We start from the raw sequence: 68,398 nt of genomic DNA on the forward strand, positions 1-68,398 counted from the left end.
CTCTCAAGAAAACTGAGCAACGAATCAGCCTCAGTGTCTCTCTTTCTCAGCCTGGCTCATCAAATGTGGCTGTTTAAAACCTTGACATTATGTGAGACTTCTCATTTTCTGAACTTGTATGAACTAAAGGTTTGTTCAAAGCTTAACAGCTAAATTGTGCATTTTTCGAGTCTAACAACGTTTGTTTGTCTCCTGCCTCCTGATGGCAACTTTAAAGCTTAATTGTTCAAATTGGTCTGTTTTACATGCCAAAAGCAATGAAAACGTATTATTCCTCACTGTGATTTTCTGTTGCCACTTTATGAGCAGTTTAACAATCAAATAAAATGAAACAACAGCAGAAAATCAGTTTCAAACTTGAAGCTTTTACTTAAGATACTTTCATTGTACTTTACTCCTTTGTCTCTCTGCATCACAAGTTCACCTTTTTCACTTCTGGCTCACGTGAAGTAGACACAACTACCTGCCTTCATGCATCTTAATTATCTGAACTATCTGAAAGAGTAGAGAGGCAGGTAGAGAATTCAGTTACTCTGCAAAAACAAGGTTAATACTGTCTGTATGCACAGCTGATCAGTTCATGTTCAATGTGCAGGCGAATGTTTATCTTTGTCAACAGAAACTAGTCCCACACCAACTCCAACATGTCACACTGACTGTGCCACACCCATGCACACACACACACACACACACACACACACACACACACACACACACACACACACACACACACACACACACACACACACACACACACACACACTCACACACACACACACACACACACACACACTTTACGTTGGATTTTTCTGTCAGTGATTCAGTTCTGGCCCTTTGCCAAAAGCATTGCATGCTGGGATGTTGCTGTTACCTAGCGCTCGCTGAATAGTTGAGCAGGATGTGATAATGCCTGTGGAGGGGTGTGGTGAGGCTCCGTGTGCTGTGCTGCTCCCCACAGGCTCACATCTGTGATTCATTGTTAGTAACTCTGCACAGAGCTGCTCTTACTTCTGTTTTTATCCATCTGTAGGCAGAAGATTAAAAACAATTATGGGTTTATTGTCTTATAACTTTTGTTCTTGTTTGGCTATTGAGTAAGAACAGACTGAAAAAAAGATCTGTTACGTCTTCTTAACATCCCTCCTGTTGCTATCACTTCAAGACACTTTTATCCTCTGCTGTCCAAACTCATTTTCCTCTACAATTAAAAGTTTTGGTGTTAAATGTGTGTCCGCTATTTTAAGATCTGAACTGCTCCACTGATTAAAAATCTGCTCAAAGGTTGTAGGTCGAATACAAGAGTAACTGTATGAACCATCCCACGATAATGAGCAGTTAATGTTAGCCAACATCTCCAACCACGCTGTAAACATTGAACAAAATGCTACCGTTAAACTGGAAGTACCAGGCTCACTGTTTTAATAGAGTAGGACAGAGACAGACTGGAGCTTCAGCATCAGATGTACTGTTGTGTCCAGACTGATGTGAAATGTGGGTCTTTGTGCCTTATTTTTGTCTTTTCTTTGATGTTGTAATCTCCATGAGGTGGTGTTCGAACAATTTCAGACTTCAGCAGTAAAGTTTAATCATCGTTTCATCATCATCTCTTGACACAGGGTGGATTTTGTTTTTCACTGGGAGTTAGAAATCTTTGGGACTGATTTACAGAACACTCACTGAGACAAACCCTTTATTGTTGGCTCACTCAAACGTACACTGTCACATAAGTCTGTCTCAGTTCACTGCTCTGCCTTTTTTTCTTATTGTGGTGCAATGAGCAGCTCAGTGGTTAGTACATGAACGCAGCTCTGTTTGTACCTGACTGTAAAGAGTCTGGAAACAGGATGACTCACTGACGAACACGACACCAGAATCTTTAACCGCTTTCCTCTCTTCTTATGTTTCAATTTTTATATTACACCTTGTACAGTTGTGGTTCAAGGTAAATGTCAACTTTCCCACAGTGAAGGCGCTAACTCTCTGGAGCCAAACTGCTTGAGTGGTAACAAACTTTGAACACAAAGTACAGCTGAGGCTAATCTCGGGTTCTTCTGATGAGCTTAAATTTGGTAAGGCGTCAAAGCATTTAACACATTCAAAAATGATTTTGGTGAATACCAAAGTGATGAATCTCAGGTCATGGAAAACTATCTTGTAGTTGTAAAACAAATAGTGGGAGATCATTTACATGGGCAAAGGTAGGGCCTTTTAGCTAGATGTGCAGATCACAAGGACTCGCAAATACAATGTGCACTGATGTCAAATTTAGTACTACTTATTCATTAATCAAGAATGGCAAGAGCAAAGCCAGGGACAACCAGATCACAAATCATAGCCTATCAGTCTGTGGAGAGGAGCCCTGCACATTCATTAAGTTTATCATTTCACCTATGTGGGAAAAAACGCAAATTTCTGGTGGGACTGGTGCACAACATGAAGGATATTTTTCACTCGCATTGAATCGGTAAAGGACAAAGCTACAGATTCATGGTTCATGGTGAATGGCTAACCAGTCAACAGCAGAGAGAGGTAAACCAGAGGAGGAAAACCACAGAAATAACTAGTGAGGGATGTTAATGCACACAGGGAGCTGGGTGAAGGAGATGTCAACTAAACTGACAAACGAACACAGCAACTTCAAACTGGAAAAAAAATCTCTTTGGATTTATAACACAACAACGTTTCATCTGAAAACGCTAAAACACAGTGAAAACACAATGAAAAAATTCTGCGTTAACACAGAAACACTGAAAACTCTGTAGTAAGCATGCCAGGCCTGTAGTCAGCGCTACAACTGCCTTGTCCAAAAGCCACTTTTGGGAGATCTCCACTGAAGTAGGCTTGAGCTGGGAATACTATGTGCAAAAGTGGAGCAACAGATGCGCATTTTTGTTGAAAGACGGTCAGCAAATTCAGCAGATTGAGCAGCACAAGCTCAACATGGTAGTGGTAGGTGGTTTCCAAAAGTTTGCGTTCCAAACACAGTTTCCGTGTAAACATGGGGCTGAAACGTAACAAAACTTTTGTGTTTCACCCTAGAACTGTTGTCATGTAAACTGCCCCTAAGGCCATGTCCATACGTAGCCGGGTATTTGTGAAACCGCGTTTACGCCTATGTTCCAAAGGAAACTGCAGCTTTACCTCACTAAAAATGGTGTTTTCTAAAACTCCGGCCAAAGTAAAGATTTTGGGAAAACTCCAGTTTCACGGTTTTGTGCAGACGCCGGTAAACAGAGTTTTCGGTTCTCAAACGTCACACCTGAATGACGGGGGCTCATTCCGATTGGCTGCCATGGTTTTTACGTCAGGATAACACTGCCCATTATGGGTTTGGCATGCTTGGAGCCGCACTCACCGGCGGATTTACCTGCTGCTTGTTGACAAAAGTATTTTTTAAAACAAACGAGGGGGAATACTTGTTTTTGAAAATACCTGGCTAAGTGTGGACATGGCCTAAGACACAAAAAAGCAGATTTTTGCATCACAAATAATAAAAAAAAAACATAACACACATCTAAAAACATAGCCTAAGTCAGGTACCTCATTTCCCTTTCCTCACACACTGTACAGAGGTTAATTTTCCATGTAAAGTTATTTTCAAAGTTTTTAAACTTATGAGCTTTGCCCATATTAGGGCATGACTGACTTGACTTGCAGGTGAACATCCTGTAATTGTCTGCAAAAAGACTTAAAGCCCGCCTCTTCCCCTCATCCAAACTCAAACAATGTTTCAAAACTCTACATCAGAAACAAATGGATGACATCACAGACACTACCTACATTATCCAGTATATGGTCCGGAAATATTTGTTAATGACAATGTTGAGTTTAATGTGGTTTAGAGTCACCATTCACCCAACAAGCACGTTTTTAAATTAAATTTAAAGTGACGTTAACCCACGAGAGGGCTGAAAAGACCACTGTGACCAAGGAAGCACAACCCACCATTGAATCTCTACCCTAACTGGGTAATAAGTGCACTGTACTTTGAGCGGGTAGTTATGCAAAATAGAATCCTCTCAGGTAAACGAGACCCCTTTGCCCTTCATCAGGGTATTTTGTCAACAAGTTGCAACTCCATTTCACATCAGTGCCTGCTAATCACATATATATTTCCTTACATATTTTCAGTAAGAGTGTCTCCATGTGCCAGCAGCTGTAGCAAAAGTTCAGAACAACAATAAAGTACGGCATGTCAGTGATGTGCATCTTGACATGACTATATGTGATCACTTTTCACAGGGGAAGTATCGTTTTTTGAAGGGCATGAGAACACAGGCCAACCTTAATTCCCATTGAGCAATGAAACCAAGAGTAAAGAAACTATAGTCACTTGTAAGCAGGTGCAGGAATCCGGACCGTCCAGAAGTTAAGACAATGGGTGAGATTCAAGGACGGATACCAACACCAACATGCTGACATCCTCCTGGTTGCCATGCAGCAAACAAACAGTGGATTATTTTGATGCTATGTCAGTCTTGGTTGATATGCTTAATGGAAGAAACAGGACAGGCTTCTGTTTATCTGTTTATGTGGTCTCTTTGTTTTTGCCTTAAATAGAAACAACAGCTCTATTCAATAGGCTGAGGTGAAGGAAACTTGGAACATGATAGATAATGTATTAAACTGTTATTGCAGGAGGTTATAGCTCTGTGTTATCATGTGCAGTCTGGTCTGTGTGGGACAACAAATCAATCATAAATCACTCACATGATTCAGATAAATGACCATGAGTTTCTAATTAAAAGGGAGCAGAGGCATTCAGCAGCAATAGCTGTAGCAGTAGCTTGCACAACTTGAAGGCGTGAGTGATAAACTTCAAAGAAAATTCAATCAGAAGTTCAAGGAAAAATCAAATTAGATCAAAAATTAAAGATGAAAACATGTCTTGGTCTCCTTTGATGACGACAAACGCTGTGTTCATGACGAATATTATCGCTTTTTATCACAGAAGAATCCCAAGATGAAGATGATGAGGGGTTTTGGAAGAGCTTTTAGAGATTCATGTGTGGTACAAGGAGACTAAAACATGAGAAGCACTGTGAGTTTGTTGGAGTAAATATCCGGTATCATGAGAAGCTCTAAACACATGGTCATTACATGGCTTAGTCATTCTTCATTCTCCTTTAATTTCATTCAGTTCAACCAAAAAATTGTGGCACTGACACTAAAGCTAAAAAGAGAAACTGAGATGTTTCTCGTAAAACTGTAGGGGAGATTCAGTCATCCGTGAGTGCGACTCATTAAATTGGTTTGAGTGAAAACAGCCATCGTGAAAACCCTCTAGGACATGCAGACATGAACTCATCTGCATTGTAGTGAGATGATGTGAAGCAGTCATTGGTGTCTTCCTTCCGTAAACAGAGGTATGTTTCAACAACACTCTCATCATGTGGGTTACCTGTTTCTCAGAGCCTGTGCTAAGAATGCAGCTGCCAACAAAGAAAGGTACCTTGATACTCAAGTTATTTGAGTGTCATAGACAAATACCATGAATCCTGGATGAGAACACTTTACCTGCCCATACGTTCAACATTACCTCACTCCTATGAGCTCCTCCCAGGGTTTCGTGATTTTACCCTGTAAGCTCGCAGTGGGAGACTTCTCCTGTTCTCAGCGAGGGTCTTTGCTTTGGAGGAGGCTTATTTCAGTCTGTTGTTATAATGTGGGTTCTGACAGGCCCTCTGAGACTATTCATAACAGTGATTATGAGCTAAACAAATAAACTTGACTGGACTTGTTTTTAGCTCGTATCAGGACAGGAGGAATCTGGGACAGCACAGTTTAGTTTCAACTCCCAGAACTAAAAAAGCTTGTAAAAACAAAGGAGTAATGCAAAAAAAGAGATTCACTGTATAATAATAATAATAATAATAATAATAATAACTTAAATTTATATAGCGCCTTTCAAAGAACCCAAAGTCGCTTTCACAGTAGAGGGACAAACAAATTAACAACAAGGCCTTGAACAAGGAAGGCCAGGGAGAACAAGTGAGTTTTGAGAAGTGATTTGAAACAGTCCAGGGTGGGAGAGTTGCGGATTTTTGCGGGGAGAGAGTTCCAGAGGGTGGGGGCGGCCACACAAAAGGCTCTGTCGCCGAACGACTTTAGTTTGGTCCGCGGGATGGGGAGGAGACCAGCATCGGAAGACCGGAGGCTCCTGGATGGGGTGTGTTGGTGGAGAAGATCAGCCAGGTACTGGGGGGAAAGTGCATGAAGGGATTTGTAGGTGAGTAGGAGGAGCTTGTACTGGATGCGGAACTTGACCGGGAGCCAGTGGAGGTGAATGAGTGGGGGTGATGTGCTGCCAGGGTTTAGTGCGAGTAAGAACCCTGGCAGCTGAGTTTTGCACATATTGAAGCCTAACCCTAACCCTGACCCTAACCCTAACCCTAACCCTTTTATCTTATCTTATCTTATCTAACCTTTCTTATCTTATCTTATCTTATCTTAATTATATCTTAATTTTATCTTTTGATAGAGCCAGGCTACGGATTTCCTTGCTGACTTTGTGCTAAGCTAAGGTAAACAACTCCTGGCTCACACTTGAAAATGAGAGACTATACGCAATGATTCGACTGGTTAGCTAAGGCCCAGTGCTGTACATCAAGACTAGGGATGGATACCTTTCACATTTGAAATGATATGGTAACGATGCCCGGTACCTGGCAATCGGTATCGGTACTCAACGGTACCAATTTTTGGTACTGTTTTGTGTTTATGTGGTAAAAAATATCAATTTGTTTGACAATGAAATCAATTTTTTTTCAGTTTAACGTATTTAGTCTTCAGTATACAAACCTGTAATGTTGTGTTCATGTCCAGCATGGATAATCCCCCGCTCTTCCGCGCCCTCACAGTCACAAGGATGGGTTTAGGTACCTAAATATGGTACCTTTTGATTTGACGTGAATCGCTACTCGGTACTTATGGCAGAATTTGGTCGGTACCTATAAAAGTACCTTATTCTGTACCGCCAAGGCTATGTGTTAGCTTTCAGCAGCTTTGCTAAGTCATTTCACTGTTTCCTGGAAAACAACAAACACTGATAAAGCCCCAGACAGACACACTGTCTCCACAGCAGAGTAAAAAAGGAAAATACTTCTTAAGAACTCTGCTATGTTTCTTTATTCTGCCTACTTTCAGTAGAACTAAGAAGACCGAGTTTTGAAATATGCTGATACTTTTAAAAAAGTAGTTGCAAGAGAAGAACTTTAGCCAGCCATTTTTTTTCTCAGAATACATAAAACGTGTCAAAACAGCAACAGAAAGATCTCTCCAGTATGCATTACTTCAAATATAACAACAGTGTAATCTGTCAATGGTTAAACAAGATAAGTTCACAAAGTTCAGGATTATGTCTTTTATTTCATTCAGAGGAAAATCAGTGACATTGTCGACCAGACAAGAAACAGATCTGTGAAGTAATCTAATTCTGGAGTAATATTCACAACGACCTGTTTACAAATTAAAACTTACAGGCAGGATCATTGATAAAAAAGGTAGTATTTGGAAAAATCCTCTCCATTTTCACTACTGCTGTCTGAAATCAAGGGTTACAGGTTTATGCTATTACAGTATCCTGTAACTCACTCACTTCAACATGATGTGCAGGAATATAACACGAAAAGACAAAATGAAACATCTAGTAGTCATTTGCCCATTTTATGGTGAGCCAATATTTTTCGCTCTATTTTTGATTCCTTCCTATTTTGTATCAAAACAGTATTCTGTATTGCTAACCTACTGTGTGTAGCCTATTACATGGTTCATATTGGCCCCCACAACTCCATTTTATTGAAAAACATGCGCTAAAGTGCTCATTTGGGAGCCAAAATATGTGCTAAAGTGTCTACCTGGTTAAACTGCACTCTTGGAACATGCAACATGCTGTTTATGCCTTTTTTCCCTTTTCACCCCTGCCTTTCAAAAAGTCTGTGCACACCACTGCATGACAGGAAATTAAAATTCCAAGTTTCTTATTATTATGAGCAACGCTGACTTGGCTGATGGTTGTCAACACAGAAGCTGTTACAGAGGAGGCTAAAAGTCGGCCGTAACTTCACCTCACTGACTCATGTCAAGTCATCTAACGGACAGGTTGAGTCAGCACTTCCACAATACTAGTGCTTCTAAACTCTGCTTCTAAAACCAACAGATGAGGTCACAGAGGTTACATCCTTGTATTACACAGTCTTTGGTTAACCTGGTTAGCCATGATATCTCCTGGCATTTCAGAGCCGCCTCACAGAGCCTGTGCTTGGAAAATAGATTGTTCCTGGTATCTTCGCTGTGCATTCACTAAAATCTGTGTCAGAGTTCAGGCCAGGCTTTTCCTGCTACAGTAACTAAGATTGTTTGTTTGTGGTGCGCATTCTGTCAATGCAAATGTTTGGTAGGGGTTTGCATATAGGAGCATTTTGGCAGTTGCATTTGTTTTGGACTTTTGCATGTGTTTGAATTTACTATTGCAGATCTCCTGTTCTTGTCAGCCGCCACAGTTTGGGTTAATAAAACATGCTAAAAATTATTGTGTTCACTGAAAATGGCAGCGTTAAGGAATGGCTGGAGATCTAACTGGTCAACCTGGTGGCCATCCTGAAATCCATAATATTGTCTTTTATTTAATCCTTATATTTAGACAGAGTTTCAACAGATTGCATTTTGATGTGGAACATTTTTGTTAGAACTTTGATTGGTGCCTTTGAACAAAAATCTTCTTTTTGGGTATTTAAAGAATTAGGTTTGCTGGATTTAGATGTTGTTGCCCAATTTACCTTTCAAATTGAAAAACTGGATGCAAGAGAATGGAGTTATTTGGGTTATTTTATATTAGACATTAAAGTAGATGAGATTAGTGGGGGTAAAGTCTTAAATTTGAAGTCCAGAAATGTAGTTCTGGATCTGGAGTTATAGGGTCTGCAGACACACATTACATATAATGGGTTTTCAACATGAGAGTTTTTGGGATATGAACATTTTGTTCATTTTTCAACCCATGTGGTTGCCTCTGACATGAAACTCAAAGACATGTATCGCCATGTGACTGTGACATCAATGGACCATGTCAGCTTTCCACCCTGAGTGTGTAGATTGGTGAGCCCATGGTGGTACAGTTGCTACAATTTACGCAGCCAATAGTGGTCAATAAGTAGAAGTCCAAACACTTTTGGTTCACGAGAATGACTCCTCAAATAAATGCTAAAACCAGGTTACATGGTCTGTGTGTAACTGTGAAAAAAAGCCCTAATTTCTGGGCTGGATTATGTAACATGGAGCATACACAGTACATAGGAGGCATGAGTCACTTCTCCCTCTAACTGAGATGTGACCCCAACGTTCCTCCTCGCCTCTCCCCCAGCTGGCGGCAGATGTTACAAGAGCATGGAATTTGGCCAAAGCCCAAGACTGAGATAACAAGAGCTCACACAGATACACACACCCCACCACTCATGCTTCAACACCAAAAAGCCTCAACACACTCAAACACAGAAACACTTAAGATCCATCCCTTACACAGCTCATAATACAGGCCAAAAACAACACAATGGACCGTGCGTGTGCACATACACACACCAAACACACACACACAGGATACAGACTAAGAGGGATGTGGAGTGTGATATGGTGAACAATGGACTATGACGAATTCTTTCAAACTGAAAACATTGAAAACAATGCTGGTTTATGGTTCAAGGCTACAAAGTCAACACACAGCTGTCAGTCAGAAAACACCACTAATCACGGACACGTTTCACCACAGAGCCTTTTAAATAAATGTACAATCAAAGCTGGGATCTGATGTTTGAACTGTGTTTTTGTGTCAGTTACGTTTCTTTTTGTCAAAAGTCCAATCCCTGGCTTTACAAAGAACTGATCCATGAAACAAATTTGGCAGCTTTAGTAAATTAAAACACATAACAAATGTGAAAATAATTGTTTCCTCTTGACAGCCTCAGCTGTAATTTGATCTTGTCACAGGCAGGAGTTTTAAAAAAAAAAACCCTGATGAAATATATTATTTGCATAGAGCTTATACTGAATGTTGACACATGGCGGGATGCTGCAACAATACTGCCTTCTCTATTTGGATAAGGATAACAATCGTCTGGTGAGCTCCAGACCAGACTTTCAGGTATTTACGACAGTCATAGATGGAGATGCATTCACTGATATCTAATGTAGAGAGGTATGAAACACCTAGTGCTCAGAGAGAACTCCCAACAGGACCCTTTCTGCATGGGGAAACACACTGACACACACATTCCACAACAGTTCCCTCACAGGGGTGGAAAGAAACCGAACTCTGGTCCTTAAAGGAAAACAAATGGGGGTTCTGCCAAGCCTGTGGCTGAAGTGAAGAGGAAAACCTCCTCCTTCCCACCCCTCCTGCCTCCTCCCAGCCAGGCCCGCCCTTGGTCCAGCACTATATCAAGAGCCAGCCTCCCTCTATCAAACTCCACAGTCCTGCTACAGTCCACAGCTGTATAACGGTCCTTTCTCCTCGTGTCCTCTCTTCACCAGCAGACGGTCAGGCATCATGTTTTACAGCAACAGCATCCAAACTGGGCCTGTGATCAGGCAGAGCCGCAGCTACACATCCAGCTCTATGCCCCACAAGGCTCACAGCGTGTCAGGCTTCAACTTCAGACAAAGCCCTCGCATCTCCTCCACTCAAGTTCGCACCGTGTCCTCTGGGTATGGAGGAGGCATGGGGATGGGAGGCGGAATGGGGATTGGCGGTGGTGGAGCTGCATTTGACCTGTCCGGTGCCCTGGACCAGAGCTCCGTTCACCTGAATGAGAAGGCCACCATGCAGAACCTGAATGACCGTCTGGCCTCATACCTGGAGAAGGTCCGATCTCTGGAGGCCGCCAACGCCAAGCTGGAGCTGCAGATCAGAGAGTACTACGAGCAGAAGGGCCCGACAGCAGAGAGGGACTACAGCAACTACTGGGCCATTATCAATGACCTGAAAGACAAGGTAAAGTGTGCACCAGCCTCTGCTGTTTAAACACCTGAACAGTCTAATGTTTGCTGTGCTGTTGATGATTGCCTAGGGAGGGTTTTAAGAGAGCAGGGCATTAAAGTTGTAACTGCAGTGTGCAGGGTGTTCCTGAATTCTAAAACTAAAGACAAATAGAGACGGTTGATGATTTGTGAAAACTCAAAAAAACTGTTTTCACGTGTTCAGGGAAACTCAATGTGTCATGAGTGACTCAAGGTCTCAGATACAGTTATGAAATACTGCAAAGAAAGTAAGCTGATATCAGCTTGTAACCCTAGAAAGTTGACATGTAATTGAGACTTTTGCCTTCTGAAACTGTCATCCCTCTGTAAAGATTGCCGCCGCCACCATCGACAATGCCAACATCCTGCTCCAGATTGACAACTCCAAACTGGCTGCTGATGACTTCAAGACCAAGTAAGTGAAGCCTGCATACCTCCTCTGATCTGTCTCTTTGTCAAAGTCAAACAAGAGGGGTTGAATCATACACGTTTAATGTCAACTCTCTGACCCTGTTAGATTCGAGCATGAGCTGATGATGCGCCAGTCAGTTGAGGCTGACATCGCCAACCTTCGCCGCCTGCTGGACCAGACCACTCTCACAAAGGCTGACCTGGAGATGCAGATTGAAGGCCTGCAAGATGAGTTGGCCTACCTCAAGAAGAATCACGCAGAGGTGACGAATGCACTTACACTAGCTTTGATGTTAGAAGAACTTTGAGAGGGAATAAAGAAATCAATTTGAAACTTTGCAAAAGAATATCTCGAAGAAGGTCTTTCTTTCCCTTGATTGTACAGGAGTTGGCGGCACTGCGCTCCCAGCTTACTGGCAACGTCAATGTGGAGGTGGATGCTGCACCCCAACAAGACCTCAACAAAGTCTTGGAGGAGATCCGTGCCCAGTACGAAACCATCACTGACAAACATCGTCGGGACCAGGAGGCTTGGTTTAACGAGAAGGTAAACAGAGGCACCATATCCCACATATTGCAAATGACTGGGTTTGCTCTCGAGAGAGTGTAACCTGTAATTAAACATAATCTGAGAAACTGAACTGAGCAATCACTAAGACTGTTCATGCACTTCTTTCACAACTGCGTTTCTTGCTCCAGTCTGCAGCACTGACCAAGGAAGTTGCCATCAGCACAGAGACCATCCAGACGTCCAAGACAGAGATCGGTGACCTGCGGCGCACACTGCAAGGCCTGGAGATTGAGCTCCAGTCTCAGCTCAGCATGGTGAGAGGAGAAAAAAAAAACTGAACCCAAACCATCTGTTCACAACTCACTGATCTTGCCTTATATGAGCAAAATTCCCAGATCGCTGTCTTGTCAGGAGAAATGGAGGAACAGGCAGAGACAGAGGGCAGCAGTCCAGAAGGGAGGGTTTGAAAAGGAGGTTTCAGTGAAAGAGCAGAGAGAGGGGGGAAACAGACAGGAGTGATCCGAGCTGTGGTGAGGGGAGGGAAGGGCTCATACTGGAGAAAAGTTTTCACAGACATCTGTTCAAACTCTGGAAGACATAAAAGAGCTTGAAGAAAGCTGAAGGAATGCAGAACTGGAAGACCCAAAAGTCATACCAGTGTGGGTTATCTATGCCCAGCTGCAGTAAATCATTTAACACTCCCTGCAAGAGGAGCACAAGGTAGCTAAAAGCACATGCAGTCAAAGCCTATACATGCACTTCAACGTACTATTTCTTCATAAAGTAGGAGATAACTCTACACAAACACAGACAGGCTTTTGTTGTCTGAAAAATATAATCTAGGGTGTGGATGGTGGTTACAGACTGTAGTCAGCTATTAAAAGATTTACTACTGAAAGCTTCTCTTCAAGTATAAACAGCTCACTTTTTTGTCGTGACCGTGCACCTTTTCCCTTCACTCAATAACAGAAAGCGGCTCTGGAGAACACACTCGGAGAAACAGAGGCTCGGTACAGCGCTATGCTAGCCGGTTTCCAGAACACAATCAACATGCTTGAAGCAGATCTCGCTAACGTGAGAGCTAGCATCGAGCAGCAGGGCCAGGACTACAAGCTGCTCCTTGATATCAAGACCAGGCTGGAGCAGGAGATCGCAACCTACAGGAGCCTGTTGGAGACTGAGGAGTCCAGGTAGATTATCTAATCCCACACTCAAGACTTGGCATGCTTTGATTCATTTGGAAAATATCAAACATCCACTCTCAATTTACTGTTTCTCTCCTTTTTCTCCCTCATTTTAGACCAATCGGTTCAGGTGAGTGACTTCATTTTCAGCACGGCATTACATAACCAGTCAGTAGAGTGAAAGTCTGAAGCCGTCATAATTTTCTTCTCCCTTCTTTTTAACAGGGGGCACAAAAACCACAGTCACCACCACTGTGCGCAGCTCCAGCTAGAAGCTCCAACTGGCAGGACATGCTGTTCTCAGACACACACATACGAAACACACACACTCTTACCATGAACAGCTGTTACAAGAGATGACTGAAACTGTACTGAAAGACTGAGATAAGTAGAAAATGAAGCCTGTGTAACGTGAAGGAAGAAACAATGTTTGGAAAGAAGCAGAAACGACAGACTCCTTGTGTTTGTTCCTGTGTGTGACTTGTCTGATAAATAAAAACGGCTGGTGAATAAACGTTGTGATATTTTGTGATTTTACTGAAAAATGAACGCTCCGTATCTTTAACAATAACATCCCTCTGTTTTTGCAGTAGTCATGACAACTGCACTACATTTTGGGAGGTGGGATGTAGAGTTGCGGAAATGTGTGTTACGTAATCTGGCTGCTGTCAGGAAAGGGTGAACAATGGATAACAGGCCTGGAGTGGAAAGCATTAGGAGTTAGAGAAAAAGGCCCCCTCAGAAAGTAATGTTAAACTTCCTGCTCTTCAAACTCAAAGCAGAAAGGAGGACGGAGGAAAGAAGCAGAAAAAAAAAACAGAGGAAAAGTGCAAGTGGTGTGAACACATGAAGTATGACCTTAGAGTTTGTCTGAAGAGTTTTTTCGACGAGACACACCCAAATGGTTGACTAATCTTTGCCCTGGAGGCTTTCAACACAGTGTAACATGAAGTCTGTCCAGCGCCTGTCACCTAGTAACAAGAAACACACGACTCAGGATAGAAATACTGAGTGGGAACGCAAACACTGACTAACTGAACAAAGAGAGTCATTGTGGAAACAGGTGTTATCTGCGCTACACTTCGGCCTCGTCTATGATTGATGGCGAGTGACCAATGTGGCGTGATGATAAACTGTCATGAAGGGTGGAGCGCTCATCTCCTGGTGGTGACTTAATGTATGCTTTGTGTGAAAGAGAGGCAGGAAAGTATGTGTGTGAGGTGTGTTTGTGTGTGAGGGAAGGAGAGGCAGGGAGATGGATGTTTGTGCCTGAGCTCTCTCTTCAGGTCAGCAGCTTCAGCCGCTGAAGTTACAGTTAAATCCTGTTAAAGTTCATCATTCTCAGATGATGGTGTAATGTTAGTTTTGGAGAAGAGAGATTATCTGGGGGATCAGATTGCCAAACGCAGCCTCCTCTGAGCTGCTTTACTCACCCATATTTGGACCCACATCTTGCACATCAGCGTCTCCTCCACACTCCTATAATGATAGTTTATGACAAAGCCTTTCCAGCTGAGTTGGTAATAGGCTGTGACATGAAAACCTAGTGCAGAGGTCATACAAAGATGTTTCTTTAACATCAGGATGGATCAGCGTTAGGTGATCCAGGCCCGTTGAGAGCAAACCATGCATGACTTAGCACGCTGAATAAACTTCTGTCAGTCTGTGCTATACACTGTTTTCCACTTACATGTGGGAGAACAAATTCAGGCAAGCACCTTATATAGTCTGTCAGACAGCACAACTCCTTTTTAAGTTGTAAACCAGTGCAGGATTACAGGCATATGGGTGCACAATAGTCAAAGGCATTACAAACCAAACCGCACATTAAAATGTGTGTTTTACAGATAAAACAAAAAAGATACCTGCGAGTTCCAGCGAGTTTTAAAATGTTATAAAACAAACTGATATCGATATTACCTTAAAGTTTGCTTGAAGAGTTTTTTCAAATCTTATCATTCAATGAAGCTTGATTGACTTTTTCTTAATATCTTAAAATGCTGCTGTGGGTAGGTGTTGCACCAAAAGACTGGTGATACATCTCGGCTTGGATTTTCCAAAACCTCTCAATGAGTGATGTGACCGACAGTTAAAAAAAACAGCAGTCAGAAAACCCTGCTTTAAATGTACTGAGGGATTAGAGGCGCCACTTTGCTGAGAGACAGCGCAAGAATCAACACAAACAGAAAGATTCACACAGGAGCTTAAGATGTGTTTATCTAACAGAGTCCACTTTTCAAACACTGTTGTGCTCATATTTTCAGTTTTCTCTGTCCCATTTCTGCCTATCCTTTAAAAAGTTGTCATTGTGTTGACAATCTGTTTCAATTTACTGCTTCTTCAGAAACCAGAATCTGAAATATGATGTAAAGTGAAAATCCAGATTGACTTCAAGCCATAATTTTCCCACTGAAAATATGTTTAATATTTTGTTAGGATCCATTAAATACCAGCTAATGCTTGCATTCAACCACTCACCACATGAAATTACTTCCTCTTTGTTTAACATGATGTGACTGGAAAGCTCCAACTACTTTCTGGCTAAAACAAAATCTGAGCTAATTTTACCTGGTGTTTAACCAAACATGTATATATTTTTAATGTGTTGAACGCAACCTTTGGAACATTAGTACACCATCATATCAGCGTTTGAGCCATAACTTAGTCTCTGAGCTGGAGTTTGCTGCTCTGTGAGGAAAGAGCAAACTTAGACTTGTTTTCTTTTTCTTTTCTTTTTTTTTTCTAAAAAATCATGCCCCATGTTCCCACATTTCTAAAACTATTTTTTCCAAAGTCTGATTTTGCTTTTCTGACAAAGGAAATGACAACAAAGGCTTGGCATGTGTGAGCTCTGCTTGAGCCCAAACCCTTTCCAATCCACCCATTTTATTTTTTCTTGTAGTGATTGTGATTATGATGGTTCCTGCTGCTGCTGATCCAAATAAAATGGCTAATTCATTCATTCATGTACTATAAAATGCTTCCAAAATGTCTTGTGGAAGGCTAGGGCTTTGATGAGAAATGAAGAAACACAAGAGCTAATTTTTGAAAATCCCCTTGAACTGTGGGAACAAAGGGCTGACCCTTTACAAATGTTCAAAGCTGTGTGCATGTTGCGCTCCAGCTAAGACAGCAGCTAATTACAAACAAATTATAGGAGCATGTGATGACTGCTTGTGTTCTCTCATGTGATAGACATGATGGGAATATTTTTTTTCTTTTTTTAATTTTAGATAATTTTATTTATTTTTAATCGCTAACAATCTTGGCCTAATACCTGGAGCGGTGTGATGCCAATTAATTGCAGTCCCTTGGGGCGTTCAGATGAACTGTCATTATGAATCAATTAGATGTGAGGAAATGAGGGTGATTGATGGATTATAGGGATAGAAAAGCAAAAGGTAGATAAACAAGAAGAGCAGGAAATCGAACACTAAGCGGTACTTAAGTTTTTATTTGTAACATGAATAGACACACTGTCAGCGGATGGTAGCCCAAAGAAATACGATATGAAGCCGTGCCAAGCTGTCAACAGTCAGTTCTGTATTTTGTCTCTGTCCTGGCTGTTTGCCACGCGAGGCTAGCCTGAAGCTAGCAGAGTGAGTGAGATCACAAAGAAGATGTTACGCACTGATGTCATGAAATATTTGACCGAGGTCGGTTCAATTCAGTTCAATTATTGAAAGTTCATGAGAACATTAAAGCTACAGTTCTTATGAAACCTTTTGAAGTGACAGGGACTTTGGCACCATACTCATGTCTGATGACAGTTAATCAGATGTTTATGACAGCCTGCTATGCTTTGGTAGCTTCAGAAATACCCATAAATTAGCATGATTAAAGGAATAGTTACACAATTTGGGTGCTCTAGTTTTCAGTTGAGGTATTTTAAATGTATGCTGAATGAGACGCTGATAAGTAAGCTTTGGTTTTCATCTGAAGACTTAAAAACAAGGCAACTGGACTGTGTAGAGTTTAGGTAGGGTTCCCCAAACGTGGACACTTTGGCGTTAATGCTTACTGAGCTGAGTCTGATAGACTTCTTTCCTTCATGAGAGTCTTTATGTCATGCTAGGCTAACCTTCTGCTGGCCGTAGCTTTGGAGCGTATGTAATCTTGCTCTTAACAACAGCCTCCCCAAACTATAAACTATGACCTCACTGCTCAGACTGAGCCAGCTGCAAGTTTTCATTAATCAATCCCCGGAAAGTGAGAGTCTTATCAGCGTTGTGTAGGCCTGCTGCATTTCAAAGTGGAATTTTGCCATATCTCTTCAAGCTTTCATATCAAAGCAAATGTTTAGATAAGTATTAGTCATATCTGCAACAATTTAACTGGAGTCTGACGCCCATATCAACAGGAATGTGGGATGTTTCAGGGTCAGAAAGTCCGTTAAGAGGCTGTGGAGAGAGGGAGCATTCTTCACTCGACTGGCCGACTCTATTTTGGAGCGGTGTTAGGTTTTACACACAGGCTGAGAGGAATGCCTAACCTCTTTGCGAAAGGTCTCTGCGCACGGTATGGCATCAGACCTCACTGTGAAAGTTTTCAAACTGTGCCCAGCTGCAGGGGAGGCAAAGGAACATTTGAGAGGTACAGAGTGGAACAAGCCCAAATACACCTCAGGGGCTGACAGGCCCGGCCAAGCGTGAGATAGATGTGAGTTTTCACCCATTTGCACTGCTGTTAGTTTGATCCTCCTGTCCGAGCAAGAGCTACTGCTGCCATTCCTTTAAGCCTTGAAACATTTACTGACACTAAGTGTCATCTCCTCTGCAGTGCAGGACAGCTCTAAGAGTCTGGATTTAACAGGTCAGGCTGGGTTAGGGAATCACGTCTAATAGTTTGAAGATCCTGCAGACCGCGACATATTACACCAGCTCAGCAGCTCTGTGTCTGCTGTTATGAAAGGAGAAAGAGTGGGCTGCAGTTTTCTGTACTGTTACAACATCCTCTATTTAATACTCTGTGAGCTGGATGGATGCAATACATTGATCACTCTGCGTTTGAATAAAGACACTTTGTTTAAATCTCTTGAGAGACTCACCACACAGGGAAAGATCCACTGATTGAAACCACTCTGAGGCGAAGTGAGACACATTTTCCCTGTAAAATTGCTACTGACTATAAACATGTGCTATGAGTCCAACTTTCCAGGTTGAGTGTTTTTAAAGTGCCTTAAAGGCCCACAGTAAACTTCAACAAAGGTGCATTCATAAGGAAAGGCAGTCACAAGAACAGACTGTAACAATAACTAACTTAATGTTCTGTTTCTGAAGTGAGACAAAGGAAGATCCTCACAGTCTTCAAAAGTACTGCAAATGCATGTTGGCACTTTGCAGGATCATGCTCTCACACCATCAGCTTTCAACCATCAGGTCGTTTTGGTCTCAGACATCAGTGGACAACTCCCTCATCTCCTTTTTAGAGAGCTGCAACACTGCCTCCAAGTGATGCTTGCACATTTTTCTGACAGAATGTCTCAAACACCAATGAAGTGGCATTTGCTATTTTCATAGAATGTGATAAAAAAAATCTTTCGTACCTAATTGTGCAGAATCAAGAAGAGTTTGTTTCTATTAGTGAATACCATGCCCCACCAACTGAATCAACTCCTATTGGTGAAAAGAAAACAGAGCACAGATAACTGCTGCAACAACAACAGGAGTGCACTGAGAAGTACACAAATATCTAATTCTTTCTTGCTTTTAAAGTCGTTCACCCCATTAAATAGATATACCACGCCAAGTTCTTCCAATCAGCTCTGCTGCCATTTGAAGCTGACTTTTTCCAGCACTACAACACTGCCATCTAGAGGACACCAGGGTCAACTGCCACTGTAAGCCCATGACAGCATGAAAACCAGACCAATTAACCGCATTTTCAAATATGCTTGTCTTGACACTGAGACATTACAAAGAATACTCATTTGTGCTAGCAGGACCAGGACAATTTTGTTCAACATACTTTTCATAGTAAAATAATATTGTTAAATAAGATGACTCTGCCAACTATGTAAGTTACAAAGCAATTACTGTCAAACATGACAAAACAAACTAAAACATGTGTAAGGAAATTGCATCTTAGGGGAGAGGGTTACTGTAACAACGTACAGAGTCACCTGAAGCTTAGTGTCAGAGAAGATAAAGAGCTTTTGTTGCTCTAGAGTTGTGTTCTTGGTGGAACAGTGGGATGTACAATGTTTAATTAAAAAAGGAAAATGTGAGTTATTTGAAATTTAAGAAAATGCAAGTTCAACCAAGTTGATTGCTCGTATTTATCAGCAGCCATTTTGGCAGATGTAACTTGGAAGTATAATAATGACATTATATGTTCAAAAGTACGACTTGACCTAAGTTTACTTGCTTACATTTTAGGCTGCCCATGAGTCTTTGAGGCCTATCCTTTGAACAAACAACCTCTTGATTTGTAGCACTGAGATTGTACGTTGTAATAATAATTTATTTGTATGCTTCTGCATGGTGACCTAGTGCAGGTCACTCAGCATCAAAAACTGTTAAAAAATGCAGAGTATTGTTGAACTGTGAATCACAAGGCCGTCACTCTCTGACCTTTCTTACTTTCAAAGAGCCAAATTAAGAAAGCCCAGTAAATCTCGGCAGGTCAAAGTCATCCTCTGTCCAGGGTCTTTAAGTTGCTGCCATGAGGTTGCAGATTCAGCACGCAGGGCAAAGAGGCTGAAGACTCATTTGTTCCTGCTGCTTTCACTTTTTTAAACGATGAACTGTGCTGCTTCTGCTTCCATTTATCTTTCATAACTATTGGATCTTTTTATTTATTGACCATCCTCCAGTCTTTATGTTTTTATGTATGTATGTATGTATGTATGTATGTATGTATGTATGTATGTATGTATATATGTGTTTTGCTGCTGACTGAAAGACAAACTGCCCTCTCGCAGGAATAACAAAGACAACCTTGAACCTTGAAGCTGCAACTTTGTATTGTTTTCTGTGCTGAGGGAAATACCTCCTTATCTGCTCTGCCTCAGGTTTCTTTCATGTTGTACAGCACCACTATGTGAGTAAAGCTGCAGATACCATGAGACTTTTCTTCTTTCTGAAACTTTTCATTAATTTTGAGACTTATTTGTTTTTGTATTGTACTTATATTATTTCATGTTTACAAGAATAAAATAAAGACAAACTAACTACAGTAATAGGAGTTCCTCTTGATTCAGAGTGACAGTCAAAGAACAGAAGATTCTGTGTCTTGTTCATACTGCATTACCTTTTAGACCCACTCCCTATATAAGGAAAATGTGTGGATTTGGAGGAGCCTGAACTTGTCTGATTCCTTCTGTAGGACAAATCCATTTTAGTCTTGGTTGGTAAACAGCAAAAAATAAATAAAAACAGCAAAAAAGGGGGAAAAAACAGAAAAAAAAGAAAAAAAAGAAAAAAAAGGAAAAAAGGAAAAAAAAAGAAGAAAAAAAAGAAAAAAACAAAAAGGGAAAAAAGGAAGGAAAAAGGGGAAAAAAAGAAGAAAAAAAGAAGAAAAATTTTGGATTTGGAGGAGCCTGAACTTGTCTAATTTCTTCTGTTGGACAAAACCATTTCAGTTTGAATGGGTTTAAAAACTTACAAGAACAGTAGGCTTGAAGATAATGCTCTTAATTATTTTCTGAACACTTAAGGATCATTCCTCGGACACTTTCTTTCCAGATGAAACCCTAAAAACTGTAACACTCAAATCATAGATGACACACCAGATCAACTCATTTATAACCACTTTAATTTTATAGGGGAACCACAAGTACTTTAAAAGAAGGTTATACAGCGCTGTACATCTGGGAGCAGTACTGACAGACTTGATAGTCTAATCTTCTCCCTTTAAATACTATTCATTAAATGTTCTATAATCTTATAATGATACAGTGATACAATAAAAGCTTGTGTGACTGGTCCTGCAGCTTTTCTGATATGTCGATCATTTTTGTTGGGACTGTTATTTCCTTATCATTGTTTTTCCAAAAAAGGAAAATAAAAGTTATGATCAAAAACCATACGACAGGCAGAAACTGCCAGGCTGTAATCCTGTATGACTCCCAATTCACTCACACAATAGAGAGAAAGAGAGACAGAAAAAGGGAGAGGGGAAAGAGATAGAATTTCCATGTTCTCAAGGCTGGTCCGTGATGGAGATGGGCATCAGTTCATAGCGAGGCACAGAGAAGCACAAGATATATTTTGCCCTTCCTGCGACCTCCACTCCTACTCTGCCCGACCATCTACCTGCATGAAGGCTCACTTCCACAGCTGTGTGCTCAGAGTCTGGCCAGATCCAGCAGCAGCCCACCCCCCCATAGCTGATGGAGGCTGAGCAAAGGCCATCTGACCACCTGCACCATTCAGAGTCAACCCCGACATCTGCTGGTTCACCTGGGGAAGCCACAGAGATCAGCATCAACAAAACAATCTGTAACATGTAAGACTTAACATGCAGGGTCTCCGCACACTGTCATAAATTACTTATAGTATATATATATAGTGAGGCGTGTGTTTGTTTTGGACTTAAATGGAGATCAGATTGAAACAAATTTTCTTTGTACATGACATTACTGGATACAACGCACCGAGGTAAGGTATTTATCAGAACAGTTACATAGCGCTACAGTTTGAAATGTGACATGTAGCAAATGTTGTAGCAGCCAGCTACATGTTGACAACATTGGCAGCCCAGTGCTCCTACATGTCTGTAGGCTAACATGACAACAAGTAAACACTGTCAGTTCGTAAGTAGTTAAGTAGCTGTTTATATTTAGCGTAGCTGGCAGACTAGTGCTCTAAGACATGTCTGTAATGTGTACCATTAGCAACTCCTGGTTAGTTATGTCCTGCCAGTCATTTAGCAGAGCTAACGTAACCTCACTCTTCATTTTATTGATAGACTCAAGTTTGAACAGACCACTGCAGAATAACTGCTGACTGTAGGTTGGAATGAACAGTATCACAAACAGTTTAGCTCATGCGTTATAGAGTGATACAGCTCAAGCTAAAGGCTAATTAGCTTCTTCTTCTGTTCTGTCCTTTTTCTGTTGACAGAACTGTGTTTTTATCTCTTCTCACTAATACACTTTGTCAGCCTGCGTGGCGTTGTCAGAGAGATCTAGACTTGCCGTAAATTAATCCGGACCTGGTCGACCCGAACAGGAAGTGTGGATTATGATCAGGCATATTTCTAGAAGGGAGACTTTTCAAGATCACTTTTAAGCTCCTCAGAGCCCTTTTAAGCACATTTTTGTCCAGTCCGACAAAGCTCCTTTTAGGTTGTGGTAGCTTTGTGGCTGTGTTAAAAGGTCAAAAAAGAAAGATTTGAAGAACGCATTTTGGAAATGCTCTCTAATTTCAAACACCTAAAGTCTTAATATTGATTTAGGAGGGCTGGGTAGATAAGAAATAAAATGTGGCTCTTACTCTAAGGTATTCTCATGCTGCCATCTTGTGGCTGCTATGTTAAAATCCTGTTCTGTAAAGCACTTTACAATGCACCATTGTACAAGGAAATGTACTGTGTGGGTGTGGTCACATGTGAAACAAATCCCCTCTGACAGAAAGCCAACCACTTCAACACAACCAAACATCTCTATTTAAATATTAAATAGAGAACATAACAAGGAGGCTCTCGTACCTGACCCATGTTCCACTGAGCCTGCTGCCCGGGCTGGATAGCGTACATGCCCTGAGCAGGTACCATGCCAGCAGGCATTGCACCCCCCTGCGGTCCCATCATCCTCGGTGCCATGCCCATCACACCTGTGGCTTGTGCGTTCCCCATGAAGCCGTTAGGCATCGTCATCCCAACCATCATGCCCGGATTGGGCCCCATCATGGCCGCTCCACTCTGAGCCATCATGGCACCCATGACGGTTGTAGGTGGCATAGCTGTGCCCATGCCAGGGAAGGCCTGGTAACCTGCAGCGGCCTGGACAGGAAACTGCATCTGTGAGGGCCCCATGTACATGCCAGCTGGTTTGGAGACAGGAGACAGTAAACAGATGAAAGGCTGTTGGCATTATATCATGCATCTTATGTTTCACGACTTTATAAACCACTGATGACTTTGTTTACCCTGAGCTGGGTGAGTAGCTTTGCTGTTTCAAACTTTTTCTATGCTACAGACTGCTTTCTTCAGTTGACAGTCTTTGCTTGCTGCTTTTGAGTTTGTAATACAGAAAAATTAAAAGCATATACTGTCATGATATAATTTCTAAGCTAGTTCACTGATATCAGTTATGATTGGTTTGGCTTTGGAGCAAGTATTTAAATAGTAGCACTTCTTTTTTAATACAAAGGCTCCACAACATCCTAACCAAACTGCCATTTTTCTACCTTTACATCTTACAACCTTATGGTTTTAGTGTCCTAGTGTGTTTCTTAATTAACAACCTCATGGCGCTGCAAAAGCTAAAGAGACGTGACTTGTAAACAAACAGAAGAACTTGACAGATCCACTTCACTGTCCTGACAGCTCAGGGCAGATAATGTTTTGTCAATGTTATGCATCTGCTGCCTCTCCTGCTGATAGTACAGTAGAGGAAAAACCTCCCCCTCAGTGGCAATAACATATTGAGGCTAGCTGTCCCAATCCTGAAAGGTTTTTGTTTAACTTTCTCTGAAAGGATGTAAATCTGGTGTGAAATCCCTTTTCAGATTTGTTAACACTTCTCTGCTTCTTATCTGTTTCCCTTTCCATTTTCAGAACACACATTTTCAGAAATATTTTACATGAATAATTCTTCAAAGATTGAATAGAAATAATTATCAACACATATAACTATCATTATTCATCATTAGATGTTTGGAGCCTCACCAGCAGGGGCCTGTTGTGACATACTGTTGGTTCCATACAGGGACAGGATGGAGTCCTTTGACAGTGGTTTCTTGGCCGTGTCCTCAGTTTTAGTGGTGCTACTGCTGTCACTGAACAAGTCCAGATCCCCCTGCCCTGACCCTGAGCTGGCTCCGCCTCCTGCTGCTCCTGCTGCTGGAGCTTGTGTCGGAGTGCTGGCCGCGTTACTGGAGCTCACCTGGGAGGAGGAGAAAGAACCAAACGTAAAAAAAAAAAAGTCTTTTGATCATCAAGAAATAACAAAAGCTTTGTTTTGGGTTTTTTTCACGAGGGAAATGTAGTTGAAGTAGTTGTACTATTAGGATTCGCTGCCTTGTTAGCTGTTACAACACAACAGGCTGCAGATGAATGCACCCCAAGGTTTAATAACTGAATATGTGTGACACATTCTGTTACTTCCTCTATCTTCTGAACAGAGCCTGGGAGCAAACTAATGCCCTGGTTGACTTCCCTTTTCAAACAGTCATCAGCTGTAGTTTGCCAAATAGGACAGAATGGTGGCCATACTTTATTCACCGATGCCCCATATTTCAGTGGTGACCTGTTTGCAGGCTGCTACAAACTGAAACAGCTAGAAGACCTTTTTTAAATGCTATGCTAGAAACACATTTTACTGCCTGAGTTTTTTCAACCCACGCTTCTGTCTTAATCTTTTCTTCTCAAACCTGAACAAAGTTCAGAGCCTTACCTTGACTAAATAAAATTCATTATCAATATCAATCATAAGAGCAAAATGCTTGATTCAGAGCTGAGGTTATACATCTTTATGTCACTGTTGTAATGGGGTTATTTGCAAATGAAGCAACAGTGGCTTCTTTCATACTAGTTTTTCTTTGGTAGAGACGATACTCTGGTATGTGTACATGGATGTTACCCTGAAATGTTAACATGCAGTTATTATACGAATAATAAATAAATTCATAAAAGCAGTTCTCCTAGAACCAAGTAAAAACTATCTTTCTGGTATTTTTAATCAAAAATTTAAAACAAAAAAGTTATCTTAGTTTTAAGTTGATGAAAAAAAAGAAAAAGACATAAGCCACATGCACAGTTTTTAAGAAGTTAGTGATGGGAATTTGTAATGGTTTTACAATGAATGAATCATCAAAATAATAACCAGATGAATCACCGCTGAAAGTAATCTCTGTTAACAGAACCATTTAAACATTAGACTAAATGATTGCCTCATTAACAACATTCATCTTCGGTCTGCCCCCCTCTCAGTATCAGGGCTGCCGTCTTGTGGGCTATTGAAGCTGATGGATACCATTTCTTCAGTTTATATCTTTTACTGCTCACTTAATTTAAGTTTTACATTACACAGCCATCTGCTATCAAGCCAACCTGAACAATACAGAGAAATTAGGAAAAATTATGGGTATGGGAATTCCCGCTTGGTTGTACCTGAGGAAACTGAGCTGCTGACGAAGACGCGGGGAGGGGGTTGGACACCATGGGGCCGAATATATCCAGGTCATTGCTGCTCTGGCTTGTGCTCGTGCTACCATTGTTAGTTGTTGCAGCTGTCGGTGCGTCTGTGACAGAGAGGTGAAATAACCAGTTTAACAAGTAGAAAAGGAACTCGCACAGTGTCAAGAAACAGACTTCAAACCAGGCAACATAACTCACTGATGAGTTCAACAAACATTCCCCCCTGAATTCACAAGTTATATAACAAAAACCTTCAGACAGTCTGAGATTTCATACTTTTTTTTTTTTTTTTAACCAGAGTTAAGCATCACAACAGTTTGTTGGTATAAAAAAAATTACGCTTCCAACTAATCAGCTTACTCTCATTACTCACTGGACACAAAATGAAAATAACAGTCAATCCGAACCATAATACCCCTCAGGTCAGTCATTTTCGACTATAAATGAAATAGCTGTAATGAAGTGATAGCACATGATAACATGTTTCCACATTAATGTTAGAGAAATCTTATAAAGGCTACAGTTGGACAAGACTACAGATAAACAGACATCAAAACTAATGTATCCACAGATGTGCTGCTTTCCCACTGCAGGGCTGTCTACAGAGATCTGAAGATGCAGCAATCTGGTAGCAGACACAGATTTCTAAAGCAAAATCACAAACAGCTGTTTTAAACATGGCTGGCATGATTATGCTCTAGCTAGCTGTGGCCAGTTGTCACATAATTTCAATATCTTAGCTCCCCTCTTCCTCCAACCAGTCCAATATACATCATTATACTTTTTGACCCCTTTAACATTTAATGACGACCCCACAGAGCAAATGGAAACCTGGATGATTAAGTGAATAACAATGACCGAGCTTGCAGCTTTAATACTTCCTCTAAATACCTTAAAGCTTTGCTGTGGTTCACTGGTACAAAGGTTTATTCTGAAGCAGGTCTCTATAATTTGCATTGAAATAACAACCGACTCCACGCGACAGACTCTGATGTGACCAGCTACAGGAGGCTAAAAAAAGAGAGCCACGGCTAAGTCTTCCACTCTTATGCTCATTATCACACAGCAAGTCAACAAGTCTGGCAACAAGTGTTGGCCTTGCATCTACAATAGGCTGAACTATATCTAGTTTCAGTGCTATCAGTGTAGTGTTATCACCTGCTGTAAAAGAGGCTTCAGGCAGCAGGCAAAAAAGACCATGGCTAAAGCAACAAACCGGAGTTGGAAAATAACTCTGAGTCATTGTTAGAAAGTGTTAGACAGACATCACTGCCCCTTACTGTCAGACACAACAAATGTGTTCGTATAGATCCTTGTATCAGCCGGCTGAATGCTCAAATAGTAGGGTCCATAAATCCATCCAGTTCAGTCAAATGATTTCAGATTCTTTTTATTCTTAGTGGAAAGGGAATGTTCACAGATGCTTACCAAGGCCTAATAGATTCACAGAGGGCTCTGAGGTCTTAGCAGGGCTGATTTTTGGAATTGGCCTCGACTCTTCACTCTTTGAAAATATAAAGAGATTAGTTACATTAAATGGTCAAATAAGACATGAAGAAAGCTGAAGCGCATGTTACTGCAGCTTCACTTTTAATCTGAGTGAGACTTTTACCTTGGTGTATGATGACGCCTTGCTCCCTCTGTCAGGCTCTTTTTCTTTCTTAACATCTTTTGGCTGGAAAAAAATACAACAACAAATAAAAATATATAAATTCAAAATTGATCAAAAATCTAAGCCTGTCTTGCAAGATGTACATTATTTCTAAAACACTAAATAAGAAAGAAACCAACACTCACACTGCTTCCATTGGTCACATTCTTGCTGTAGTATTTCTTCTTCTCATATTTATCCCTGATGAAGAATTCCACAGCTCTGAGGCCAGAGTTAAGGAGAAACAAAAAGCAACAAACCATACAGACTGGAAGGATACCACCCTATAGACTTATTTTACAGGTTACACTTAGAGCAAAGGATACTGGTCTGTTTGAGGTCTTCTGAAACTTTCTGGAAGGTTTGCCTCATAGAGCTGCCTCGCCTTGGTGTTACCCATGTCCTGTATACTCTGCAGAAAGTAAGAAGAGATTGATAAACACAAGACAGAGGCGTATTGTTTGAGCATGATCATTAAGGGGTCACTTGGTTTGATTAGCACATGCCAGAAACTTAAACATCATGAAAGCACAAAAGTGGTGTAATATTGTAAATGACTGACAACTAACATGAGGAAAATGAATCAGGAGTCTTCTGGAGTAAAGAGTGAATCAAACTGGGATATGAATGAATACAAGTAAAGATAAACTGATTTGGTTTGCTTTGGTTGCTGACCACTGACAGAAGCTTAAGTACAACATTCTTTTAACAATTTCTTTTTGCATTTTTTTCTTTTTTGAAGGCAGATAAACAGTAAGATCATCAAGGACATTACATTTTATTTGGCAAAAAATGATGGTGAAAATTGCCTTGAAAGCTGAGGGAGGATGAAGATGACCTTGACAGAAAGGAACTGTATTCAAGTTTTCAGTGGTAAGTTGGCCAGTATTTCTCCAGTGTGATGTTTTTTTTCTCCCTTATTTCTTGTACCTTGTACATTGTATGTGTTTTTTCTGTTCATATGTGTAAATATGCATGTGTAGTTTGAGACATTTAAACAAGCCACACATAAAGAGAAATGTTTTACATTGCGGTCATGCATTGGATGATCAGATTTTCTCTAATTTTCATTAAAAACAGAGTACTGTATTTATATGAAACTTCAAAACGATTAATAAATCAAAATAAAGTTTTCCTAAAACATGGCTTAAATTCAAAGACTCTGTTCTGTCTATTGCAAATTCTGCATGTCACATAAAGTTAATTGATAAGTTACAAAGATGTTGTGGTCTATATTCTTGATTACATAATTACAAATCTACTGTACTGTGACAAAACTGCAATGCGTGATCAGTCAGTCATCAGAACCACACTTTCTCTACTTGAGAACAATCATGCCTGTCAACAGGAAGGCCAACCTCAACTCCACACACCCTGGTTGCAACCTTTTTTTCTCTGTTCTCTCTGGAAAGAGATACCAGACAATCAAATTCCATCAAAAAATACTAAAAAAAAGTTTTTCCCTTTGGCTGTTAAGACTGTGCTCCCCCCACTGAGATAAAACTCCATTAAGACTGGTGAAAAGTGCCATTAAACACATCACAATGCAGGACTTTTTTCAAACGTATTTATGCTATCTAATTGTTGTGCCTAATTAAACTTTCTTCACATTTCCTGTTGTGATATTTAATTAGTGACTGTGTTCTCGTGATGCTACTCTTAACAGTTACCAAACTGCTTTTCGTTGTCGCACCACTATAACAATATCTATCCTACTCGTGATCAACTGCACCTGGATTTGTTCTGAGGTCCATTGGTCCAGATTAACTGATTTAACTCTGGATATGTGTACTCCCAGGTTCCTGTGGATACCAGCACACCGAATGCAGATAAAAACTCCCAGATTCCAGGATGCCCATCTTGGACCTGGAAGAAACGGACACATCCAGAAAAGAGCATGCAGGAACGTCAAACGTTAGCGCCCAGCAGTATAAAAGGTAATCCTAACGTTTGTAACAAATAACGGCACACAACAGAAAAAAATGTCGGACGAGTTTCTTTTTTGGAGCTTTGAAAACTTTGCTTGACAGAAGGGAGCTGAGCTCAGGGCTGCGGTTAGGGAGAGGTGATACAGGGAGCTTATGTAGATTTGGAGAAGTTAGCTTGCTAGTTAGCCACTTAGTTTAGCTTAGGGGAAGAGGAGTCAGCTGACTAACCAGAACCCCTTACACACTGGAGAGTAAGCTCTGCTAGGTTAACAAATGCAGATGCCGTACTGATAGTTATCGTTCACGCCACATTCCTGGCAGAAATTCCAACTCTGTGTTATTAAAATTGATTTGTTACGATAGCGTGACAGTCGCACCTTTCGCCTCGCAGTCGGCGCAGTACTTGTTGTCTTCCTCTCTCAGCATTTTGGACAGGATGGCCTGGTGCTGCTCGTTCAGTTTCTGGGCCTTCTCTCTCTCCGAGCGGGTCGTCATGTTCACGGCTTCGGTTGGACTTCGCTAATAAAAAAAACTATTTTGATCGGTCGTCAATATTGACAAGTTTCTGTTAAAAGAACATAATCAGAGGGATGAACGCCTCCGAGAGGGATCTGAAAACACCCGGAACCGGAATCCCCTCTCCGCCCACAAGAATTCTAAAGCTGACGCGGCGTCCGCACCGGATTGGCTGGCGGCTCTGACGTAATGTGACGCACGGAGTTTCTTGTGAATCAAGTTTCACATTTTCATAAAAAATTCATCATCAAAGTTAATCAAGTAGGCTCTTTTTCGCAGCTCACATAAGAGAAAGAAAAGAGACATTGGTTGACAGTAATATGCGAGAAGACTCAAATAAAATAGTTGAAGTAAAAATAAACTTAGGGGAAAAGTGTTAACATAGGATCTGATGAATACCATAAAATCAGAAGATTAAAACAAAATAAGTAAAATTGAAATGAATCAAAATGAAAATTATTTAAAATGGAATAAAAGCAACTAAAATAAATTCAAATATCAACTTTTATTAAAAACATGAAATGAAATTTAATTAATTGAAAAGAAATACAATTTCATGGAATTAAAAATAAAAATAAAATAAAATGATGTTGAAAAGTTGTGATAAGTAATACTGTAATAATTATGCAGTCCAGGGTTTAAAAGAAGTTAAAAACTAAAAACTAGATTAAAAAGGGTAGGTCTTTAGTTTGCCCCTAAAAAAGAGAGTTTTGATGTAGGTTGACTGTAGGTTATACTATTTGAGTCATTTTTTTCTTGAATATAAGAAAGTTCCCAATTTTATTTAAAATTGAAATGGAATTGCACACATGCAGGAAAATTTCAGTTAATAGATTCCACAGTGGGTGTATCGTAGCAAAAAGGGAAGCACTGGCATCTGCAGAAAATTATACATGACAAATAGAACGACATAAATATTTCATTTACAGATACAAACATAATATTTAAAAACATATGAGATGGAACCAACATGAAGTACTTATGAAAATAGTTTCAAACCTTTAAGTTTTTTAAAAAAAAGTTAAAAAAAACTTATTTGCATTTTGTCCAAAAAGAGACTTGATATTGAAATATTTGTATGACAAACATTCCAGTGTCCTGGAACTTTTTGGAAACCCATTGTTTACCTGTACAACCCCTGTGAAACCTAAATGGACAGCTGGTAAAAAAACTAACATTTAATGCACACAGCTGCAGTACATAGCTACTGAAAAACACAGATATTCTTACCATTAGATCTTCTCTGATTATCCTAATCTTCACATTAGACATAAATATACATATTATAACTATACAAGCAGGCATGAATAATTAATAATAGCAGATGAGTGGTGCTGAAAAAGGCCTGTGACACCACTACCTCACCAAAAGGTTTCCAGGCGCATCTTGAAGCTATTCTCTTGATGTCTCACTGCAATACCGTAACGCAGCAGCATCTCGATGTACGGTGGCCAGAATGTGTCGTCTATCGTCACATAGGGGTCGTGTGGTGTGGTGAGGACCTTGTTCATGAGCAGCTGTAAAGAGAGGATAGAAATAAGTCGACTTCAGCATAAGTGATATTTGATACAGTTAACTGACTATTGAAGCAGACATCAGCTGAAGAGACTTTGTTTTATGTATTTAACTGACTGACTGTGGCTGTACTGTTAAATTTTGTCAATTCAAGGGCAAGCTGTCTAATTTAGCTCTGAACCGTACAAGGTCAACACAGGATTTCTATTCCATTCTTTTCTAATTCATTCACATTTTTTTTTATTTTTGTGGGGCATTATTACTAAACCAGAGACCCTACCAAACCCAAAAGCGAGCACATAGACAGCTGAGCATGACACCCAGTTCATAATAAAGGAGCCAGAGAACTGCACCAAATATATCAGAATATTAATGGTAGTGTATTTCAGGGTTACTAATAAGACTGGTAAACATTTTGAATATACTGTAATTCTACTTTGATCATAAAATCTGTTTCAGTTAATAATAATTTATGTTCTCTTGTTATTTACTCTCCATATTAAGTCCATGTTGGTTTATTACCTCCACCCAAAACCAACTTTTTCAATAAATAAGCAAAATAAAAACTCAGTTTTGAATACTGGCAGTTATTGCTTATTTGTGGTCAAACCTGGTTAACTGAGGTTGGATAAAGAAGACACATTTTAATTAGTGACATGCAGACGTTGCTGGTTTTTCAGTGTCAAGTGTGACTCTGTTAACTGGTGACTCTCAGCTAGTTAGCATAGTCTCTACTAACTCCAAAACACTGGTTGCTCTGTAACCATCAAAACATGATAGATGTTGACTCTGTTGTATTGTGTTTTTTTTGACTATTGACCACAGAACAATTTTTATGCTGTTTACAGCTTGAATTTCGTCTTTACAGAACACTAATTCACCTGAATGAATGGAGCTAAACGCTGCCTTTAAAGGCAAAATGCGTGCGTATCTTTATGATGACATAGACTGATAATCCCTTAGCTTCATTCAAAGATATAAGCCTCATGTTAGATAAAACGGTTTGAAATTACACGACACCTCCAAATCATTTTGAAATAAAAAAATGTGCCATGACATTTTTTAAAATCTAAGATGGTTTCGAAGCCAACTCTAGTTTTATTTGAGTGGATGGAGATGAAGATGTTACTCTCTGTTGCTGCCTCAGTTGTTTATAAAGGTGAAGTATAGCTGGGTAGTTGGCAAGATTAAGCAGTAATTTATTTATTTTCTCATGTTTTGGGGAAACAATTTGTGGTAGCATAATCACTGTCACCAAGTGGGCAGGGAGACCAGCTGCAGGATTGACAAAATTTAATATTATAACCATGGAGAACAGACTCTACAAGGCCATTTAATATCAACTCTCCACATAAAACTACACCCATCCATCCATTATCTTAGTTACTTTTCCTTTTCAGGGTGGGTGGCAGCTGGAGCCTCTCCTTGTTATCAGTGGGCAAAAAGTGGGGTACACCCTAGACAGGCTGCCAAGCTATCACAGGGCCAACATGTTAAGGCAGACAACCATTCATACACACGTCCTCTCACCTATGGGACATTTAGTGACAGTCAACCTGATGAGCAAGTTCTTTAACTATAGGAGTAAGCCAGGGTACCCAGAGGACCCACGCATGCACAGGGAGAACCTGCAAATTCTCATTAGACCAGGAACCTTCTTGCTGTGAGGCAACAGCACCAACCACTGCAATAACCTAAATGCATGCAAAAACAAATTCAAACTGTACAATTCCTTTTTACTTTGCCAGTTGCAAGTAACATCCAGTTGCTCTTACACATAACTCTTTGCCTTTATATCTCTGAATAACATTTGTTTTCTATATTTCAAACTTCTGTCATTTGCAACACTTGCTCTTTTGTTTTTTGTTTTTTTACTGCCACACATCACAATATTGAAATAAAATTTCTTGTATGAACAAAAACAGTTTAGCAAGTTTTCACTTCTTATCCTGCTTTGGGTCACTTTGTGAAAAATGTTTATTGCAACTTTACCCACCTCGAGAATTTCACTGAGTGAAATTAAGTCTTCATTCAGTTCAGAGGGAACGTCCTGAAAGTGAAAATGGAAGTTGTTAAGCTGCACTTCAGTATCGTCACTGCAGTTTTTACATGTGAAAAATGCTCTCTTTACCTTCTTCTTCTTGTTTGAACCAGATTCATTGTGAGGCAGCGGAACATGTTTCTCCAGAATGTCCCCCAGAGACTCCATTAATCTTTCCTCATAGAGCTTCATTTTCTGGATTTTAGCCTTGGTACTCTTCCATATACTGTGGAATTAATAAACAAATATTCAAGTGTATTCATTTCCATTGATTGCAGCCAAACAGCATTATTTTCCCTGTATGTATATCCCGTTATTTTCCATGCGCTTTTCTGTCCTCCAGTAGAGACACACCTCAAATATGCACTCCCCTGGGTTACTGTGTCTGTATGACTCACCTGAGCTCTGATGACTTCTCCTTTTCACTCTTAAGTTGTTCAACACGAGAGCTGGTAGCTAGCAGAGCCTGTTTTTTCTCCTCAAGCCACTTCAGTTCCCTGGAAGACAGAAGTTTTCAGAACAACGCATACAGCAAAAAAATAATAATTATGAAAAAGGTCCCTTGTTTCTTTCTAAAACTCTTTTTCAAGCCACAAGGAAGGATAGTAAGTCATGGAAAGCTGGTATAAAAACTAAAAGGTCACATACTGTTCTTTTGTGTCTTTCAGTTTGTCCCGCTTTGCTTCCTGGCAAGAAACAATCATCTCAAGTTCGGAGCACAGCTTGAGCATCTGATTGAAACAAAGTTAGAAAATGCTTCACAGCCACAGCAAAGCACCCATGTCATACATTTTGACTAGAATAGTTCTCTGATGAAACATTTTGCACAAATACATACCTCTTCTTTCCCCATCTGAAGTAGAACTTCTGAATTTTGTGCCAGTACTGGGAGGAACAAAATGAAAAAATACAAATGTTCAATTCAAATGGAAATCTAGGAGGAAAAAACTTGTGGGCAATCAGTTTGATGATGACTTGTGGTGCTGGCGATTTATCATGTAGTTAAATTTAGTAATACAATATTTTTTTTTTACTGGCGCTATTGGCTACTTGATTTGAAATTTTACCTCTGATGTATTTTCTTTCTTTTTTTTTTTTTTGCTGCATTAACAGTCTACAGGGTATAAAGGTGTACAATTGAATAGTAATTTCTGTACATTCCATGTTTTTACCAAACTGCAGGTAAGCATGTAAATATTATATATAATATATTATAATATATTATAAATAAAAATTAAGTTCAGCAATTCCATATGGTATCAGATCAGTATGGATAGATACCCAAAGCCCAGGTATCAGTACCAGAAAAGTTGGATTGGTGCATCTCTAGTTACATTTCTTTGATTGAACCAACTACTTTAACATCTTTCTGATGAGCTGGGGGGTTCATCAGAAAACATTCACGCTCATAGCCCACTGTGGTCAGAGCTTTAACCAAAGTGTAAATAAGGACTTACTTTGTGGCTCCACTGTTGACCACTGCTTCAGTTCAGCTTCTGTTGCCATCAGTTGATTCACTGACTATAAAGGAAAAATATTTACAAGCACAAAAAGTAAAATTCAATTTGTATGTACAACTGTCACATATTTAAGGAAAAGGTAGTGATGCCTCAGTGATCAGAGGAAAAAGCAAAAACAACATACGAATAAATTGTTATATAAATATTCTCATGATTCTAGGGGAAAGATTGTACAACGCTCAGTCTCCAGAGTGATCACTTAATTTCACAAAGAAGATCTGTGACATAGTCAGTTTCTTTCACACTTGGCCTCAGTTTCTGGATCCTGTTAACAAAATGCTTCTTCTTTGCATGATCGAGTTAACTTACATTTGTGGATGGCACATTTAACTCTTATTTCTCCAGCTTGTTAGGATTTTTTGATGATACAATGACCTGTAGTCTACAGGTCATAGTACCATCAAAAAATCCTTACTTAAATAAAAAAAAACAAACAAAAAAAAACAACAATGTGCATTTATCTATTTTGAAGTCTGGCTGAGGTTCAAACCTACAGGCTGAAGATGTCAGGGTATTTAGAGTTGTCTTAGTTTTGCGCTATGGAACATTTTTTCTAAACTTGTTCCACAGTTTTTTTTAACTTTTTTTTTTTTCATAGAGGTCTGCCAATGGGTACTTCTTAGAGACTCAGCCTCTCTAAAATACTTTTTTTGTACTTTGTCATCCTGCTGACATGTAGCCAATTAACGTAATTGGATTCAAAATTTCTCTTCAGTTGTTTTATATTGGATCAAGGTACATTTTTTAGCCTTTTGTTGCCCATGTTCCAACTTTTTTAGAGATGTTGTTGCCATCAAATTCAAAGTGAGTTAATATTTCTTAAAGGGGACATATCATGCTGATCCCTGATTTAATACTTACATATAATATAGTAAATTTGAAAACAAGACCTTTCACCCCCTGAATTTTCAAAAAATGAGATATTGTATTTTTTCTGATATCTTAAAACGAGATTTGATGCCTCTGAAAATAGGTCTGGCATTTGGCTTCAAGATTTCGACCTTCCTGACGACACGAGGATCCTTTCTTTTTATTGGAGGAATCTGAAAAAGCAGCTCCTCCTCTGTGATGTCAGTTAGTCACACAACCGCCACCGAGGGATACACCCACCAAGAGCCGACTGACTGAGTGCTGGATGCAGGGACTCTGCTCTGCTGAGCAGCTCGGCTTTACATGGTGAATTAGCAGTTAAAACACTGTAGTTTTAGCAGACGTCGTAATACTTGTGAGACTGTGACATTTGCATGCTTGTTCTGACATGCACTGTGAACCTGGACCACAATAATGCTGCGGTAATAACATAGTGAGGAACTGACGGTAGAGGCGATCTTTAGACTACACTTTCAGCATGATGGATAAAACAGACAGAGAAAAGTGAAGGAGCAGGATGGAGCCCTGTTAAAGAAATAGTTTATTGTTGAAGTCTGCCTATATTTCCACGTATAAACTATACATGTTACAGTACCAGTTTGACTCACCACACTGAAGCATCCTGAGATGATCTGTGTCGAGGTGGATTTTCTTCCTCCTGAGCTGCAGAACCGTCCGGGTCTGACTCGGGTCCAATACAAAAGGACGTATCCTACACTCTGCCATTATATTAGTGCTATCAATGCCTTACAGTAAAGTTTTGGCAAACAGCAAACTCGCTCGGTCTGCTCCATTCAATGTGGTGATTTTGTAAATACTGCCATGCTGCAAAAACCGCCCCCTGGATCTACCCCCTCCGCCCCTCTGATAGAACTGACCAATCAGAGCACAAAGGGCTGTGACGTTGCGAGGTTACTGGAGGTCATTCTGGAAACGGAGCGTTTCAACGAGATCTTCAGAATGGCCAAAAATGAGGATATTGAGAACGCTATTGTGGGGCAATGAAGGAACTAAATGACTTGTACTGAGGGCAGAAATGCTTTACAGGCATCCTAGTCTGGCATAGTGAAAAGGAGAAACAAGCATGATATGTCCCCTTTAAAAAAGGTAAATGTATTACCTAAAAAATCTGATATGTTGTCTTTGTTCTATTGTGAATAAAATTTGGGTTTATGAGATTTGCAAATCATTGTATTCTATTTATATTTTACATTTTACACAACTTCAAAACTTTTTGAGAATTATGGTCGTGTGCCATTTCATGTACCTATGATAACTCCAGAAGTGTAAAAAGATATTGACCAGGCATTTGAAATTAAAAGTTTTCTATTATTATGTCACCAAGCAGACACAGAATACAACATGGATCAACCATACACTGTATTATCAATGAACATCACCCGTCTGTTTCTGAAACAGATATTTGAAGCAAATTGGCTATCGCCACGATATTGGAAGTGGCAAGGGCTTTGAGTACAGCCAGAGCTGTGCCTCTGATTGGACGAGCTCAGGATCTAAATATCCTCTGAACTGCTGATTTAAAAAAAATTTCACCGACCATACAGTGTGCGGATAGTGAAATTAACTTTTTTCTTAACCAGATGTAAGAAGGTTAATTCCTGCTTTGAAAACTTTTTTTTCTTATTTTTTTCGGGGGTGGGGGGGTGTCAAGGACTTCCGGTACATTTGGTGCCAGCCTCTAGCGGACACTTGAGAAATAGCAGATCTTAGCACTTCCGTATTGTCTCATATTCTTATAGACTGGAGGTTGCCGCTTGGGATCAACTCACCTGCTCGTGTGGGGTCTCACAGAAATCTGGTTCACACAGTATAATCTCATTCTGAAGCTGAAAAATAAAAAGACAGCGTAATACTTAACTCAAGTTTTAGCTCAATATCTTTTTTATAAGTTACAAGGATCAGATGAGTTATGTGTTTACCTTTTCAAGCTGGGCAAACTGATCCTCACACAGGTCCATCAGCTCATTCCGGGCACCCTCTGAAAGCTCTGCTAAAGCCAGCTCTGCCTGGACACGCACGCAAAGATTGTTAAACTCGTGTGTTTCTGAACAGTACTGCTCAAAAAGGTAAGTACGGAGCACTAGGTAGGTTTTACAAACTTTGACAGAGTCGTGACAGAGAAAAGTGAACTACTCGTATGCGTTGAGATGTATAAATATTAGTACATCAAATTCTATGTTGATAATAACACATTTATTGACTCAAAAGTACTTAAAACGTGAAATCTTACCATTGTTCTTAAATACGAAGGTTATTTTTCTCCACAATGAGTATAACCACCGCCTGAAAACTGCTTTTTCAAAATACCGCCAACACTGATGACGTAATGTCTGCGACAGAGTGTCGTTCAAGAGTGTCAGTGCTGCGCACCCCTGCGCACAACAGCGCATTGTTTTTGCAGCGTAGTTTCTGAACCCAGTAGAGAAAACTACTCCGTCGCTAATTAAAATCTATTAAGGGAAAAATTTGGCAATAATAATGTTCCTCAGCATGAAGATATTAATGATACACCTTTAAGGTTGTAGCGTCAGTATAGAATTAAAACGTGATTCCTCTTAGGTTGATTTTTCTTTTTCTTTCTTTCTTTTTTCTTTTTTTTGTGAACAGATGGAAAAAAAATCTCTCAAAGTCAAAGGCAATCATAATATACATATATATATATATATATATATATATATATATATATATATATATATATATATATATATATATATAGTTTGTTTCCTTAGTCTATTTGTTTCTTCATAGAAGGGTAACTGTGAACACTGCTACACTGCTACTCGTATCGATAATATATTCACTAGTGTAACAAAAGCAAACATAACTGGAAGCTTACTCATAATTGATATGAGGGGGAGAAGCTAAAAGATCACGCCTGGTATGATATTTTTGTTGAAAATGTTGATGAATCACAGGAAAAATATATTTCTATTATATCAAACCTGTACAACAAACATTGTCCCCTAATTGTTAAAGTTAATAAAGGTAAATAAGCCTTGAAGGATTATTGAAAACAAGCACATTTTGTTCTCTCATTCATCACATTCAGCCTCTAAAGCATGTGCTCAGGAGATGTTTATTCTTGTGGAGGTGCAGTACTTCTCATTGTGAGTCCAACTGAATGTGGTGTGAGTCACGCTCTGTGACGTTTAAGTCAAGTTTGTTTTTTTTGTTTTTTTCTAGAGGGAGGCAGAGAATTTTTTTTGTTGTCAAACTTTTTGATTGGTCTGAACCACAGGAATGGAATTTGTTCTCTAAATCTACTTATCTTAAGAATCTGACAGAACTCACAGAAGGCTTATGGAGGCTACAGACAGCTGGGATATATCAGAGAGGGCTTTCACAAAGACATGGTTCTGGTTCTGGTTCTGGTTCTGGAACAGGTTCTGCTCTGTGTTTTTTTTTTTTTTTTTTTTTTTTAGAACCATGGTGCTTTCTAACGAACCAGCCCCTGTTCATTCCAGTTTAAGTGAAAAAACTTGAAAGGGTGATATTCCATTTTACTCAGGTGGAAGTAAATGTTCCACCAGCAAAATGGCAGAATTTTGATGTGGTCAAAATTTGTTCAACACGCAAAGCTTTCTGAGCTGTAGGTGTGTTTTATTTCCACTACATATGCAGTTAACTCTTTTAGTTACTGAGCAATGTTTCAGGATGATTGAGGGAGAATTGTCCTGTTTTAGTTTGCCAGCAAAGTGTTTTATTGATAAAATATGCCTTTTCAATGCCTTTCTAATACTGCCACAATAAAAATAAAGAACAAATGTCTGCTAATAGACATCAATAAAACAAACACCAGTGAAAACAATTAACATATTTTAACTAAATCGCCTTCAAACATTTTGTTTCCCCACTCGGCCGCTCTTTTCCATTTGCCTCAAATCCCTCCACTTCTTGCCTATTTTATCAACATAAAATACAACACACCTATTGATGGCATCACAGTTCCCAACCTGGAACCAACTTTTCAGGGTTCCATCCTATTATTCATTTATTTATTTATTTATTTATTTATTTATTTATTTATTTATTTATTTATTCAGGTGTGAACACTGTAGCCAGTTAAAAATTAGGTTCAGGAACCAGAACCAGCATGAAGCCATGCAGGTGTGAAAGCCCCCAGAGTGTTACTGAGAGATGCAACAGATTGCTGACTGCAGTCGTGTCACATCATTTGTCAATAACACAAAAAATACAAGCCATATCCTTCAATGATTGCTTCACTCACTTGAAAATAAATGAAAATGAATCTTTTATTTTTCTCTCCATTAAAGTAGAGAGATGATTTTTTTTTCTTGGAACTTTAGGGGAGATTTGCACCATTTAAACTCTTCAAGGCGAGTGATGAAGAAAAATCATGATTTAATCAGTTTAAGCTATAAGGACAACTTCTTCAATGATTTTCTATTGAAAAAAAAAATAAAATAATATATATATATATATATATATATATATATATATATATATATATATATATATATATATATATATATATATATATATATATATATATATATATATATATATATATATATATAAAAACTTGGAGTCTGTTTTTTTTAACTATTTTTGAAAAAAAATTGACACCTGGGACAAAACAGCAGGGTAAATTAAGTAGTAAGATAAAATTTAGACAAATAAGTCACTTTCTCCCTGTAAGTGCAGTTCCTCTTGTGAACAGCAGGTGTCTCTGTTTCTCTCCTCAGTTTCTCAGCAGCTGACTGGAGTTTGTCTCCCCTTGCTTCCTCTTCTCTTATTTCACTACAGACTGAGCAGTTTTAATGAACAGTCCTCTTTGGTTTGAAAAATCATTCACACAGCGTATCTGTTGGATGTTGATGTGCTTCCAGCTGACTTTCATCTGGCAGATCTCATAGTTAATGCACTTTCTCAAGGTGCCTCTATTTAATTTTAGATGAGTTTTTTTTCCACTATATAATGTTACTTGTGTCCATCTTTTAAATGCCCCTGTCTGGTCAGCCATTTGCTTATAAAAAATTACTGTATTTAAAGCACATCACAGGAAATGCAGGATTATTTCATTTATTTTCTATTATTTCAGTTTCTATCTTTTTTTTCTTTTCTTTTTTTTTTTTTTACATGTAGGCTCAGATTTATTTTAGATTTTTGAATTTCTGCCAAAAACTGGTGTTTTAGAGTTATCTTGTGAACATTATTCGACCATAAGCACCACATTAATAACTGTATCATTAACCTTATCAATATGCAGCTTTAAATGGCTGTGATGAACTTGGATTTTTCTGTCAGACCTTGCATGATAGAAATAAAAGCTGTGTTTCAAACTCCAAACTTCTTGAAAGATTTTATCTGTTGATCACTGAATCTCCAGATTTGGTCAAACATATAAGTGAAAGCTTTAAATAACATTTTCATGATCAGAGGTTCAAAAAAGTGTACAACACAACAGTTGATTGTCATTTTTTTCCTCACATATCATCTGATATCCTTTATATCTCCTCCCCACACAGAAACAAACTGGTTTATTTGTAAGAGAAGCATGAGTTCAGAAATGTTAGTTTGTGGTGGCATCAACCTAACAGAGCTCTGTTTATAACAAAACGGTATAAACAGTTAAATCTAAATGAGGCTGAGGATTTGTGATTGTTGGATTTTGACATAGTGCTCTTGCAGAAGCAGCAGCCGTACAGAACATACATGCGTGTGTGTGTTTACTGATTCCCCTGTTATATGTTATGTTTTTTTTTTAAGCTCTGAGATCACACAGCCTGGATTATTTGAATGATCAACTAGAATTTGATTAATATGCAAATTTCCAAACAAACTGTTCCATTTGAGCCTTCAGCACAACCTAATTAATCAACAGTTAAAGGAAATTAATACATACATCAATTCTGTCAGGAACATGCTTAGTTCAATCGCCCGTAAAATTGAAGTTTGAAGTATTAACTGGCTCCACAGGAAGGCTATGATTAAAACTCTACAATTCAGACAATCCCGGCAAATATAAACTCATTTACTGATCTCTTTTCTCAGGCTAATTCATTCATAATGGTAATAATGATGCTAATATAATAAAATGAATTAATGACTTAGATTTTTCTCTGAGCTTTTAAAGAAGAAAAAAAGACATAACTTCAAGAAGAAGTTAAAAAATACACTGTGAGGCTGCTTCTCTACAAGGATTGTCTAATGTCTCAATTATTAGTTTACACTTTGCACCTGAGACTGTTATTGATAAGAGAGACAGAGAGTGAGACAGAGAGGGAGGGAGGGAGGCAGTGAGAGGGAGTATAAAAAGGGGGCGGGCAGCAGATGAAAAGAGAGAGGGCTGTACTATTGTTTCAGTAGGGACTCATGCATCAAACTTCAATTTTCCGGACGATTGAAGTAGTGATTTTTTTCCATCTTGAAGTGAAATACTGAAATACACTTAAGACCTCCAGATTAATTACCACGAAGTGGTCCCACAGACTGTAGTATTACTTATCACCAGGGCTGCCTGACAAGCCCTCATAAAATAAGCAAGAGAAATCCATAAACTTAGCCTGCCTTAACACTCTCCCCCTTCATAAATATGCTGCATTCAGAAGAGGCTGCAGAGGACACACACACACACACACACACACACACACACACACACACACACACACACACACACACACACACACACACACACACACACACACACACACACACACACACACACACACACACATGCACAGAAAAATAGCAAAAGAGCAGTTGTTCGAATAAAGCTGTAGAAAATGGTAGTCACTTCTTAGAATAACTGTCCTGAAGTAGCCTGATGTTGTCTCGAGAGGAAACTTTGAGATTTAGGTTTTATCTCTTTAAATCAGAATTCATAGCATCACATATATGCATACCTCCTTAGCTTTAAACATACTTCTGAACATTTGGACTCCTTAATGAACAGTCATTTGCAGTCCTTTCAGAAGATACACTTGAAACTAAAACTAGCAGCCTTATTATAGAGGCCCACATGAGGAGTTAATTAAAGGCAATTAAATAAATGAACAGCTATGTTGCATTCAAAGGCATTATAATGTGTTATAAACCATTTATTAAATGATATTACACTGCTTTTAAATGACACTTTCTGGGGCTTAAATCAAGTGTTATAGTTTTATATTTTATAAGGACTAATTTTCCCACAGAGAATGTACAATGGCTCAGTCATATTACCTTCTTACAGGTCTATAAACTAATCTAAAACACAGTGTAGTGAATAAAAAAAAAGTCAAGAAATAAAAATAAAAAGTCAACCCTAAAAGAAGTGAGAAGAAGACAGGTCCACTTATCATTCCTGTTAACAAAGAGAGTTAAACGGGAGGCAGCCTTTTCAGTTCCTCCTCTGGACACTTTCTCTTTTCTCACATCACCATGTTTTCAGCTTCATTAAACTCCTCAAAGACAAAAGAAATAAAGAGAAGAAGTGGAAAAAAAGAGGCGAAGAAAACAAACAAAGGGCTCTCTAACCAGACTTTGGCATAAATGTCACAGCCACAACTCTTTATGGCTGCCTGCTTAACATTAAAAACAAAATCCATTTCTTGTTTAGAAACCCTTCTTGGACAGAAGTCAAACATATTCTTCCAAAGCTAAAAAGCGGAGAAAGACAAGCGGCGCACAAAAAAAGGCCACTTTCATTGTAATTCATTGACTTGTTCAAAACGCCAGGCGAAGAAAGGGGCCAGACATTAACAGGCGCAGATGCCCTCATGAAGGGAGAGTCTATGTAGGCATTATGGCCTTTGTTCGCACTCAGTTAAACTGTTTAAAAGGAGGGTTAACTCAATCCATCAAATTGTCTGAAATTGTGAGGAAATTTCAAAAACCATATGGCCTCCAAACGTTTGCGTCCTTTTTGTGCGGTGGGACACACTTGTCTCAGTATGGCTGCCTGCGGGGGTCCGGCCCTGCTCCTTTGTGACTCGTCCCATCAGGGGCCGCGGCTCATTTGTCCCCACTTTTCATGCTTTACGCTCAAAATTACGGCCCAGTCCCACAGAACAAAAAAAGCTCTATAAAGGCCTGGAGAAACTGGCCCAAAACTTTGTGTTTTTGTGGCATCCTCGCCCTTTTTTCTCCCCAGCACCAGATTTGTGTTTCTCACATAAATTTCTAGCCCGAATGGAGAAACACGTCTAAGGGTCAAGAAGGCATGATACGCATTTAGGGAGTGAAAGGAGATGTGAGATTCCGGTTCACAAAATGTTTAAAGCGCCCAAATATAAAAGGACACAAAGGGACAAAATAGTTCAGAATAATAACTCTAAACAGAGCGCTTCTGATTGGCTCACACGCCCGGATTTGGCACCGAGAGCGTGTTTCTTAAACGATTTTTGTCCTCGTTAGAGAAAAAAAAAATCCCATGCTGTTATACCCATGACAAAACCCAGATAATAACTCAAGAATAACAACATAAAATACTGTTATATCCAGAAAAGCCATTTTATTCCCATAGTAGCCTATATACATTACAGTCTGTGCATTGGTTTTTCAAAGAATGTCCTGATTTTAGGAAGGCACTTACAGGTGTACAAAACATAACAAATTTATTACCGTAAATCTATTGTATCCAAACAATACACCTAAAAAGGAGCAGAAAGCGTCTCAAAATCACCGCAAGAGTCTGCTTTGTTTCTCGCCATCGCTTCAGCATTCCCATGAAAAGCCAAACCGTGGAAGTCCGAGTTTGCCCTCCTGTCACTATCTTCATCATCGTCATCATCATCATCTTCATCATCTTCATCACGCCGAATATGAACCGAATTCAAAGGTCAGAGGAGGAAGAGGAGGAGGAGAGCCGGCAGTGGCGAATTGCAGAAAACACAAAAACATTAAATAAAAAAAATATAATAATAATAAAGTAAAAATAAATAGATAATGATCACAAATCAAATCATGCATTTACATGCAAAATATATGAAAAAACTGGAGCACTTTCATTGCGGTGTGTGAGGCCTCACAGGGGAACCGATAAAGCAGGTGTGGGTGTGTGTCTGTGAGTGTATGTGTGTTTAAATGTAGGTGTGTGAGTGTGGGGTGGGGGGGGCTACAGTGTAAAAAAATAATAAGTTACTCATGTCCTATTAGACCGTATTGCTTTGATTGCAAGAAGTAAGAGTTTGCTAACGAATAAAATATCACTGCATATTTCTGCTTCTGTCTTCATGCGTCACTATGAATAGTTCTATCTGCGCCGATATAAAAGTCATTACATTTTGGTACATGTTCTCAGATATGGTATACAATATAAGCAGTAAGTTACAAGTCCTCGCGAGGGTTTTAAAATTGTCTCTTTGTGTTTCTCGTCCTTCAGCCCCACGCTGCGCCATCAGTCATCCACATCAATCTCCACATCCTCGTCCTCCGAGCACTCTTTACTCGTTGTGTGGTCTGAGAACGGCGACAGCGGCGACGAGCGCAGTTTCTGAGCGAGCTCGTGCTCCTGCTGGCCGCCCCGCACGGGAGACTCTCCTCGCGGGTGGCCCAGCGTGCCGTTGGCACATTTCTCCAGGTCCGCCAGCTTGGCGAGCTTGTCCAAGGGGACTTGGCCGACGGCCTTGGCAGACTCCACGTCGGCCTTCATCTCCTCCAGGTCCCGTTTTAGCTTGGCCCTCCGGTTCTGAAACCACGTGATGACCTGCGCGTTCGTCAGGCCGAGCTGCTGCGCGATCTGGTCCCGGTCCGCCGGGGACAGGTACTTCTGGTACAGAAAGCGCTTCTCCAGCTCGTAGATCTGGTGATTTGTGAAGGCCGTCCGAGACTTCCTGCGCTTCTTCGGGGTGCTTCTCTGGCCGAACAGAGTCATCCCATCCCGGCCTGTGAGGGAGAGGCAGAATCACAGTGAAAATCACAGAAAATTACAGGTGCAGCGCGTAAAAATCAGGCTAACGCTCAAATAACAAGGAAACTAATACAGTGCGAGAGGCACGAAAGCTTTCAGCTCTACAGGGAACAGGTCATTTCAAGAATATTACCCAGACACCGCTGGGAAATATTGAGCAGCACACACACGAGACCCTAATATTAAAGACAAGCGGCGGCGATTTATTTCTTTGAGAAACAGCCAAGAAAATTAACACGCCTTTGTTCGATCGCACATAATATAAGGGGAAAATGCCACCCCCCAAAAAAACAGAAAATGAATATTTATTTTTTCTGATAAATAAAGCTTTTTCATTTCAAGTGCAAAAATCCAGGAAGCACATTATTATATTCAGCTGCTATAGGCCAGCCGATGAGAAAATAAAGAGAAACGTCTGAAAAACCCGTTTAAATTATACGTATTTTAGGATATAGTCGTACCTTCTGCAGCCTGCAGCACGCTGACTTCCAGTCCCTTGAAGGTCTTGCTGGCCAGCTCCTCCAGCGCGCAGAGCGGGGAGGTTTGGGTGAGCAGAGCCCGGCTGGACAGAGGGATGCTGGATGAGCGGTGCTTCTCAGAGGACGAGATGAGGTGAGCCGTACCGCAGATTGTGTAACTTCGTTTCACCGAAGGCTTATTCAGGATGTCCTCGATGCTGAAGGGAGTCAGCGGCTTGTTGGAGTTGGCAGGGGGCGGCAAGTGGTCCAGCGGACTTCGCCGCCTGGTCTCCACTGCATCACATTTGGCCACTTCTTTGGATGTCATCATTGGTTGCGCACGGAGTTTGTGAGGGACTTTAGTTGAAATATTTAGCTGATAACAACAAAGGAGGCTATCGAGTGGTGATAAAAGTCACATAACAGTTAGAAGCTTGAAAAAACAAGAGAGGATGTGAGGAGAAGGTGAAGAAAATAAAATCTTAATCCAAAATTGGGTGCCTCGAAAGTGTGGATCCTCGGGAGCAGCGGGTCCGCAGGAGTGAGATGCCTCCCTGAAAATGGCGAGGTCCAAAGAGTTGACGATTACTAACAAGTTCTCATTGATTGGTAGGTAATCAATTATCTCCAGTGGCACTTTCGCCCTCTTCCCTTTCACTCTTTGACTATGTTGCAGTCCAGTGCGGCGCTTTTTGCGACTGGGGGTGTCCCATTAATTAGGACGCATGGCTGGAAGGAGGAGGAGCCCGGCGGAATTATAATGCTTTGTGCTCTTATCATCTTTGGTCTAATTTAGTCGTGTGTTGAGATACCAGAATAGGTTTGTGGGGTAAATGAGGGGAAGCAGAGAGAGAGGGAGAGGGAGATATAGGGAGAGGGATTCAAATCTGAGTCTTATTTAAGCTTATTTTGTGCGTATAACTTCAGTGTCAGCCGAGGAGTTTGCAGTCTCTTATTTTTAAAGTATTTGGATTAACCGGATGTTCCCAAGCAGAAAAGTCGACTCAGGTGTTGTAGTCGTGGCAGTTAGTCAGGAGGATATTTTCACGACCGAAAGCGCGGATGATCCTTTGTTTTAAAGGTAAAGTAGAGCTGGGCCATAGATCAGCTCTGATGATTCCTCCTCTGGGGCGGAGAGAAGGAGCAGCATGAATCCCTCTCAGCTACGCCAAACCTGGGCCATAACTCAGGCGAAAAGATTCCTTTTATATCAACCGAGAAATATTTCATCTCCTCTCAGATTTCCCTGCGTCCTCCAGGTTTGACAGGACGACTTTATTCTGGGGCTGCTTGGACAAAACTGGCGACGGGCTGCGCGCTCAAAGCACGAATTTACGCACGAGGACTTAATGTTTAATTGTTGTTTGTAGAATAAAAATGACCTTAAAAACGAAAAAAAAAAGTCTTAAAAAAACCAATCAGTTTCCTTTTATTTGTGCCTAAACGAAGAATTCGGTTATCTCACTTAAGAAATGGGGTATTTAAAATAATTGTACTTAATATTTCTATTACTTAATGTTTAAAGTAGCCTACTGTAAAGATTTGCAAGCTGATTTCATTTTAATGAGAGAGGTTACTTTTTATTCCAAAATGTATTTTGGAATAGTATTTTCTTTCCATTTTTCACGTTGTTGATGTCAATGTTACAATGTTTAGCTTTGCGACGCTAAATAACAACATACGGATGATGATGATGATGATGATGATGATGATGATGAGTGTGGTGATAATGGTGATGAGGATGCTCATGAAGAAGTTAATTTTTAATTCAACCAAGAAAATATTTTAATTACTGGACTCTATCTTTTTTTTATTTTATTTTATTTTATTTTATTTCAACAAAACTCTGGTAAAATATTCTATTACAATATTTTATCAGTCAGGTCCTGCTGTTATCACCTACCAAGCTACTTATGGGTAATTTCAACATAACATTGTGTTCTTTTAAAGATAATTATTCATAAATGAAAGAAATATATAATTACAAACGTAAAAAAGCAATGCATTGACTCATGGTGTATTAATCTGGCAATGTGGAAAATACAATACACGAAAGAAAGAAAAATAACAATAAAAAAATAAAATAATAAAAAGAATATTAGATTATGTTTTGTACTGTTGGTGTTGGTGTGGTGAAGGGGTCATCATGGTGTCAGCAGTGAGCTACTTTTTGGATGGTGGGATCAACTTTTTCGCCATATTTCTAAAACCATTTTATTTCTATTTTTATCTTCTTCTTCTTCTTCTTCTTCTTCTTCTTCTTCTTCTTCTTCTTCTTCTTCTTCTTTTTTTTTTTTTTTTAAGGAAAACTTATTTTGGTCAAAGACCAATACAGAAAATCCCCCACAAGGCATAAAACCTTTAAAGTATTAAAAGACAGGTTTAATTATGACAATCAGATCATTCACAACAAATGTGAAAGAATTTATGAAAACATAAATGAAAACATTGAGACTATTTCTGTGACTGATCCAACCTAAAAACCTTGAGATGAAACAGGAGTGGATGTATTGAAAAAAGTGAGCTTATATTTGTGTTTTGTGTTTTCTTGCAGACTGCTGGGATGAAGCTGAGCTGGGCCATGGTGCTCGCTGCACTGCCTGTTTATTAAAGACAGATATTTGTGGTGCTGTGTGTCGCTCGCCAAGGTCAACGACACAGCCGGCCTCTCAGCTCTGCTCCAGACACACAGAGTAATCCCTGAAGCTACTACAGTGTTCATTGGACAGAGCACAGCTCTGTGTGTCAGGGAGAGGGTCTTTCTGACCCACTGTTTCTGTCAGTATTTTTATTTTTTATTATGGAAAGTTGATTTGTGTATTACTAACTCACATTTCAATATTTGTTAAAAAGCACAGAAGTTCCCAGGTGGCTGGAATAGTGTGTATTCACAATATTTCACTGTGATTCTGTAGTCTGCGTCTTGCACACATGAGCCTTTTTCTGCCCAACCAGGTGTTGATTTAGGCCGTCGACGCTGCGGTCAGTTAGCTTAAAGTGCCACCCTGCACTATGTGAGAGAGAGCTCATGCAGCAGGACACACTCAGTGCAGCCTCAGACAGCTGCAGGGGAAACTACCCTCATTGTAGCCATCTTGTGAGACCTCAAAGATGGGTGTCATGTCTCCTCTCTCCCAAAGGCCTGCCTGTTATCTCACATGACACCAGATATAGATACAGAGAGGGAGAGGTGTGCGTCTCAGTTTAAAACATGTACTGTATAAATCACATGTCATTACAGAGGTCAGTGGCTGAGGGACGCCATTGGCTGGTTTCATGGCGGGGGCCAGTCTGGTTGGAGGAGAGTGGATTTATCTCGCCGTTGGATCTCAGGAGAGGCGGCCATATTTTATGTGACTAGAGATGTAATAACAGGCCTCTGACAAATCCCTGATGGCCCGGCTCTCCTGCCTCACAGAGCCAAAGCTGCTGAACAGAAGACCATGAGCTGCTGTCTTATCACTGCGCTGTGCCCCTCAGAAAACTGTTTCCTCAGAGGTTAAGAGAGCTTTATGCTGGCTGAAACAGGGGAGTGGAGAAAGTGTTACATCCACCAAATCATGAACCTTTCTTTACCTATGGTGGTGTCTAAAAAACCAGGTTTAGCACAAGGTATATGCAACAAAAAATGAACAAGAACTCAGGTTAAAAAAAAGAAACACTTAAAAATAACACTTAAAGAATAAACTGCACATTTGTACAAACAAGCATCCAAGGCAGCTCTTCATCTTCTGTAACCATTAGTTTATGCTAGCTAATACTAGCTTTTCATTGTTTTCTGGTATAACCATCATTTTTTAATCTATTACATGCTAATCTAACTGTCCTATTATGTCAAAAACACCCATTGCAAATACAATTTAAGATTGTTTTAAAATAAATGTTGGTAAAAGTAACATTGTTTTTTTTTCTCAACATGCTAGGTACAAAATAAGGGTCTCAGTAGAAGATTTTTTTTTTTTTTTTTAAACATCAAATTTGAAACTGTTTTTATTAGGTAAGTAGAAGATGTATTTATATCCTGTCTTTTAATGTAAGTCATCATAAGATGCTATAATAATGTTATTACACTATATTTAATTATAATGATCCTAATCATTAAAATCATAAAAGTTAATACAATTGCTAATGCAGTCAAAAAGAATATATCTTTTGATGAGGTAGTTATTTAAGGAGGAACCAAATTTGACATTTCTGCTGGGAAGTTTTTTTCCTGTAAAATTTGCTGATCATTTTCCGACCAAGTACTTTTTTTTCGATTTGTAGAACCTCACAAACGTAAAAAATAATAAAAAAATAAAATAAAAATAATAATAATAATGAATATATTTATATAGTACCTTCAAAAATACAAGTTTACAATGAGCATTGACAAATGCAAGAAATCATATAACCAAAGTTAAAACCCCAAAAGTGTTTGCCCAATTTCATAAAAACTTAGACACAGCAACATCAAATGAGACATGATTGAAAAAAATAGTTGTCAAAAATGGAAAGTCATAATCATATGTCCTTCTGCAATCTGAATACAAAAATAAAATATAGCAAAACGCTGGAGGAGATTAAATAAAAACAAAAAAGATAAAGTTAAATATTTGACAAACGTGTAAAAATTGTACATTTGTTTCAGTTTGATGAACTATGCCTTTACAAATCAAAGAACATCAGTTCCTCTTTTATGTCATTTTCATTCATAGGGGTTAAAACTGCTCAAATAAAAAGTAAACAAAAGAAAAAAATTGTGGTACCACAGCCAGTAAATGAGCAGGTCTTGGTTTTCTGGACTCACAGGACTCAGAGAAGTCAAAACAGGTGCAAAGTCCCCAAAGAAACACAAGAAGAGCTGAAGTGACCCCATGTGGAGCGTCTAAAGCAGAGTAAGAGTCTCTGCCTTAAGAGCCCTTTTCATGGTCTTTGACTGAAGTAACACAGAATCCTCTCACTTATATGGACTCCATAAAGAGCCAGTCACTCAATAAATACTTTGACAACAATGATTTAACACCAAAGGGGCTCAAACTGTGCGTTTGTCTCCTCTAAAAACTGAGGCTGAGCTCCATCAGTTGTGTTTTCTGTGTTCTACCTGGTGGAGCAGTTTTTTCCTCTCACTCTGGTCTGCCAGCCGGTAACAGACCGGCTGCACGGCCTCATCACACTGCTGTGGTTTGGGGCCTGTACACTTGTTGTTGGCCCAGATTGAACATTCCTAATTTACAGAAAGCACATTTTGAAACAGCACATATGTGGCCTCAGGAAATGGATCCACGCGAGGCCAAAGTGGACCACTTATTTGTCTCTGAAACATGTTTCACCTGCTCTTTATTCACCCTCTTGATCTGTGCTCTTCATTTAAAAAAGAGAGATGGAATAATTACACAGGAGCCACTTCCATAAGCAGTTTCCCTTTTGTTTCCCTTCACACTCCCAGGCTCCTGATGAATCCCTCCTCCAGCAGTAGACAGTGCTTCATCTGAATTTTCCTCTTCTCTCATCTCTCTCATCTACACCTCATCATAAAGCACAGTAAGCAGTGATGCTGAGGGATGGTGTTATTTGGGATGGCCAGGGTGGAAAAAGATTATTCACCGCCTTTGGTAATAAAAACCGCCGGAGGAGAACTGCAGAGAATTATGACAACAATCCTTTAGTTTTAATCTGTGGAGGCTGGTTTTTCATGCAGAGAATAAAGAGACCTGGAGCTGAAAAACAACAGAAAATCCAATTTGTCACATTCAGAAGTGTAAATACCAAATGCATTTCTTTTGATTGCTTGTGTGTTCAATTATATATCAAACAGAACCTGGTTATTTATTACTTCCTGTTTAAAGCTGGATGTAAGTGGCTGCTTAACATTTTCTAACCCATGATCAATCTCAGACAACCCCTCTTTAAGTTATTTTTAAGTATCTGTTTCTTTCTTTCAGAACTAAAGTCAATCCTTTATGACTCAAACATGCATTTAGATAGCACAAGTCCACCAGGCCAGCCTAATTACATGAAGTGGGAGTGTGTTGTGTTAATTCAATGCCCATAGGGGCTTCTCCAATATGGCCGCATGGGAACAAATGCTGACAGGTCAGCTGTTCTCTCTGTGAGGAGAGGAATGTCTCTCTTCCTCCTCCTCGCTCCCTCTTCTTCATTCTCTCCTTCCTTTGTCAATTATTTTCCTCCCTTTTCTTCATCTCTCACTCTCACTCTTCTTTCTGTCAAGTTTCCCTCCCAGCACACACACACACACACACACACACACACACACACACACACACACACACACACACACACACACACACACACACACACACACACACACACACACACACACACACACACACACACACACAAACATTGTCTTTGAGAGATGGCCTCTGTCTTTCAATTAGCCTGCGATGGCCCTCTTACAAGGCTGGCGTCTGGCGAGTACGGCCCGCAGCAGATGCTGCTGTGGATTGGCCGTTCATCTGCAGCCTGCAGACTGTATTGAATACTCATTAGGGTGGAGCTGACTATTCATGACAGGAGAAGTGGCTTTGTGTGGGAGGAGATGCTACTACATCAGGTTATCTTTATTCTCTTGTTCTCTGTGGGGTTTTTTACAGTGTGCAGAGTGGGGGGCTGTGATTACGAGGATAAACAGATAATGAATGGTGTCTCTGCTTGACTGTCACTGGAGGGTGATTTCTGTAACTTGTTTAATTGTTGTTTTATTATTACACTGTTTTGATCAACTATGAAGAGGAAAAAGGGAAGCAGAGACCATCACAGAACCCCCCTGATGGGATGAGGACCACGAGCCAGTCTGTTGAGTTTGTATATGATTTGTCGACTCTCAGTGGGTAGACACATGAAGCACCTGGCAACCCTGCACAGTGGAATATGGTGGCTGCCATGAGCATACAGCAGCACACACACAACCATATGCCCTCATTGTCATTCCAATGAGCTCTGACAACACTCACTTTCCCCTCCTTTCAGCAAACACTATCAATACAAACCCCATGTGGAGGGGCCTGGGTCAAGAGGATGACTCACTACAAAGTGGCCCAAGCACACACAGAGCTCACACACACACACATGCGCTCACTTGCACACACTGCTCCTCCTCCCCTGGCGCTCCTGAGCCCCCGTAGGCTGGACTGAGGAAATGTGAATTAGCTTCATCAATGCAGAGGTTAACATTGCGCAAAGACGATGTTGACCCCTCGTTGTATTCTTGGTTTGATGTCTTTCTTAGGGGCCAAACACTTATGAATAAAAATGGCGAGGGGAGAGGTTGACAAAGGGATTTGCCTGACTAATGCGGAGGGAAAACCCTGGAGGGAGAGCCTGGTTAAGCTGAACACCGCTGAATCCCCCCCTCATGTATTATCAATCATAGAGAGGCTCACACAGCGCTGTTATTGTTTCTGCCATAATTGTGTCACAATAGCTTTCATTTGTCTCTGATAAAAAGTGTCTGCATTCATCATGCTAATGCTGTGACACACATGAATATTACACGTGGCAACCTATGGCGCCTTCTTTAACATGTTCCATTAAAACGTGCAGGAAACATATGTGCTGCCTGGTTGTGAATGCACGATAATAAATGATTAGCTTTTACTTTAATGTGTGGAAATTAAAGGGTCATTATGGTTGAATCACAAATAAAACCCTTTCTGCTGCTGGTTTGAAGCCTGGCAGATGTTGTTTCATATGTTTATTAAATATTTTCCAGCCACATAAATAAAATGAAATTCAGCAGAACTGTAAGTGTGGTCATCACTGTTCAGAAAAAAACACATTCAATAAAGTTAAAAAGCAATTTTCATTTTCAGAAACATAATGACTTTTAATCTGGAGAGCTCACTTTAAGTACCAGCAGTGTCTATGAAGACTTTTTCTCTTTCCAGAGTACTTCCAGAGTAAAAGTTCATGTTGTGGTTCGCATTGCTCTAAAATCTGTGAAGGTAAGTTTTTCATGAATTTTGAGCTCCTGTGATGAACTTTTGTTTGTTTTTGTTTTTTTAACTTTCATTGTAAATAGTCTGGTATTGCCTATCCTCTGGCAGAACATACAAGGATTGAAAATTATGACAAAGTAGCAATCAGTGTTTTTGCTAACAGTTACCTCCGCCAAGAAGGTTATGATTTGGGGAAAGTTTGTCTGTGAACAACATAACTCAAAAAGCAATAAACGGATCTTGATGAAATTTTCAGGAAATGTTCAAAATGAGTTAAGGAAGAAGTGATTAAATTTTGGAGGTGATCTGGATCACCGTCTGGATCCAGTACTTTTTTAAAGGATCTTTTATCATTGTGAGATAGGGCCGTTTTCACCATATGTGTTTATAACTCCACCATAAATGGTCAAATTGCTTTGCTAAACAATACAAGACAAGGTCACCATAATTTCTGACAGATGTAAAAGTACGATCCAGATCCTGGAAATATTCTGGATACTAAGATCATCATCATCATTTTCAACACTGTCAGGTAACAAATTATCGTACAAACCTGAAACTAACACCAAATTGTTTAGTTTAACATTTTAACAGTTTAACATTAAAGTAGGACTAAAATGTTGGTGACAATCACAATATGCTTGGTGGAGGTTTGCGCTCTCTGAGAGCTTTTCTAGTTCATTTTGCTTTAACCCTGTATTGCTAAATGTATCATATTTGATACATAAGTTTCTAAGACTTTTATCTCATCAGCACATTAAAAAGTTTACTTAAAAACAATGAAAAAAAAAACTGTATTCTACCCCCTTGAGCATCATTATTATACCACTACAAGCAGCTGAAGTTGTTTTTAGGCCCTTTTCAAAACAGCTGCTCCCATGAAATCATCCACACACTTTTTTTTCAGTAAAAAGTCTTTGATAATTTTCAAGAAGTTGTGGTAAAAATAACATCTCAATTGTTACTCACTTTTAAAATAAGTATTTTTGGCAGTGAATGAATGCAAATTAACTAAAAACTTCACAAAACATTACCAAAAAGCACCCAATTTAACTTGTGTGATCCAAAAACTTCATCCTAAACATGATGTTACAGCAAAATTTGTTTGTGTTTTGACTGTAGGATTTATAAACATTTAAATAAAAAAAAATAAACACGTACATACATAAAGAAAATAATTTTATGATTTTTTTTTTTTTTTTTTGATGGGTCAGGGTTTACACGGTTAATAAGTCCTAAAGAGGGCTCACTGGTTTCTAATTTGTCACAAGAGCTTTAAGCTCCAAAACCTGATCAACTTACACCTTTTTCACTGGTGTGGAGGCAAGTTTGTATGAGAAATATGTACTTTGACTGCCAAAAAAAGAAAAGAGGATTTCTCAGAAATACTCATCCAGAAGACACGAAGATTAAAGTCAGATCAGTTTGTTCGTTTTTTTTGCCTGAAAAAAAAAAAAAGACAAACTGAAAAATATGCTTTTTTTTTCCTTCTGGTGAGCTGACAGTGTTCAATCAGAAATGTTTCTGAATTCCTTCCTCTTCTTAATAAATAAATAAATAAATCTAATTTGTGTGACATGACAGCTCAACTCAGCATTTTCCATGACAGACAAACAGAATCAGCACTAATTTTACAAGCACCTTGGAAAGGATTTGCCAGCATCCTCCATAAAAGCGTTGATGGCAACAGCCAGTGGTCAGAACATAAACAACAGAAATCCTGGGGCAAGAGAGGTGAGGCGGGTCGTCAACCTTTAACCCTGATATAATTGAAAAACATGTCCGTGTTGGTTGGTTACACAACGATACTGAACGGTTTGTTTCAGAGTGACACCTCGATCAAAGACGTTGCCTGTGAACGCTCAGAAAAGGTGGCTTGATTTATCATCAGAGTGATTCTTTAGTGACTTTTTGCTAGATGTAGGTGCTCATCTTGATCCTTTTTTGTGTGCAAACAAATTAAAGACTACACACTCCCACACACACTTGCACATTTTCTGCTCCACAGGGCCCGGCCTTGTCTTTATGAGTTTATTAAAAGCGTCTTGTTTTGTATCATGCTCTCCCAGCTAGGAAACCATATCCCCAATATATCACACTGTTATTGTAGGTAATTAAGTCCAAAACTTGGTGGCTTGCAGCGCCCGTTGTGCATAAGCAAAATTGACCATTTTAATTGCAAAGGAAATATTTGCCTGCACTTTATCTAGCGTGAAAGATAGTATTACTCTTCTTAATATTGAAGGAGGAGGAGGACCCGCAGAAGATAGCCCGGGCATTCATTATACTAACAGTCCCCTTTAAAAATGAATGGTAATGAGACACAACAGCTATTTACTTTGCTTTAATGCTGTGGCAAGTAGCTAGCTGGACCCCCCTCCTTCCTGCAAAATCCCCGCTGCTGCCCAAAGCTTTTTAAATCTTCAGACTTGTTACACTGAAAAAATCAACACTGCATTAAAAATTTAAGAGAAACAAGTCGAGTCGGGATGAGATTCAACTCATGCTGATTATCCTGCTAATCAGTGCAATACAGCATCTGCTTTCTGCTGCTTCTGCCTGCCATGCACCCCTAAACCTTACATTTTTCATCAGTAATATGGAGGAAAAACACCTCTTCATCCATCAATCATGATTTCCTCCCCTCTTCTGTTTTCATCTCTTCTTGTCTGTCTCAGTGTGCAGTGTTTTTCAAGCCCAATAACCTGCTTCTCCCTTTCTTTCTCTCCCCAACAGATGAGTGTGGCCTGGAGGAGGAGGGCTGCCATTCATCCAGATCTGCGCCTGTTCCTGCCGTTTAAACCCGAGCAGGCTCGACTAATGCCCCTGCCTCACTTCTCCGCCACGCTGCTGCTTTATAGGCTTTGTTTGAGGCAGCTCCTTTATTTCCCCCCTCAATCCATCTTTCTCATTTTTCCCTCCTCTTAATTCTCTCCTTGCTCCCACTTCCTCTAACTACCTCTTCTCCCTTCTCTCTGGTGCCTTCCTTTACCTGTTTTACCTTCACATCCCTCCTTAGCATTTGCTTTCTCCTTCTCCTCTTCCTCTTGTAAAAAAAAAACAGGGGCCTCAGACGAGAAGTCGGTGGCGTTGAGCCGAAGAGGACACACTCCACTTAGATAAATATCCCCATCGCTCTGAGCAGAGCCAGGGAGATTTATTCATCCGCCGAGCTGGCAGAAAATTGACTTGTTTCATGGGGGCAGGCTAGTGACGCATCGCCATGAGAGGCAAAGAGACAGGAGGGAAGGAAGGAGGGAGGGGAGAAGGAGATATAAAGAATGATAAAGAGAGGAGGCACATGGAGAGGAAGAGGGAGAAAGGAGGGAAAGGAACACGGAGGAGAGAAACGAGGGGAAAAAAGCGATTTAGAGAGCGGGGAGGGAGAAAAACGATAAAGAGAGATGAGAGAGAGTGATGTCCCTCCCCTTGTACCAGAGGATAAAGCCAGTGGGGTGGTGAAACGGTGATGAGGGAAATGGTACAGCTGACATTTATATAAGAGGATATTGATGAAGCAGAGACAATAGCAGACTCAATCCACTCCTCCTCTTCCTCTTTTGCCTTTTTTCTCTTGTTTACTACTTTTCACTCCTCCTCTTCTTGTCTTTTCTCTCCTCAGCTCTCTCCGTCTTTGGACTGACAGAGCGCTGTTATTGGACACTACATCCTCATTGAGAGAGAAGGGCCACAACCTTGGGTGACTTAAGACTACGGCAGCCAATGCATCACTGTGATAATCTCTAGTTTTCTTCCTCAAGAAGACACACACACACACACACACACACACACACACACACACACACACACACACACACACACACACACACACACACACACACACACACACACACACACACACACATGCACAGAAAAATACACACTCTCCAGCCAGAAAAACTACTGTGTTTCATATCACCTCCATGCTAACACAGCAAATAGAGAGGAGACAAATGCAGCTTCCCTTTGGCTTCTCCAAAGTGGTGGAGTGAATGGAGGTGTGTGTGTGTGTGTGTGTGTGTGTGTGTGTGTGTGTGTGTGTGTGTGTGTGTGTGTGTGTGTGTGTGTGTGAATGTATTTGTGTGTACTTATGTGTATTTGTGTGTGTCTGTAAGTGCGTATGTGTTCTGGGAGCGATGGGGCGTGGAGGATTTCTGCTTGTATCAGCACCTGGGCTGCACTGAGAGAGAGGTATACAGGGGAGAAAGATGGGGGAACTGGGAGTCTGTGTGTGTGTGTGTGTGTGTTTGTGTGTGTGTGTGTGTAAGAGAGTGTGTGAGAGAGAAGGTAGGGTGGGGGTGGCTTACAGGGAGTGGAGTATAATTTAGTCGCACCAAGGCTCAAGGCTCATGTCAACCTTGGATAGGGACCCAGGATGATAATTTGAATTGGGAATTAAGTCACCAATCAATGGTTATGCTTATGCTGAATCAGTGGTTTATTAAAGGGAGAGAACTCAATCATCTGGTTGTGTGTGTGTGTGTGTGTGTGTGTGTGTGTGTGTGTGTGAGTGTGTGTGTATGTGTGTGTGAGTGGTTGCATTGCACATGCGCAGCTGCAACTACAGAAGTGTGAGAATTTGTACGCTTCTTCTTCTCTACATGCACGTGTTGGATGCCATTCATTTACAGACTGCTCACAGCTTCACTCCCATGTCATTGATCCAAAGAGATTCCAGACCTGAATGTCCAACAAACTGCTCCAAGTAATGTGACAAACGTTCGTCTTTGTCATCTTAAACACTTAGAGCCTCTGTAAAAAGTACTAATTTGATCCGTCTGTACTGTGGTAGACGTATGTTCAGGGGTCACACTTTTAACTCTGTTGTACGGAAGACATGCCTCTGTCTTTTGTTACTGTAAAGACAAGGAAAGAAGTCTAAATACTCATACTGCGTCATGCTCAATACTAAATGCTCATCAAGTGTTGGCTGTTTGTTCTGTTGAGATACAGTGGGGAAAATAAGTATTGAATGCGTCAACTTTTTTTCTCATCACATTTATTTCCAAAGATGCAATTCAAACAAAATTTCTACCAGACATTGATATGAACTAAAATAATCGACACATGAAAAGAAATCACAACATTCAGGTCCATAAATAATGACTTCAGTACGATAACACAGGAAAAAAGTATTGAACACGCTAATTGAGACTCATCTAATTCTTAGAGGAGAAGCCTTTGTTTGCAATGACAGCTTCCAGACGCTTCAACATGCCTTTTCTTGACGAATGGAGTTTTGCGGGCTGAGTGTCCATAGAGACCATGGCAGTGGAGTGCATTGCATATTGTTTTCTCTGTAACAGTGGTACCTGCTGCCTCCAGGTCTTTCTAGAGCACTTTCAGGGTGGTCCTTGGCTCATTGAGTACTCTTCTGACTATCTTTCTGACTCCCTGGTCAGAAATCTTTCAAGGAGCTCCCGTGCATGGCCTGTTGATGGTAAGGTGGTGCTTCTTCCACTTGTGAATAATGGCCCCAACAGTACTGTCTGGAATATTCAGGTGCTTTGATATAAGTCTGTAACCAGTCCCATTCTGATGCTGAGCAACAATCAGGTTGTGAATGTCTTCAGAGAGCTCTTTGCCTTTACCCATCATGAGGTGTGTGGTATTTAACTGCTTGGTGAAAAAACAACCTTTTTTATAGGACCATCAATTTGCTCTAGCCCAGCTGATGTTGGTTTGCACTTATTGCCAAAGTATACAGCTTTTCCATGATGTGTTCAATACTTTTTTTCCTGAACGTTGTGATTTCTTTTCATGTGTGGATTATTTGAGTTAAAACCAATGTCTGGTTGAAATTTTGTTTGAATTGCACCTTTGGTAATAAATATGACGAGACAAAAGGTGACGCGTTCAATACTTATTTTCCCCACTGTATGGTTTTAAAAAAATAAAGCATGGACAGAACAAGGTATTTCTAGTTTGGCATTTTTATTTTGTCTTTCTATATATATATATATATATATATATATATATATATATATATATATATATATATATATATATATATATATATATATATATATATATATATATATATATATATATATCAATATATATAAACTTTTGTTTTTATTAACATTCATTCATTCCTATACAAACACCTTTCACAATCAAATTTTTCACCATCAAAAACAGTGAGCTGATGTATGACATAGATTGACAAAGACAAAAACTGAAGACATTTCATAATAATTTTAGTTTATTTTCATTAGTTTTGTAAACTCATAATACAGTTTAAGTTAGCTCAAGTTGTTTTTTTTTCATAACTACTTATTTGGTAAAGTCTTATTTTTATTTTTATTTCAGTTTAAAAAAAAATGCATTCGCCTCTTATTTTTGTTATGTTGTCAGTTTTTGTCAACTGTAATAACCTCGGGACAGAAGTGAGTCAGCTGGTGAGGCTGAAGGATTGACATCAGACCTCTTCCTCCAAAAAGCGAGGATCCCTCTGGATGGTACCGTCCAGAGCAGAACGGATTCTTGTGTCAGTTTGACGCAGAGACAGACACTCTGTTGATGACGTTGAATGTTTTTGCTCCTTATGTCATAACTTATGCTCAGTGTCCCTCCTCTGATCTGTTAATCTGGTATAAAACACTGACAGAGCAGCATTTGTTAACAGAGATTCTTTTTCCCCACAGGTTTACTAGTTTAAAAAACCTTTCACATAAGTCTCTATCCCTATGTATTTTTATTTTCCTCATATTCCAGCTAATTTAACAGAGGGGGCAGGGTGGATGCTGAAAAGGTTTGGTTTCACTTTTGGGAAGGGTTTGTGTTGTCCCTCTTTTACACAGCAGAGTCTGTGCCTTTGATGTAGCATTATGTTATTGTTTTGCTCTGTAAACACCATCATGACATAACCTGATCACACTGATACATACCCATATAGTTCGTAACACCTTTGAGAAATATCCCGGGGATTTTACTTTAATAAATAATATTGATTAAATCAGGTGTTTGAAAGGGCTTTCTCTGTATGTGGCTGAGAAATTTTTAGAATTATTGTGTGAAAATTTAGAGTGTTTTTTTTTTTTAAAGATAGTATAGTTTGTGATGTCATGTGATGCTAAAGCACTGATGTGGTCAAAAGCTGATCAGCTGCTTTGATTTTATATCACATTTATGTTGTCTGTGCCCTGTGTACAGACAAATGTTCCACAAATATCCTCTTTATGTATCACATTAGGGCTGTTTGATATTGACAGTATACTTACATGGTGAAAATTGACTAACTGTGTACTCTGCACAGTTACTTACACACAAGGGTTCAAATAATATCATAACTGTGATTACACAAGTAGTGACTGAACTCTTGGCATTGGACTACCTGGTAGGAATAAGAGGAATAATTTTATTCATGATTAAAAGAGAGCAATGCTGACTGATAGCAGGGGATGGAAAGCTCTGGTCGTTGCCGTTTTTTTTAAAGGTAACACTACCTCCCTCTCTGCTCCTTTCACACCCTCTTTAAGATGAGCTGAACTGATTCTGATGTTACTGATGCTAGATTCATTAGTAGGGATGGGTACCGAATTAGGTACCTTCATAGGTACTGACTGAATTCTGCCGAAAGTACCATGTACCGATTCAAAAGATACCATGTTTAGGTATCTGAATGTATCCTTGTGTCATGCTGGACATGAAAGCAACATTGCAAAGTTATATATTGAAGAATAAATATGTTAAATTTGAAAAAAAAAGAAAAAGGTTTTATTTTTAAACAAATTGATATTTTTTACCACAGAAACACAAAAAAGTACCAAAATTGGTACCGTTGAGTACTGTTACCAATTGGTACCAGGCATCAGTACCAGACTGTTTCAAATGTGAAAGGTACCCATCCCTATTTATTAGTAAGCATTATATTAGATTTTATTTCAAATTTGTTTCCTAAAATTCAAGCTTTGCATCCATAAGTGAAGTAGTTTGTTACCCTTCTGTTTTTATTTGCCGATTGAACTGTGCTGTATTTCTTAAAAGTGCACAAAAATTCTTCAAAGCTTGATTTAGAGCCGCCCTCTCGACTGTTTGTGGTTATAATCAGAAAAAAAATGCACATTTTCCAGTCATCATCCATAAAACTGCTGATTAAAGACACAATAACCCAGATTTAATGAATTCTTTGATAAACTGAATTTCAGTTTTTCTATGGTTCTTTTTTAAAAGACGCTTTGTCTAAGTCAGCTTTAGTTTTCAAGCTCCAAGTGTAACAACAGCTAAATATTCAGAACCAAAGTTTCTGTGTAGTTTCTGAAAATTAGGATCTGTAATCTAGAAATATGAGGGTATAAAAAAATGGAAAAACTAACTCGGCATAGAGCTTTAAAGTATTTAAAGTTGCTATGTAAAGAACTAGGTGCCAACCCAGCTTTGAGGCTCGATGCCTCCACAGTGACTCAACATGGCACAATAGTAAAACATCCCCAAACAAACACACAACGGTCACAAATGACCCTGGGTTTCCTCGAGGGAGGGTTAGGTGTGCGTGTGTGTATTTGTGTGTAATCTCTTCATATAAGAGTGTGTACCTCTGGAGTCTGGATAAATGTGAGTGGCAGCCGTGTTGGAGAGGCACCGTGACCTTCTCTCTCTGGACTGTAACTCAATCAGAGCTCAAGGCGTGACACGGTAACCCTGCGTGGCAGGAAGCGGGCTGGCTGCAGCTCTCTGCTAATGCCTCCACTAACGGCCGTGACTGCAGCATGCTCAGATCCCCCTGGAAAAATAAGCTGCTCCAACATCAGTTCCTTAAGACGGAGAGATAAGCCTGTTTCTGTGATTCACTGCAAAATGTGTGTTCAGGATGACAAGTTCACAGGTTAACGTCTCTCAGGTTACAGGTTCATTAAGGGAATTAATGATGCTTCTGTTGCAGCTGGATTAAGAGAGTATCTGCTTTCCTCTCAGCACGCCCTGTAGGAAAGTCCTTTGGAAACATTGTGCATTAAGCATGATTATTTTAAATGCCCTGTAAACGGACAATGGCCACTTTAAAGCACATGAGGCTGGGTGTTGATTTTTCTCAGGCTATAAGGTGGCATTAGTTTAGCTCAGTAACACTTGTAGATGTTTAGATAAGAGAAGCTAGATAATCTGATTATGTGCAGTTCATCTCTGAGTGTAAGAGGTGCAGGCTGGCTGTGTTTCATCAGCTGCTCCGAGGAACCACACAGCTTAGGAAGATGTTGTTACTAACACCTGCAAACTCAGTGCGTATGTCAGAGTGTGTGTGTGTGTGTGTGTGTGTGTGTGTGTGTGTGTGTGTGTGTGTGTGTGTCTATCTGTCTGTCTGTCTGTCTGTCTGTCTGTCTGTCTGTCTGTCTTAGGAGCGTGGCAAACTACTGTCTTCCGCCTGCTGTTTTCTCACAGGTGTTTCATTTTTGTTTTCTGTTTACCTACATGACAATACCAAGAATATGTTACCTTTGATCGAGCACAACAGGATAACTTATTGCTCAAATTTAACTGACAAAATACCTAGAAAATACCTGTTTGACCTCTGATATTTATGAGTCTTGTATATAGCAGCAGTTGGCTGGTTAGAGAAATTAAAATAATACAGAATCAGATCATCGCTTGAGTTAAGGTGCCTACTATTCAAGGATATGGCTGATGTGTTTTGTTTTATTTTTCTTTTACTGAACAAATGCTGTGAAGAGACCAAAATGAATGCATCTTAAAAGTTCTCACTTAAATGTTTCAGCCTTCTGAGCCACTGAACCCCCAGATGATCAGTACCGCAGCAAGAGAAAAACCCAATATTAAAGCAGTCACAAAAAAAAAAAAAAAAAAAAAAACACATTTTGAGATTTGGGGACTTTTCCAGGTGTTAAGGCTAAAAAAAAAGAGTTTCATGTAAAACAGTTTAATCTTCATTTTCAGTCTTGATTGTGGGTGCTTCTGTGTGTCTGCAGCTGGCATTTATATTCTAGAAAGTTACTTTTTAGATGAGGTGTATATGGCAGATGATCAGGGCCATGTTAAAGATGAATAAAAACAAGAATTCAAGAGTAAAATTGTACATTAATGGGAATGAAGTCGTAGAAACAACAGTTGCTGATTTTTTGTGAATAAACTTTTAAATTTAAAGCTTTAAATTGTTGAATTCAGGAGAACAGACTGAATATTTTGTGCTATTGAAGTTAAGGGAATGAATAATCCTAGGACACTAAAGTTGTAGTTTGAAGTTGTAATAACAGGTAATGTTTAATCCATAAACAACGTATAGGGTGATAGTAGGAAATCAGCCAGCGGCCTATATTAAAACAAAGGATGCATCAGTTTGTGAAGTTAAACACAACAACTGAGGACAAACAGCAGTTGCAGAAGTGCGCACAGGCTGCCTTTTAGCCTTCCCCTCTTTGAAGTAACAACTTTTATGTACGGTTCATAATCCTGACACTGGGGTGTAAAATCTAGTCTAAAGGGAAGTTTTAGAAGATGATCCATTGTTCTTTATTTTCATCAAGGCTGCTCTTATAATCTGTCCCTTTAGCCCAACATACAAGGTTAACCATGGATTAAAATGTTGACCTTATTTCAGTATGTTTCTGACTCTGTCTTGGACAAATTCCAACCTGGAAGCTAAAAAACTGAAGCGTTCGTCTTCATTGATTTAAAACTTTCATTTTCATATCAGTGTCTGAGGTGGATCTCTGTCAAAGTGGTTTCAGATAAACAAAGGATTTGGACCCCAATGCATAAAGTGTATGTCATCCCAAGCTGTGGGTGGTATGTTGTTATTTTCATCAGCCCTTTTCATATTGTGGAACAGTGTCCTGCAGCTCCGCTGTCATTAGACTTTTTTTCTTACCTTCATATTGATCCCGCAGCGGCAAAGGATTGGCCTCCCAGTGTGTGATTTCTCCTCGCATTACAGCATTATGGAAGCACTGGAGGTTAACTAACAGGGGATCTTTACACACACACACACACACTCACACACACACACACATACACACACACACACACACACGCACACACAGTGCTTTGCTAGCTCACAGTGACCCCGCTTTACCTCTATGACCACATCTAAAACTTGAAGGTAAGACATCAGAGCACGAAAAAACTGGGGATCGGGGGATTTGAAAAAAGTTGTTCGAGACTGGTTGCAGTTAGCACTTTCCCTATGGCTTTGTAGGCCTTGTACACACATAGCCAGGTATTTAAAAAAACGCCCCCCCCCCCCCCCAAAAAATAAATAAATAAATAAATAAATAAATAAATAAATAAATAAATAAATAATAAAAAATAATTTTGTCCAAACTTAGGTATTTTCAAAAACGCCCCCCCCCCCAAAAAAAAATAGATAAATAAATAAGTAAATAAATAAATAATAATAATAAATTATAATTTTGTCCAAACTGAGGTATTTTCAAAAACAACCCCCCCCCAATAGATAAATAAATAAATAAATGAATAAAATAAAAATAAATAAATAAATAAAGTATTTTCTTAACCTTTGTTATTTTAAAAAACGACCCCCCCAAAAATAAATAAATAAATAAATACTTAAATTATTAATAAAAAGATAAATAAATAAATAATTTTGTTCAAATTTACTAGGAAAATACCCCAAAAAGTGTGTCTTGAAGCATGTGATGTCCATATTTGGCTGTGTTTTTCAGATGTGAAACCCATGCCAGCCAATCAGGATGAACCCTTGTCATTCAGCTGTGTTGTTTGAGAACTCAGTTTTCTGGGGTTTACTCAAAGTCATGAAACCAGAGTTTTCCAAGATCTTTAACATTGGCTGGAGTTGTCAGAAAACATAGTTTTTAGTGACGTAGAACTGAGGTTTTGTGTGGATGACAGGCCTAAATGTATCAAAATATATGCGGTTTCCTAGATCCTGGCTACATGTGGACATGACCTACATCTCCAACTACTCAAACACTAAACTTCTGAGGCAGATTATGTACAACCAGCGGCAAAAGCTCATCAACAATCAGCTGAGTTCAATCCCTAAAGAAGGCCTGCTCACTGACACGAACCAACATGTGGTCCAGTACAAAGACGTTGTAATGGTTTGAGAGTTCTCTCGTGAAAGAATTATGGCTTCAACTTAAGCAAAGTGGACAGTAAATGGTACAAAAAGATAGAGGTTTTGGTCTTTTCCAAAGGTTTGTTCACAATAAGTGAAACATCACTGGCCTTTCAATCAACCACTTTCTTACAGCTGAGCTAAAGCCAGTCATGAACCTTCATCAGTAACTTCAACACTATCCAATAAGCTGTCAGTTTAAGCTCATATTAGCTGCATATTATTTTCAATTAATAAATCTTGTTCGTGCCTCAAAAGGTAATGTCAGAAAAACTGCCTGTGAAATACAGAGGACAACTGGATTATGTGTAAAGGAGTTCATCGTCAGCAAAAAGCTAAAGGCAAATCACTAAATCTGAGGTCAATATGTATGTCTTATATGTATGTGGTGTGGCTCTGAGCTGTTAACCTAATTCCACGTTGCATGTAAAAATAGAAAAACATGCCTTTGTGTTCATACATGTGGTGGAACAGGTGCTGCTTTCAAACGAGAGCAGCTCATTCTTATCGTTTCTCCCGGTGGGTCAGAGATCGTGAGAGTGGAGAAGGTCACTCCTACCAGATCAACAATCTCGACCTTGATTGTAAACTTGGAGGCCCTGAATATCACAGAAAAATGTCAGAAATTCACGTTTGGAAGTGATGGAGAAGCCTCCTGCTCCGTGCTTTGGTATGTGTGATCCTCCGCTGTGTACTATTTCAGTCTGCGTTTGTTTCTGCTGGACACACATGCAAAGTTTTGAAGTGGATTACACGCAAAAGTCCGGGGAAATTACACAGAGAGAAATGTGAAGTTGTGAAGGCATGCAGCAGCACATGAACACGCAGCTCTGCAGTGAGACTCATGTTCATTGTGTGACTGGTGTTGGGAAAAGGGCTTAGCGGCAGGTCGGAGGTCAGGATGGTGGGATTTCATGGCTGATGCAGAGATTGGGACCACTTGTGAAAGAGCGTGGCCTCACTGGTGTGCACAAATAAAGAGCAGACCAAATGAAGACATTGAGTAAACAGGAAAAGCTTCACGAGGAAAAGAGACATTTCACATCCTATCTGTTATAGATGAAGAGCCTGGGCCATGAAATCGATTAAACTGAGAAGAACTTCTTTGAGCACAAAGTAAAAATATTATTTAAAGCCCTTTCTTTCCTATCTCTGTTCTCCTTTAGATTTACATGTGTTTGTGCTCTCCATTTGTCTCTGCTGGTAAACACAATTTAATATTAGAATAAATTACAAATGGAAGACTGATGCCTGCAATGGATTTTTCTTGCGGGAAGTTCAGACTCTGCCAACATTAATGTCCCACGCCACCGTTGGAGGCATAAATCTCCTTTTCCCTCTTTTTGCCTTGAATCATAGGGATATTGAATTACTCCCCTGCTCTACACACATAGAGGCATTGTGCATTACATTGACTGATAAGCTGTCAGTGGCACTTTAACTTAGAGACATTCAAAGAGTAATACACCAGTTGAGGATAAACTAACCCCAGTCCCCTTAGAGTAAACTATGGTGCTGTCACGGTGAAAAATACAGCCGGGGCATTTTATATAACATGCAGCATCTGGCATCTGAAAACAGAGGGAAATACCTCTGAACAATGTGTGGTTTATGGCTGTTTTCATCGCGGGCGACAGTTTTACCCTTGAACATAAGGAAAGCTTGGATCAGAGGAGCAAAGCTTTATAAGGAGCAGATATATTAGCTTCACCGTAATCTTTTGACACTTAAAGAATTTTTGATCCACTTTTGATTCAGAAAACTTGATTCATCAACGGCAAACAATGTTTTTCTTCCATCAAGACCATAATGTATTCTCCTTCCTCGACACATCAGCGGCAGTCACACATTCTGCATGTGTGTGCAAACCTTCATAACTCCTGTGATGGATCAGTCTTATTTTTTTACCTCTTTACCATATTTATGAGAGCAGCTAAAGGGCCTTTTCTCGCTACAATCTGGGAACGACCATTAACGCTCGCAGACGGACCAATGGGAGCGAGCCATCTCTCACTTGTCGGAGTTGGCATGAGAGCAGGCCGATCCATCATGGCAGGTTTGGCGGCAGTGAGACTGTTGGTACTGTAGGACGCGGTGCTTCAGGGTGGTCTGTCCAATTCCACATCTGCATGAGAGACCCTGACGGAGCAGCTGTGGAGGCTGTGTGTGTGTGTGTGTGTGTGTGTGAGTGTGTGTGGTTGTTTTGATGCTAAAGTGCTGCATTGTTACTGTCTGCCTTCTGAATGTGTACAGACCAGAGACAATATTACACCATTAATAAAGCATTGCTTATATTAACACAGGCGGAGGGAGGGAGGGAGGGCAGTCCTCAGTGAGGCCTGCAGTGTCTTGTTTTTTTAGTATATTTGGATTTACGATGTTGGAAATCAATAGTTACACAAACCAAAGCCTTGGCGACTTGGAGCTGTTTGTGAATGCGGTTCAGATTTCTCAGCTGGAGTTTATGGAGGGTTTATTCATCATTCTTTGACAGGTGTGAAAATTTAGAATAAGAGTCTGTGGGCTTTTTTATTCCAGGATCATAAACAGAAAACAGGAAATTTTCAATATGAAAAGAAAAAGACACTTTCTTTTAGTTTGACAACTATGCAGC

The 68,398-nt window shown here is 39.7% G+C and overlaps 4 protein-coding genes across 5 annotated transcripts; 1 reads left to right on the forward strand and 3 right to left on the reverse strand.

Moving 5' to 3' along the window:
* Nucleotides 1-10,448: 10,448 nt before the first annotated feature.
* On the forward strand, nucleotides 10,449-13,619 carry LOC141802796 (keratin, type I cytoskeletal 19-like). Its single transcript, XM_074686535.1, has 8 exons — nucleotides 10,449-10,984; nucleotides 11,343-11,425; nucleotides 11,528-11,684; nucleotides 11,807-11,968; nucleotides 12,121-12,246; nucleotides 12,902-13,122; nucleotides 13,233-13,246; nucleotides 13,342-13,619. The coding sequence occupies exons 1-8, from the start codon at nucleotides 10,541-10,543 to the stop codon at nucleotides 13,386-13,388; spliced, it is 1,254 nt and encodes a 417-aa protein (XP_074542636.1). The 5' UTR covers nucleotides 10,449-10,540; the 3' UTR covers nucleotides 13,389-13,619.
* Nucleotides 13,620-20,863: 7,244 nt separating this feature from the next.
* Nucleotides 20,864-29,672, reverse strand: smap1 (small ArfGAP 1). The gene is made up of 10 exons (XM_074686521.1): nucleotides 29,376-29,672; nucleotides 28,803-28,936; nucleotides 27,397-27,482; nucleotides 27,217-27,292; nucleotides 27,032-27,094; nucleotides 26,848-26,923; nucleotides 25,393-25,523; nucleotides 23,950-24,166; nucleotides 22,768-23,105; nucleotides 20,864-21,518 (listed from the first exon to the last, which is right to left on the reverse strand). Exons 1-10 carry the CDS (start codon nucleotides 29,491-29,493, stop codon nucleotides 21,384-21,386), a joined length of 1,374 nt encoding a protein of 457 aa, XP_074542622.1. The 5' UTR covers nucleotides 29,494-29,672; the 3' UTR covers nucleotides 20,864-21,383.
* A 461-nt stretch (nucleotides 29,673-30,133) lies between these two features.
* cenpk (centromere protein K) lies at nucleotides 30,134-37,821 on the reverse strand. Of its 2 annotated transcripts, XM_074697550.1 has the most exons (11): nucleotides 37,712-37,821; nucleotides 37,401-37,487; nucleotides 37,251-37,307; nucleotides 34,528-34,591; nucleotides 33,909-33,955; nucleotides 33,719-33,801; nucleotides 33,469-33,567; nucleotides 33,161-33,296; nucleotides 33,026-33,079; nucleotides 30,880-31,031; nucleotides 30,134-30,391 (listed from the first exon to the last, which is right to left on the reverse strand). In XM_074697550.1, coding segments are annotated over exons 1-11 (783 nt in total). In that variant the 5' UTR covers nucleotides 37,715-37,821; the 3' UTR covers nucleotides 30,134-30,390. The 2 variants fall into 2 exon arrangements, with proteins under 2 accessions (XP_074553651.1, XP_074553642.1); XM_074697541.1 differs by lacking the exon at nucleotides 30,134-30,391 and having other exon boundaries at nucleotides 30,591-31,031.
* Nucleotides 37,822-43,947: 6,126 nt separating this feature from the next.
* On the reverse strand, nucleotides 43,948-46,573 carry lbx1b (ladybird homeobox 1b). Its single transcript, XM_074698426.1, has 2 exons — nucleotides 45,796-46,573; nucleotides 43,948-45,309 (listed from the first exon to the last, which is right to left on the reverse strand). The coding sequence occupies exons 1-2, from the start codon at nucleotides 46,121-46,123 to the stop codon at nucleotides 44,822-44,824; spliced, it is 816 nt and encodes a 271-aa protein (XP_074554527.1). The 5' UTR covers nucleotides 46,124-46,573; the 3' UTR covers nucleotides 43,948-44,821.
* Nucleotides 46,574-68,398: the final 21,825 nt, after the last annotated feature.

Source organism: Halichoeres trimaculatus, unplaced genomic scaffold (genome assembly GCF_033239565.1).
Source record: "Halichoeres trimaculatus isolate MK-OKI-2021-1 unplaced genomic scaffold, fHalTri1.1 fHalTri1_scaffold_2, whole genome shotgun sequence".
Lineage (NCBI taxonomy): Eukaryota > Metazoa > Chordata > Actinopteri > Labriformes > Labridae > Halichoeres > Halichoeres trimaculatus.

Coding starts and splice junctions, on each gene's coding strand:
- cenpk (XM_074697541.1), bottom strand. Junction 37,308..37,400: donor AGTTTGCCCAGCTTGAAAAG/GTAAACACATAA, acceptor TTTATTTTTCAG/CTTCAGAATGAGATTATACT. Junction 31,032..33,025: donor CACTCAGTGAAATTCTCGAG/GTGGGTAAAGTT, acceptor CTCTCTTTACAG/CTGCTCATGAACAAGGTCCT.
- smap1 (XM_074686521.1), bottom strand. CDS start 29,493: ATGACGACCCGCTCGGAGAGAGAGAAGGCCCAGAAACTGAACGAGCAG. Junction 27,483..28,802: donor GGACCTCAGAACAAATCCAG/GTGCAGTTGATC, acceptor TACTTTCTGCAG/AGTATACAGGACATGGGTAA. Junction 25,524..26,847: donor TGTGAATCTATTAGGCCTTG/GTAAGCATCTGT, acceptor TCTCTGTCACAG/ACGCACCGACAGCTGCAACA.
- lbx1b (XM_074698426.1), bottom strand. CDS start 46,123: ATGATGACATCCAAAGAAGTGGCCAAATGTGATGCAGTGGAGACCAGG. Junction 45,310..45,795: donor CGTGCTGCAGGCTGCAGAAG/GTACGACTATAT, acceptor TCTCCCTCACAG/GCCGGGATGGGATGACTCTG.
- LOC141802796 (XM_074686535.1), top strand. CDS start 10,541: ATGTTTTACAGCAACAGCATCCAAACTGGGCCTGTGATCAGGCAGAGC. Junction 11,685..11,806: donor TCAAGAAGAATCACGCAGAG/GTGACGAATGCA, acceptor TTGATTGTACAG/GAGTTGGCGGCACTGCGCTC. Junction 11,969..12,120: donor AGGCTTGGTTTAACGAGAAG/GTAAACAGAGGC, acceptor TTCTTGCTCCAG/TCTGCAGCACTGACCAAGGA.